General features: G+C 43.5%; 1 long non-coding RNA gene and 3 pseudogenes across 1 annotated transcript, besides 2 other annotated features; 3 read left to right on the plus strand and 1 right to left on the minus strand.

Annotated features, from left to right (window-relative positions):
- The first annotated feature begins 1137 nt into the window (after nucleotides 1-1137).
- On the plus strand, nucleotides 1138-25302 carry LINC01641 (long intergenic non-protein coding RNA 1641). Its single transcript, NR_187381.1, has 4 exons — nucleotides 1138-1288; nucleotides 3103-3198; nucleotides 17339-17468; nucleotides 24920-25302. It is a non-coding gene; the product is annotated as a long intergenic non-protein coding RNA 1641 (long non-coding RNA).
- Nucleotides 3822-5021: an enhancer, noted in NCBI's record as "P300/CBP strongly-dependent group 1 enhancer chr1:227583939-227585138 (GRCh37/hg19 assembly coordinates)". NCBI's record gives its function as "activates an origin of replication core promoter dependent on BRD2, BRD4, P300/CBP, MED14 and CDK7 cofactors, with strong dependence on P300/CBP, by STARR-seq in HCT116 cells {active_cell/tissue: HCT116}" and the evidence as "EXISTENCE:reporter gene assay evidence [ECO:0000049][PMID:35650434]".
- On the minus strand, nucleotides 17757-31366 carry NUCKS1P1 (nuclear casein kinase and cyclin dependent kinase substrate 1 pseudogene 1; annotated as a pseudogene).
- Nucleotides 25902-26094: a silencer, noted in NCBI's record as "fragment chr1:227606019-227606211 (GRCh37/hg19 assembly coordinates)". NCBI's record gives its function as "represses an EF-1alpha promoter that drives an FKBP-Casp9 reporter gene in an ReSE screen in phorbol 12-myristate 13-acetate-treated (for megakaryocytic differentiation) K562 erythroleukemia cells {active_cell/tissue: K562(+PMA)}" and the evidence as "EXISTENCE:reporter gene assay evidence [ECO:0000049][PMID:32094911]".
- Nucleotides 38066-38604, plus strand: RPS18P3 (ribosomal protein S18 pseudogene 3; annotated as a pseudogene).
- BTF3P9 (basic transcription factor 3 pseudogene 9) lies at nucleotides 41497-42190 on the plus strand (annotated as a pseudogene).

The following is a 58139-nucleotide window of genomic DNA, read 5'->3' on the forward strand; positions in this document are numbered from 1 at the left end:
GGTGCAGTGGCTCATGCCTGTAATCCCAGCACTTTGGGAGGGTGAGGCGGACGGATCACCTGAGGTCAGGGGTTTGAGACTAGCCTGGCCAACATGGTGAAACTCCATTTCTACTAAAACTGCAAAAATTAGCCAGGCGTGGCGGGTGCCTGTAATTCCAGCTACATGGGAGGCTGAGGCAGGAGAATCGCTTGAACCCGGGAGGCAGAGGTTGCAGTTAGCCGAGATCACGCCACCGCATTCCAGCTTGGGTGACAGAGTGAGACTCTGTCTCAAAAAAAAAAAAAAAAATCCAATATAGCTAAGAGAAGACACATAGCTATTATAAATAGAGATATGTGATCACCTACCCATCCAAGTTTTAAAAATAGTCTTAAGTGCTATTCCCTCGAAGATCTGTAGAATTTGCTTTAAAAATAAATATCGGTTGGGCATGATGGCTCACATCCGTAATCCCAGAACTTTGAGAGGCTGAGGTGGAAGGATGGCTTGAGGTCAGGAGTTCAAGACCAGCCTGGGCAACATAGTAAGACCCGCCCCCCCACCCCATCTCTCCAAAAACATTTTTAAAAAATTGACCAGGCATGCTAGTACATGCCTGTAGTTTCAGCTCCTTGGGAGACTGAGGCAGGCAGATTGCTTGAGCCTGGGATTTCGAGGCTTCAGTGAGTTATGATGGCACCACTGCACCCAGCCTGGGCAACAGAATGAGACTCCATCTCCAAAAATAATAAATAAATAAATAAATAAATAAATAAATAAGTATTCTTTTTTATAGTGCAATGATCTGTGATTTTATATATCTGTGGGTGCAATTGTATCTCTTTATGATTCCTAATATAGTTTATTTGTGCTCTTTTGTTTCTTTATCAGTCTTATTAAAGATTGGGTAATCAAACCGGATTTTTTTCTTAAAACTAACTTTCATTTGTATTTATTTACTCTATTTTATGACTTTGGTTTCTATTTCAGCCTTTTCTGCCCTTATTTTTACTGATGCCTCCTTCTGTTATGGGTCAAATTGTGCCCCCTGCCCAAAGATAGGTTTAAGTTTCAATCTCCAGTACTTCAGAATGTGACTTTATTTGGCAACGGGGTCATTGCAGATGCAATTAGCTAAGTTCAGATGAGGTCATAGTGGAGTAGGGTGGGCCTCTAATCCAACAAGACTGGTGTCCTTAAAAGAAGAGGGAAATATGGACACAGACATAGACACAGAGGAAGATGATGTGAAGACACACAGGGAAAACATCATGTAAAGACAGGCTTGGAGTGGTGCACCTACAAGGTGAGGAACATCTGAAGCTGCCAGAAGTTGTGAGAGAGGCATGGAGTAATTCCTTTCCTAGCACCTTCAGAGGGAGCACGGCCCTGCCTATACTGATAACGATGGTTCAACTTACAATTTTTCAACTATACAATGCTTTAAAAGCAATTCAGTAGAAACTATACTTCAAGTAACCATGCAACTATTCAATTTTTCACTTTCGGTACAGTATTCAATAAATTACACAAGATATTGAAAAATAGGCTTTGTATTAGATGGTTTTGTCCAATGGTAGGCTAATGTATGTGTTCTGAGCACATTTAATTTAGGCTAAGCTAAGCTGTGATGTTTGGTAAGTTAGGTGTATTCAATGCATTTTTTTTTTTTTTTTTTTGAGGTGGCGTTTCACTCCTGTCTCCCAGGCTGGAGTGCAATGGCACAATCTCGGCTCACTGCAACCTCCGCCTCCTGGGTTCACGCTATTCTCATGCCTCAGCCTCCTGAGTAGCTGGGACCACAGGCATGTGTCACCACACCCAGCTGATTTTTGTATTTTTAGTAGAGACGGAGTTTCAACATGTTGACCAGGCTGGTCTCTGGTCTTGAACTCCTGACCTCTGGTGATCTGCCCACTTCGTCTTCCCAAAGTGTTGGGATTACAGGTGTTAGCCACCACGCCTGGACGGATTTGGGGTTTTAAAAAATTCATTCTCACTTGGGAGGCCAAGGCGGGTGAATCACTTGAGGTCAGGAGTTTGAGACCAGCCTGACCAACATAGTGAAACCCTGTCTGTACTGAAAATACAGGTGTGGTGGCGTGTGCCTGTAATCTCAGCTACTTGGGAGGCTGAGGCAGAAGAATCGCTTGATCCTGATGGACTGGAGGTTGCAGTGAGCCTAGATCATGCCATTGCACTCCAACCTGTGTGACAGAGCGAGACTCTGTCTGGAAAAAAAAAATCATTCTGATAATCTCTTTTTGAAAGTCAATGTTTAACACGTTTATGGTTGCTGAGGCTAATGATAATGTTTCAACTTATTTTTAATTTTCTTATTTTTTCATCTTATGTTTATCATTCTTTGCTTATTTTTTCCTTTTTCCTTCCTTCTCTTGTGTTGAAAACATTTTCTATAGTCCTTTTTTCTTCTGCTGTTACTTTAGGAGCCAGACATGGTATCTTATTTATTTTAGTAGTTGTCCTCATAGTGTTAACTTGCATACTTAACAATTCCATATTCTAAGAACATCTAAATTATTAAATATTCCTCTTCTTTTTCCTTTCTAGAGTAGGAGAAGCCTGCCTTGCCTCTGGCTTCAAGTAGTGATAATTCAATTAATATTCAATCAATATTCAATTAATATTTCAATTAATATTTTTGGGGGGGACATAGTCTCACTCTGTTGCCAGGCTTGAGGGCAGTGGCGTGATCTTGAGTTTAAACAATTCTCCTGCCTCAGCCTCTTGAGTAGCTGAGATTACAGGCGTGTGCCACCACGCCCAACTAATTTTTGTATTTTCAGTAGAGACGGTGTTTTGCCATGTTGGGAAGGCTGGTCTCGAACTCCTGGCCTCAAGTGATCCGCCTGCCTTGGCCTCCCAAAGTGCTGAGATTACAGGCATGAGCCACTGTGCCCAGCCACAGTTAATTTTTTTATCTACTTTTTTTTTTTTTATAAAATAGTAAACATTTTTCAAAAATAAAAAAGATGTGGAAAATATCATTTCTTAGCCCCTGGATTCTGGAATTTTCTAATGATTATTTTTACCAAGTAAATAAGCCCAGGAGTAAATGAAATGTGGTTTACTGCTTGTGCTTCCTGGAATTTCTTGCAGCCAACACAGAATCACAGCATCTCAGAGTTGGAAGGAATTCTTCATATGACCACATTGATTTTTTTTTTCCTGTTGGTCGGCATCAGATTTGTGAAGGTTAGTGACTAAAAGGCTAAGACTTTAGAGAGTCCAGTGGCAAAGGTAGAAGTCCACTTCAAAGGAAGTTCAGACACCCAGCTGGTTCCTCTGAGGATAATTTATTTTCATGAAAACTTTCTGACGAGACCAGAGAGCAGAGAAGGCCATTTCCCTTTTCAGCTTATTACAAATGGAGTCATATTGTCAGTGGCATGCTGTTACATGTTTACAACCAGCTCTCCAAAAACAAAACAAAACAAACAAACAAAAAAAACCATAGAAGTGGTTGCTAACTTCCACAGTGGAAATACTCCCACCATGGCTACCAATGTGTCATCACTAAACACAGAATTGGGAAAAGATGCCCACATAGATTCTCTGCACTGATGGGAGTCAGTTTCAGCACACTACTACAACAATACCAAATACAGTAGATACATTCCCAACCTCAACTTAACCTCTCAGAAGCACTAGACATAGTTGCTTGCACCGTTATTGAAACACTCTCCCCTTGGTCTTTTTGTCACCATGCTGTCCTCTCCTTTCTCCTATGTCCAGGCTAATCCAAGTCTCACAGCTAACCCTATCTCCTCTCCTCTGCCTCTATGTATTAGAGACCACTTGGCACTCCTTATGGACCCTGTTTCTTTCTTCTCTCTACACTTTCCCCCAAGTAATCTTATTCAGTCCTGTAGCTTTACTTTTATTTCATTTTAGGTTATTTTATTTTTTGAGACAGAGTCTCGCTCTGTCACCCAGGCTGGAGTGCAGTGGTGTGATCTTGGCTCACTGCAACCTCCACCTCCTGGGTTCAAGCGATTCTCCTGCCTCAGCCTCCCGAGTAGCTGGGATTACAGGCATGAGCCACCATGCCCAGCTAATTTTTGTATTTTTAGTAGAGACAGAGTTTTTCCGTGTTGGCTAGGCTGGTCTTGAACTTCTGACCGCAAGTAATCCACCCATCTCCGCCTCCCAAAGTGTTGGGATTACAGGGGTGAGTCACTGTGCCCGGCCCAGTTCTGTGGGTTTAAATATCACCAAATGCTGTTAACACCCACATTTTAATCTCCAGTCCAGGCCTTTTTTCTGACCTCCAGGCTTGTGTAGCCAACTGCCTACTCACATATCTCAGAGGCAACTGAAATTTAACTTGTCCAAACCTGAACTCTTGATCTTCCTCCTCCCATCTTCCTTATCTAAATATATGTTACTACCATCTGTTCATTTGCTAAAGCCACAAACCTAGGAGTCATCTTTTCAAATGCCCTCTCCTTTGCTTATAACCGCCAGCCCATTACCAAATACTACTGATTCCACTTTCAAAATATTTCTCAAGTCTTTTCCTATTTCTCCGTCTCCAAGTCCTTATTCCCTCTCAAATGGACTACTGCAACTCAATTGCTACGCACCATCCCACCCTCTTTTCCTGCCCCTCCCTCTTATGCTCACTATGGTGGCCAGAGAGATCTTTGAAACATAGTTCAAACCTTGATAAGGATCCTTATATGGTTAGTGACTAAAAGGATCAGACTTCTGAGAGTCCTGTGGCAACGGTAAAATCCTACTTCAAAGGAAGTTCAGATACCCACCTGGTTCCTCTGAAGAGAATTTATTTTCGTGAAAAATGTTCTGAAAACTTTCTGGTGGGACCAGAGAGTGGAGAAGCCCATTTCCCTCCTCTCATATAAGGAGAAGTCCTTATATGGACTGCAAGCATCTGCATGATCAGATTTAAGTTTAAATCTCCAACCTCATCTCCTACCACGCTCCTCACTTACTACACTCTAGCCACATTAAGTTGTTTTCGGTTCTTAACCATGCAAACACCATCTTATCTTGGATCTTTCACATATGCAGTTCATTTTCCTGAAATGCTGCATGTGCCCCACCCTATAACCTTCCACCTAAACCTCGCCTTTCTGACACTAACTCATCCTGATGCTCTCGGCTCATCATTTTTTCAAAGAGGCCTTTCTTGGTCTCCCAATCAAAATCCAGTCCTCTCTTGTAGTCTCTCATGGTTTTCCATTTATTTTCCTCATAGCGCTTAATATGGCTTATAATTCTAAGTACTGATTGTGCTTGTTTAATGTCTATATTCCTCCCTTAGACTACAGGCTCCATGGCTGCAAGGATCATGTCTGTTATATTCATTGTATACCCAAGGCCTGTCTTACAATAAGTGCTCAATAAATATTTGCTGAATGAAGTAATACATAAACAAATGAATGAAACTTCAGATTTTCACATAAGTCCTTTTAGGTTATACATTTGGGACATGTATAAAGGGGAGGTTGGAGTGGCTGTTGGCATTGAAGCTTTAGAATGCTGTGATAGAAAAAAAATTATAGTTCCTTTAATGAGAGGACTGTTATAGCACTATAAAGTGGAATGATTTGTTCTGAAAAGGAATCCTAGAAAACAAACCAAAGAAAACATGAACTTTTCCGAGGACTAGAATTCAAAACAAATGATCAAGTAATAATATAATCACCAAGTAGATTCATTTTATGAAAAGAAGTGCTGAAGGAGAACTCTAGCATAGAAGTCAGACAATATGCTCTGGAGTTAGAGTTGATTCTGTCACTTAAATAGCTGTGTGAACTTGAACAAATTCCTTAGTCTCTTATTTCCTTCCTCTCTAAATCAGGGACATTAATATCACTGACTTCTTAAGGTTTTTGTGAGATAATGCATCAAAAACACATTTTACCACTGAAGTCCCTCTACCTTTAGTTAATTTCTCTGAGCTCCAGTATTTTCATTTATAAAACAATGGATTTGTGCTTGACTTCTCTTAAGAGCCTCCAGTGCAAAGACCCTTTTTATTCTATGTAGTTGGATGCTCTCAAAGCCATCCCTACTCTCAGTTAACTAGATGAAGGGCACTGCACTGTAAGGGTCCCCTGTGGTACACCTGGGCAGGAACAGGGTGTATTGGGCACTGTTTTGTAAGGAGACTGCTTGTCTGGTGTGCCCTTACCCAGTACAATGAGTTTTAGAATCAACTTTTAAAAACGTTTTAAAAATATTTATGGATTTTTTTTCTTTTCAAGAATAGTACATACTAGTAAGTATACTCCATTAGGGCAGGAGCTATACCATCTCCCTTTTCTCTTTCATTTAGTTAATTTTCTTAAATAGACTTTATTTTTTAGAGCAGTTTAGGTTCATAGCAAAAATAAGTGGAGGCCAGGCACGGTGGCTCATGCCTGTAATCCCAGCACTTTAGGAGGCCGGGGCAGGTGGATTGCTGGACCCTAGGAATTTGAGACTAGCCTAGGCAACATAGCAAGATCTTGTCTCTACTAAACATCAAAAAAATTAGCTGGGCATGGTGGCACTTTCCTGTAATCCCAGCTACTTGGGAGGCTGAGGTTGGAGGATCGCTTGAGCCCAGGAGGTCGAGGCTGCAATGAGCTGTGATTGAGCCACTGCACTTCAGCCTGAGTGACAGAGTGAGATCCTATCTCAAAAAAAAAAAAATACTGGAATAGATACAGAGTTCCCATATTTCTTCTATCCCTGCACATGCATAGCCTTTCCTACTATCAACATCTTCCACCAGATTGGTACATTTCTTACAATTGATGAATCTACATTGACACATCACTATGACACAAAATCCAGAGTTTACATTAGGGTTCACTCTTGGTATCTTACGTTCTATGGGTTTGAAAAAAATGTATGATGACATCCACCATTATAGTGTCATACAGAGCAGTTTCACTGCCCTAAAAATCCTCTGCGTTCTGTGTCTTATCCCTCCCTCCCCGACAATGATCAATGATTTTTTACTGTCCCCATAGTTTTGCCTTTTCCAAAATGTCATGTCATTGGAATTATACAGCCTATAGCCCTTCAGATTGGCTTCTTTCACTTAGTAACATGCACTTAACTTTCCTCCATGTCTTTTCCTGGTTTGTTAGCTCATTTCCTTCTAGTACTGAGTAATACCCCATTGTCCAGATGTACCAGTATATTTATCCATTCACCTACCAAATGACATTTGGTTGCCTCTGAATTTTGGCAACTATGAATAAATCAACACCTGTGTGCAGGTTTTGTGTGGACATAATTTTTTTAACTCACTTGGGTAAATACCAAGGTGTGTGAGTGCTGGACTGTACGTGAAGAATATGTTGTGTTTTGTAAGAAACTGCCAAACTGTCTTCCAAAGTGGCTGAAACATTTTGCATTCCCACCAGCAAAGAGTGAGCCTTTGTGTTGCTCCACATCCTCATCAACATTTGGTGTTGTCAGTGTTCTGGGTTTTGGCCATTCTAATAGGTGTGTAGTGGTGCCTCTTTGTTTAAATTTGCATTTCCCTGATGAGGTATAATGTTGAGCATCTTTTCATATGCTTATTTGCCATCTGTGTATCTTCTATGGTGAGGTGCCTGTTAAGATCTTTGGTTCATGGCCGGGCGTGGTGGCTGACGCCTGTAATCCCAGCACTTTGGGAGGCTGGGGCGGGCAGATCACAAAGTCAGGAGATCCAGACCATCCTGGCTAACACGGTGAAACCCTGTCTCTACTAAAAATACAAAAAAAAAAAAAAAAAAAAATTAGCCGGACGTGGTGGCGGGCTCCTGTAGTCCCAGCTATTTGGGAGGCTGAGGCCGGAGAATGGTGTGAACCTGGGAGGCGGAGCTTGCAGTGAGCCGAGATTGCGCCACTGCACTACAGCCTGGGTGACAGAGCGAGACTCTGTCTCAAAAAAAAAAAAAGATCTTTGGTTCTTTTTTTCTTTTTTTTGAGACGGAGTTTTGCTCTTGTTGCCCAGGATGGAATGCAATTGCATGATCTTGGCTCACTTCAACCTCCACCTCCCGGGTTCAAGTGATTCTCCTGCCTCAGCCTGCTGAGTAGCTGGGATTATAGGCATGTGCCACCATCCCCAGGTAATTTTTTTTTTTTTTTTTTTAGTAGAGGCAGGGTTTCACCATGCTGGTAAGGCTGGTCTCAAACTCTTGACCTCCGGTGATCCACCTGCCTTGGCCTCCCAAACTGCTGGGATTACAGGCGTGAGCCACCACACCCAGGGCTTTGGCTCATTTTTTGATGGGGTTTAGCGTTTTCTTATTTTAAAAACATCAATTGTTTAATTTAATCGTTTTTGCTATATTCAGAGTTTTGCACCCATCGACCCCCCACAGTCAATTTCATCATTTTTTTATCTCCAAAAGGAAACCCATACTCATCAGAAGAAACTCATCATTCTCCCCTCTCCCAGCCCCAGGCAACCATTAATCTACAGTTGACCCTGGAGCAACATGGGGCTTGAGGGCACTGACCCCCTGTGAAGCCACAAATCTATGTATAACTTTGGACTGCCCCTAAATTTAACTACTAATAGCCTACTGTTGACTGGAAGCCTTACTGATAACAAACAATCGATTAACATATACATATTATATACTATATTCTTACAGTAATTAGAGAAAATAAAATTTTATTAAGAAAATCATAAGGAAGATAAAATATATTTACTATTCATTAAGTGGAAGTGAATCAAAATAAAGGGATCATCATGGCAAGTGGGAGGCAGAACTAGATTGCAGCTCTGACTTGGATGGACAGAGCAGCATGCAGAGGCTAGCGTCGTGAATTTTAGCTCCAGAACAACTGCAGGAATAAACCAGGAATCCCAAGAGGACCCACAGACCCTCTGAAGGAAGTGGACTGCTCCTGCAGGACCCAGGAGACACCCCAAATATTGTGTGTCCAAAGTGTGAAAGTGGGAAAGGGAGATCTTCCGCCCCTGAGGCACATACCCCCACTGGGGAAACTGAAGGTCTTGTTTGCGGGAGAAGTTTCTGACCTCACCTGAAGCTGAGTCAATTTAGAGAGTCACGCAAAATACAGAGGTAGAGGAAGCAGCAGGAAAGGCCCTGGGAGCTTGCTGGGTCCCCAAGCAGCCCATTCCTGCCTGGCACCACAGGGATCTTTGGGAGGGTGGCCAGAGGCGGGGGGAAAACACCGCAGGGAGAAGAAAGTCTTCAGTTGAACTTTGTAACAATTTGAAGCAGGTGAGAAGCCTCCTGGCCAGAACTTTGGGTGGGGATGGGGGGCGTGAATCCAGCGTGCAGACTCCACAGGTAGGGGAAGAACTAAAGCCTTTTTCTTTCACAGCCAGGAGGCGGGTAGCCTGGGGCAAGTTCTCAGCCCTGCTTGCCCACTGCCTAGAAACAGACTTGGTGCTGTTAGCAGGGACACAGTAGGAGTGAGACCAGCCCTTCAGATTGTGTGGGAGCTGGGTGAGGCCTGTGACTGCCAGCTTTCCCTCACTTCCCTATCAACCTGCATGATTCAGAAGAGGCAGCCATAATCCTCCCAGGCACACAACTCCAGTGACCTGGGAACCTCACCCCCATCTCCCACAGCAGTCACAGCAAGACCCGCCCAAGGAGAGTCTGAACTCAGACACGCCTAGCCCCTTCCCCCACCTGATGGTCCTTCTCTACCCACCCTGGTAGCTGAAAACAAAGGGCATATACACTTGGGAGTTCTAGGGCCCTACCCACAACCAGTTCCTCTCCATACTACCACAGCTGACGCTCTCTGGAAAGCACCACCTCCTGGCAGGAGGTCAACCAGCACAATAATAGTGCATTAAACCACCAAAGCTAAGAACTCTCACAGAGTCCATTTCACTCCCTGGCACCCTCCACCTCCACCAGAACAGGCGCTGGTATCCGCAGCTGGGAGACCCATAGATGGCTCACATTACAGGACTCTGTGCAGACAAACTCCAGTACCAGCCCAAAGCCTGGTAGACTTGCTGGGTGGCTAGACCCAGAAGAGAGATAACAATCACTGCAGCTCTGCTCTCAGGAAGTCACATCCATAGGAAAAGGGGGAGAGTACTACATCAAGGGAACACCTCATGGGACAAAAGAATCTGAACGGGCCGGGCGCGGTGGCTCACGCCTGTAATCCCAGCACTTTGGGAGGCCGAGGTGGGCGGATCACAAGGTCAGGAGATCAAGACCATCTTGGCTAACATGGTGAAACCTCGTCTCTACTAAAAAATACAAAAAATTAGTTGGGCGTGGTGGCGGGCACCTGTAGTCCCAGCTACTTGGGAGGCTGAGGCAGGAGAATGGCGTGAACCCGGGAGGCAGAGCTTGCAGTGAGCAGAGATCGCACCACTGTACTCCAGCCTGGGAGACAGGGCGAGACTCCATCTCAAAAAAAAAAAAAAAGAATCTGAACGACACCCTTCAGCCCTAGCCCTTCCCTCTGACAGAGCCTACCCAAATGAGAAGGAACCAGAAAACCAACTCCGGTAATATGACAAGATATTACCTAAATGCCCCACTTAAATGATACAGAACTGCAGAATGGATAAGAACTCACCAAACATCTGCTGCCTTCAAGAGACTCGCCTAACACATAAAGACTCACATAAAGTAAAGAGATGGAAAAAGGCATTTCACGCAAATGGACACCAAAAGTGAGCAGGGGTAGCTATTCTTATATAAGACAAAACAAACTTTAAAGCAACAGCAGTTAAAAAAGACAAAGAGGGACATTATACAACGGTAAAAGGCCTTGTCCAACAGGAAAATATCACAATCCTAAAAATATATGCACCTAACACTAGAGCTCCCAAATTTATAAAACAGTTACTACTAGACATAAGAAATGAGATAGACAGCAACACAATAATAGTGGGGGACTTCAATACTCCACTGACAGCACTAGACAGGTCATCAAGACAGAAAGTCAACAAAGAAACAATGGATTTAAACTATACCTTGGAACAAATGGACTTCACAGATATATAGGAACATTTCATCCAACAACCACAGAACACACATTCTATTCAACAGCACATGGAACTTTCTCCAAGATACACCATGAGGCCACAAAATGAGCCTCAATAAATTTAAGAAAATTGAAATTATATCAAGCATTCTCTCAGACCACAGTGGAATAAAACTGGAAACCAATTTCAAAATGAACCTTCGAAACCATGCAAATACATAGAAATTAAATAAGCTGCTCCTGAATAAGCATTGGGTCAAAAACGAAATCAAGAGGGAAATTTTAAAAAGTCTTTGAACTGAACGACAAAAATGACACAACCTATCAAAACCCCTGGGATACAGCAGAGGCGGTGCTAAGAGGAAACTTCATGGCCCTAAACACTCATATCAAAAAGACTGAAAGAGCACACACTCACATTCTAAGGTCACACCTCAAGGAACTAGAGAAACAAGAACAAAGCAAACCCAAATCCAGCAGAAGAAAGGAAATAACCAAGATCAGAGCAGAACCTAATGAAATTGAAACAAACAAAATGCAAACGAACAAACAAAAAAATGAAACAAAAAGCTGGTTCTTTGAAAAGATAAATAACATTGATAGACCATAGCAAGATTAACCAAGAAAAGAAGACAGAAAATCCAAATAAGCTCAATAAGAAATGAAATGGGAGATATTACAGCTGACACCACTTAAATACAAAAGATCATTCAAGGCTACTATGAACACCTTTCTGCACATAAACTAGAAAACCTAGAAGAGGCTGGACGCGGTGGCTCACATCTGTAATCCCAGCACTTTGGGAGGCTGAGGTGGGTGGATCACGAGGTCAGGAGTTCAAGACCAGCCTGGCTAATATGGTGAAACCCCATCTCTACTAAAAATACAAAAGTTAGCCAGGCGTAGTGGTGCATGCCTGTAGTCCCAGCTATGCAGGAGGCTGAGGCAGGATAATCGCTTGAACCCAGGAGGTGGAAGTTGCAGTGAGCTGAGATTGTGCCACTGCACTCCAGTCTGGGTGACAGAATGAGACTCCATCTCGAGAAAAAAAAAAAAAAAGAAAGAAAGAAAGAAAATAAAAAGAATAAGAAATCCTAGAAGAGGTGGATGAATTTCTGGAAAAATACAACCCTCCTAGCTTAAATCAGGAAGAATTAGATACCCTGAACAGACCAATAACAAGCAGCAAGACTGAAATGGTAATTTAAAAATTACCAACAAAAAAAAGCCCAGGACCAGATGGATTTTCAATAGAATTCTACCAGACATTCAAAGAGGAATTGGTACCAATCCTTTTGACACTATTCCACAAGATAGGGAAAGAAGGAACCCTCCCTAATTCATTCTATGCAGCCAGCATCACCCTAATTCCAAAACCAAGAAAGGACACAACCAAAAAAGAAAACTACAGACCGATACCCCTGATGAACATAGATGCTAGAATCCTTAACAAAATACTAGCTAATTGAATCCAGCAACATATCAAAAAGGTAATCCACCATGACCAAGTGGGTTTTATACCAGGGATGCAGGGCAGGGGTGGTTTAACATATGCAAGTCAATAAATGTGATATACCACATAAACAGAATTAAAAACAAAAATCACATGATCATCTCAATAGGTAGAGAAGAAGCATTCGACAAAATCCAAGCATCCCTTTATGATTAAAACTCTCAGCAAAATTGACGTACAAGGGACATACCTAAATTTAATAAAAGCTATCTATGACAAACCCACAGCCAACATAATACTGAATGGGGAAAAGTTGAAAGCATTCCTTCTGGGAACTGGAACAAGACAAGGATGCCCACTCTCACCACTCCTCTTCAACGTAGTACTGGAAGTCCTAGCCAGAGCAATCAGACAAGAAAGAAATAAAGGGCATCCAAATCAGTAAAGAGAGGAAGTCAAACTGTCACTGTTTGCTGACGCTATGATCACTTACCTCGGAAACCCTAAAGACTCCTTCAGAAAGCTCCTAGAACTGATAAAAGAATTCAACAAAGTTTCTGGATTGAAGATTAATGTACACAAATCAGTAGCTCTTCTATACACCAACAGTGACCAAACAGAGAATCAAATCAAGAACTCAACACCCTTTATAATAGCTGTGAAAAAATTAAAATACTTAGGAATATACCTAATCAAGGATGCAAAAGACCTCTGCAAGGAAAACTACAAAACACTGCTGAAAGAAATCATAGATGTCACAAACAAATACAAACACATCCCATGCTCATGGATGGGTATAATCCATATTGTGAAAGTGACCATATTGCCAAAAGCAGTCTACAAATTCAACACAATCCCTATCAAAATACCACCATCATTCTTCATAGAATTAGAAAAAACAACTCTAAAATTCATATGGAACCAAAAAAGAACCTGCATAGCCAAAGCAAGACTAAACAAAAAGAACAAATCTAGAGGCATCATACTACCTGATTTCAAACTATACTGTAAGGCCATAATCACCAAAACAGCATGCTACTGGTATAAAAATAGGCACACAGATCAATGGAACAGAATAGAGAATCCAGAAATAAACCCAAATACCTACAGCCAACTGATCTTTGACAAAGCAAACAAAAACATAAAGTGAGGAGGCCAGGCGTGGTGGCTCACGCCTGTAATCCCAGAACTTTGGGAGGCCAAGGTGGGTGGATCATGAGGTCAGGAGATCGAGACCATCCTGGCTAACACGGTGAAACCCTCTCTCTACTAAATATACAAAAAATTATCCGGGAGTCGTGGCGGGCGCCTGTAGTCCCAGCTGCTCAGGAGGCTGAGGCAGGAGAATGGCGCGAACCCGGGAGGTGGAGCTTGCAGTGAGCTGAGATCGTGCCACTGCACTCCAGCCTGGGTGACAGAGCGAGACTCCATCTCAAAACAAACAACAACAACAACAACAACAACAAAAGCCACCACCACCACCACCAACAAAAAACATAAAGGACACCCTTTTCAACAAATGGTGCTGGGATAATTGGCTAGCCACATGTAGGAGAATGAAACTGGATCCTCATCTCTCAGCTTATACAAAAATCAACTCAAGATGGATTAAGGACTTAAATCTAAGACCTGAAACTATAAAAATTCTAGAAGATAACATTGGAAAAACCCTTCTAGATATTGGTTTAGGCAAGGACTTGATGACCAAGAACCCAAAAGCAAATGCAATAAAAACAAAGATAAATAGCTGAGACCTAATTAAACTAAAGAGGTTTTGTATGGCAAAAGGAACAGCCAGCAGAGTAAACAGACAACCCACAGAGTGGGAGAAAATCTTCACAATCTGTACATCTGACAAAGGACTAATATCCAGAATCTACAATGAACTCAATGAAATCAGCAAGAAAAAAATAATCCCATGAAAAAGTGGGCTAAGGACATGAATAGATAATTCTCAAAAGAAGATATATAAATGGCCAACAAACATATGAAAAAATGCTCAACATCACTAATGATCAGGGAAATGCAAATTAAAACCACAATGCAATACCACCTTACTCCTGCAAGAATGGCCATAATCAAAAAAATAAAAAAACAGTAGATATTGGTGTGGATGCGGTGATCAGACAACACTTCTACTCTGCTGGTGGGAATGAAAACTAGTACAGCCACTATGGAAAACAGTGTGGAGATTCCTTAAAGAACTAAAAGTAGAACTACCATTTGATCCAGCAGTCCCACTACTGGATATCTACCCAGAGGAAAAGGATTCATTATATGAAAAAGATACTTGTACATGCATGTTTATAGCAGCACAATTCGCAATTGCAAAATCATGGAACCAACCCAAATGCCCATCAATTGAGTGGATAAAGAAACTGTGGTATATATATATATATACAATGGAATACTACTCAGCCATAAAAAGGAATGAATTAACAGCATTCACAGTGACCTGGATGATCTTGGAGACTATTAGTCTAAGTGAAGTAACTCAGAAATGGAAAACCAAACACCGTATGTTTTCACTGATATGTGGGAACTAAGATATGAGGACGCAAAGGCATAAGAATAATACAATAGACTTTGGGGACTTGTGGGGAAGGGTGGGATGGGGAAGAGGGATAAAAGACTACAAATAGGGTGCAGTGTATACTGCTTGGGTGATGGGTGCACCAAAATCTCACAAATCACCAGCAAAGAACTTGCTCATGTAACCAAACACCACCTGTACCCCAATAACCTATGGAAAAAAAATAAACAAAATGCAAGTGAATTATCCTAAAGGTATTCATCCTTATTGTCTTCTCATTGAGAAGGCTGAGGAGGAAAAGAAGGAGGAGGGGTTGAGTTTTATTGTCCCGGGGTGGTAGAGGCAGAAGAAAATCCACATATAGGCGGACTCATGTAGTTCAAATCTATGTTGTTCAAGAGTCAACTGTTCTTTCTGTCTCTATGAATCTGTCTATTCTGCGCATTTCATATAAATAGAATAATGCCATATGTTGTGTTTTGTGACTGGCTTCTTTCACTTAGCATAATGTTTTCAAGGTTCATACATATTGTAACATGAATCAGAACTTCTTCATTGCTGAACAGTATTCCATTGTATAGAATCAGCCTGTTGTGGGGCTTCTTAGTGTCCATAATCACGTGAGCCAATCTTCCTAATAAATCCCCTCTCATCTACCTATCTATCTACCCTATTTTCATTCATTCATTCATTCACTCATTCATTCATTCATCTAACAGCTTTTTAACTAGACTTTCCTCTTATCTGCTAATCTTCACTCACCTTCAACCTCACTTTAAGAAGAACCTTGTTACCAGTTCCTAAGACTTTGGGAGTTCTTCAGTGTAAGTTGGACTCTTCGCAGCTTCCCAACCACTGCTATACAATTTGACACCCTCAGGTCTTCTAATTCAGTTGTCACTTGTCTGAGTGCTTTCCACCATCCGAAATTTTGTTTTTGCTTTCTCCTCTCCTCTTTGTCCCTGTGGTTTATGTCTTTTTTGTGTTTCAAAATCTGTTTAATTACTCTTTAGAATAACTTGAGAATAAGAGTTAATGCATGCATTTTACCTGCATCTTTAACTAAAATTTCTAGTATCAATCTCTAATAATAAGAGATGGCTTTAACCTGATTTTATAAAATCAATACAAATAGTGTAAAATTACTGTGCCAACATCATAGAAAACCATAAACAGTTAACTTAGACAGATACATGCATACATGAAGCTATAAATGATACACAATGTGCCTCTGGTTTTCATTTTAGACAAGCCTGATGGACAGAAATCTCTCTCTCTTGGTCCTTCTTGATCCTTCCATTGCCATTGGTTTATTGTCGTCTACTGATCTTTTTCTGTCACACACATTGCCTATATCCCACACCTTCCTCTATCAGTAAGTCCTCTTTCTGGTATGAAGAATTTTATATAGGCATACTTCAGAGATATTTCAGGTTCGGTTCCAGACCACTGCAATGAGGCTAATATTGCAATAAAGTGATTCATATGAACGTTTTTGTTCCCCAGTGCATATAAAAGTTATGTTTATACTATACTGTAGTCTATTAAGTGTGCAATAGCATTATGTCTAAAAAATGTACATACTTTAAAAACACTTTATTGCTAAAAAATGTTAATGATAGGCTGGGTGCGGTGGCTCACGCCTGTAATCCCAGCACTTTGGGAGGCCGAGGCAGGCAGATCACGAGGTCAGGAGATCGAGACCATCCCGTCTAACACCGTGAAAGCCTGTCTGTGCTAAAAATACAAAAAATTAGCCGGGTGTGGTGGCACTCACCTATAGTCCCAGCTACTTGGAGGCCAAGGGAGGGGAATCGCTTGAACCTGGGAGGCGGAGGTTGCAGTGAGCTGAGATTGTGCCACTGCACTCCAGCCTGGGCGACAGAGTGAGACTCTCTCTCAAAAAGAAAAATTGCTAATGATAATCAAGTCTTCAACAAGTTATAATCTTGCTGGTGAAGGGTCTTGACATTGATGGCTGCTGATTGATCAGGGTGGTTGTTGCTGGGGGTTAGCATGTATATTCGTTGGAGTTCTTCAAAGAGATAGAACCAATAGGGTAGATAGATAGGTAGATGAGAGGGGATTTATTAGGAAGATTGACTCAGTGATTATGGACGCTAAGAAGCCCCACAACAGGCTGACTGCAAGCTGGAGACTCTGAGATGCTGGTAACATGGCTCAGTCCAAGTCTAAAGACCTCAGAACCAGGGAAGCGGGTGGTGTCACTCTCAGTGTGAAGTCAGAAGCCTGAGAACAGGGGAAGCCATTGGTTTTAGTCCTGGAGTCCAAAGACTGGAGAGCCTGAAGTTGTTGTCCAAGGATAGGAGAGGAAGAGTGTATTCCAGCTCCAACAGACAGTGCAACATAACTGCCTTTTTCTGTTTTGTTTTCTCCAGGCCCCTGGAAGATTGGATGGTGCCTGCCTATACGGAGGGCGGATCTTCCCCTCCTCGTCCACTCAGACTCACATGCAAGTCTCCTCTAGAAACACCCTTGCAGACACACCCCAAAATGACACTTTTAGAGGTTTGTATGTTTCCTTAAACTAGTCAAGTTGACACTTGAAATTAACCATCATCACAGGGTGGCTGTGACCATTTCTTTTTTTTTAACCAGTTCAGAATTCATCTTTATCTTCTACTTGCCTCATCAGTGTAAGTTTAAAGTCATGTTTTTTTAGACATTTATACTTGTGTACATAGACAAATAAACTCATATTGGATGACAACTGATTTTTTAAAAGTCCAGGTAGAGAAAGAAGCAATCATTTTGAACTAAAATCTGTCTACGTTTTTTTAGTTACTATTCAACTTGCTATTGTTCAGCAAGAAGCAAAGTTTCCATAGTGTTCATCTCAAATCTTACTGCTTTACAACTGCGGTACACCTTCCATTAAAAATAAAAAGATGAAGCCATCAATCCAGTGATTAATTTGACATAGCTTTCATTGGGAAAGGGCAGCTGGGGGTGGGTGGGGGCATTGGCAAAGAGACCAATAGACAAAAAGGTAATTTAAACAATTAAACATACAATGGTTTTATTTTTAAAAGAGAGAGAAGTGTTACTTTCAACAATTGGAAAAAAGCACTGAAAGCCCATGGGTCAAGCCGTAGACAAAACCATGTTCTATCTTAAGTAGGTTCTTTTTTTCCTCCCTCTCTTTTCTTCTTTTCTTTTTCTTTTTTTTCCTTCTCTTCTCTCCTCCTCTCCTCCTTTCCTCCTCTTCTCTCCTTTTCTTAAAAGCTCTCCCCAAACCATCAACGCTTTTAAGCCTCCCCAGATGCCTTCATCACCAGATTTCTTGGGTGGGGGCTTGTAGATGTTTTCTTTTCTGGCGGGCTTTCTGGTACCTCATCTTCCTTGGGAGAAGTAATCTTTTCCTTCGATGGCTTTGAAGCTGTGGGGCGACCCACATTCCCTTTGCCTTTCACTGGACTTGGCGTCACTGTAGCCTTTAGCCTGGGTTTGGACATTTTCTTTTCTTTTCTCTCAGGTTTGGACTTCTTAACCATCTTTTTGTTTTTCTTTTTTGAATTGCCATAGTCACTATTGTCATCATCTTCCATCAGGAAATCTTCATTGCTGCTGGAATTCTCCTGGAAGGGTGTCTCATCCTCTTCTTGTTCTTCCTCATGCCCACATCTTCCATGAGCTCTGTTTGGAAGCTGCTTTAGATGCTGCCTGCTGTGCTGGCGTACATTTTTATCATCTTCATTTTCATCTTCATTATCCTCTGCTCAGTGAAAATCATCCTTCTTTGTCTTCAGATCTTTTTCTTCTGAGTCCTCACTATCTTCCTGTGAATTCTTTCCAGATTGCCTTATTTTTAGCTTCTAGGGGAGATGATGAAATTTTCTTAGTGATAGGGCCCGAATCTCTTCCATAATCTTCATTTGCATCACCAGATTCCTGAAACTGTGAGTAATCAACAAACCTTCCTAGTTCTGAAGAATCGCGACATGTTCTCTGTTGAAACAAGACAGAGTTGAGAAGCCAAAGACCAGGACACCCTCAACCCCGTGCACTTGGCGGCCACCCACCACTCCTAACTTCAGCCGAACCCTGAGCTGCCGGCTTCTCAAACTCTGCTGCTTTTTGGTTTAGAGGAGCCCCCCGCTCCCCCTGCTCTTCAAAATGCAACCATTTCTTAAAGTAAGACAATGAAGTTTGCTGCATCGATTGACTCTTCTTTTCATGAAAGATTTCTCTGTAGCATGCAAAGCTATTTGATGGCATTTTACTCACAGTAGAACTTCTTTCAAAATTGAAGTCAATCTCTCAAACCCTGCTGCTGCTTTAACAACTAAGTTTATGTAATATTTTAAATCTTTTGTTGTCATTTCAATAATATTCACAGTGTCTTCATCAGGAGTAGTTTCCACCTCAAGAAACTACTTTCTTTGCTCATCCATAAGAGGCAACTCCTCATCCATTAAACTTTTATCATGAGATTGCAGCAATTCAGTCACATCTTCAGGCTCCTCTGCTAATTCTAGTTCTCTTACACTTTCTACCACATCTGCAGTGACTTCCTCCACTGAAGTCTTAAAGTCCTCAAAGTCATCTATGAGGGTTGGAATCAACTTCTTCCAAACTCCTGTTAACATGGATATGTTCTCCCATGAATCATGAATGTTCTCAATGGCATCTGGAATGGTGAATCCTTTCCAGAAGGTTTTCAACTGACTATGCCCAGATCTATGAGAGAAATCACTATCTATGGCCACTATAGCCTTACAAAATGTATTTATCGGCTGGGCGCAATGGTTCATTTCTGTAATCCCAGCACTGTGGGAGGCCGAGGTGGGTGGATCACCTGAGGTCAGGAGTTTGAGACCAGCCTGGCCAACAAGGTGAAACCCTGTTTCTACTAAAAATGCAAAAATTAGTCAGGCGTGGTGGTGGGTGCCTGTAATCCCAGCTACTCGGGAGACTGAGGCAGGAGGATTGCTTGAACCCGGGAGGCGGAGGTTGCAGTGAGCCAAGATCGTGCCATTGTACTCCAGCCTGGGCAACAAGAGCGAAACTCCATCTCAAAAAAAAAAAAAAGTATTTTTTAAACAATAAGACTTGAAAGCCAAAATTACACCTTGATGCATGAGCTGCAGGACGGATGTTGTGTTTGCATGAAAACATTAATCTCCTGTATAGCTCCATCAGAGTTCTTGGATAACCAGGTGCATTATCAATGAGCAGGTAAATTTTGAAAGGAATCTTTTTTTTCTGAGCAGTAGTTCTCAATGGTGGGCTTAAACTGTTCAGTAAACCATGCTGTGAAGAGATGTTCTATCATCCTGGCTCTGCTGTTCCATTTGTAGAGCACAGGCAGAGTAGATTTCACATAATTCTTCAGGGCCCTGGAACTTGCAGAATGGCAAATGAGCATTGGCTTCAACTTAAAGTCACTGGCTGCATTAGCCCCTAGCAAAAAATTCAGACTGTCCTTTGAGGCTTTGAAGCCAGGCATTGACTTCTCTCTAGCTACGAAAGTTCTAGATGGCATTATCTTCCAATAGAAAAGGTTTCATCTATGTAGAAAATCTGTTGTTCATTAATTATCTCAGCTAGATCTTCTGTGTCACTTGCTGCAGCTTCTCCATCAGTACTTGCTGCTTCACCTGGCACTTTCATGTTATTAAGACAGTTTTTTCCTTGAACCTGATGAACCAACATCTGCTAGCTTCAGACATTTTTCTGTAGCTTCCTCACCTCTCTCAGCCTTCAGAGAACTGAGGTGCATTAGAGCCTTGCTCTGGATTGGGTTTTGGCCTAAGGAAATGTTATGGCTGGTTTGATCTACCCAGACCACTAAAACTTTCTCTATTTCAGCAACAAGACTGTTTCATTTTCTTATTCATGTGTCCCATGGAGAGGTGCTTTTAATTTCCTTCAAGAACTTTTCCTTTGCATTCACAGCTTTCCTAGCTGTTGGGAACAAGAGGACTAGCTTTCGGCCTATCTCAGCTTTCAACGTGCCTTCCTTACTAAGCATAATCATTGCTAGTTTTTTATTTAAAGTGGGAGATGTGCCTGTAATCCCAGCACTTTGGGAAGCTGAGGCAGGCAGATTGCTTGAGCCCAGGAGTTCGAGACCAGCCTGGGCAACATGGCAAAACCCTGTCTCTACCAAAAAATATAAATATTAGCCAGGCATGGTGGTGCTTGCCCGTAATTCCAGCTACTTAGGAGGCTGAGGTGGGAGGATTTCTTAAGCCCTGGAGGCAGAGGTTGCAGTGAGCTGAGATGGCACCACTGTACTCTAGCCTAGGTGATAGAGCAAGACCCTGGCTCAAAAAATAAATTAAATAAAGTGAGCAGGGCGTGGTGACTCACGCTTGTAATCCCAGTACTTTGGGAGGCTGAGGCAGGTGGATCACCTGAGGTCAGGAGTTCAAGACCAGCCTGGCCAACATGGTGAAACCCTGTCTCTACTAAAAATACAAAAATTAGGCAGGTGTGGTGGCTCATGCCTGTAATCCCAGCTATTCAGGAGGCTGAGGCAGGAGAATCACTTGAACCAGGAGGCAGAAGTTGCAGGGAGCCAAGATGGTGCTACTGCACTCCACCCTGGGCAACAGAGTGAGGCTCCGTCTCAAAAGAAATTAAATAAATAAATAAAGTGAGAGATGTGCAACTCTTTTACTTGAACACTTAAGAGGCCACTGTAGGGTTATTAATTGACCTAATTTTAATACTGTTGTATCTCATGGAATAGGGAGGACCCTGAGGAGAGGGAGAGAAATGGGGGAACAGCCAGTCAGTGGGAAGAGCCGGTTGGTGGAGCAATCAGAGCACACACATTTATTGATCAAGTTCATCTTCTTATGTGGGTGCTGCCCATGACTCCCCAAAACAATTACAACAGTAACATTGGAGATCACTGATCACAGATCAGTATAACAGAAATAATAATGATGAAAAAGTTTGAAATATTGTGAGAATTACAGAAACGTGACACAGAGACCATGAAATGAGCACATGCTGTTAGAAAAATGTCAAAGATAGGCTGGGGCATGGTGGCTCATACCTGTCACCCCAGCACTTTGGGAGGCCAAGGTGAGAGAATCACTTGAGCCCAGGAGTTCAAGACAGTCTGGGCAACATAGTGACAGCCTCATCTCTTAAAAAAAAAAAAAAAAGTTAAACCAGGTATGCCTTTAATTGCAGAGCATTCCCAATCACTCAGCCCACCACTGCTCCTTTAAGAAGGCTCTTTGTGATGTTCTGTGGTTCTAGCCCTGCACATTCCCAGTTTCCTCTTGCATGATTCTACCTTCCACTGAAACAGAGCAAGATCTGCTTAAGATCCTATAAAAATGACTTTGGCATGTGCCCTTTGCCTGGGAACAGCTTTTTCAGTTGCTGCTGCTGCTGTGTAATATGTTAGGTTACATGGACTACCATTTTTTGTTAAAGAGAATGACTTCCAAGTTCAGTAGGTGCTTCTTGAAAATATAGTTCCCCGTGATGCAATAATAATTGATTCTGTTATTTCCTATTCTTGTTCTTATGTATGTGACATATGACATGTAACTGAGACACAGTTCCTATATTTAATATTTGCTGTTTGTTCCACAATCTTTTCATAGATGGGATTAGGTTGAACATTACCCTGTTCTATCTGAATTATATGTAATATGCTATAAATTTGAATAATCCACGGTAAGGTGATTTTAAGCTTAACTCTGCCCCAGCAGGTGATAATTATTTTATTAGAGCATTCTGTATCTAGTCACTCCGCATAGTGTTGACTCTTGGTTTGAAGTCACACCTCATGCCTGTGGTTCAGCATGCATCTTTGGGCCTCAATGTCTTAGAAAAACTTAGCTTAGTGGACTGGATTTACAGACCTGGGGAGGACATGGAAATTTCAAGTTTCTCATCCAGAATCTTCTTCCAACTTGCTGTGTGGCCTTCCACGCGTCATTTCATACTCGCTCGATCATTTCTTCATTTCAGCATGGAAACAGAGCCCATTAGCTTCTCAAGGGCATTGTAAGAAAGGGGAGAGCAGTGGTCAAAAAGGAAACAAACTGAAAAATATCAAGATCCCTTCAATAGTTCTGACCTCTAGTGAAAAAAGGAACAACGTGGTACCGGAAAACCCAGCATGTATATAGCCAAAACCAAAGACTTGTTGTTGTAAAGAAAAGGGAACAATGTCTGATTTTAACATTCACATATTCCAAACCACAGTCTTCCAGGTCTCTCTCCCGCAGCCAAGGCTGATGGTAGCAGCCAGGTCTAGAGGAAAGTTTCCAGAAAGCAGATTTTGGCAAAGGTTGCCTTTAAACCTGCAGAGAATACAATTCCAGTTTTTGGGTTTTTTTTTCTTAAGCACATTTTCATTCCTTTTTGCCACAGAATTTCATGGACTATGTTTATCTTTCCTTTTCAGGTCATGGTATATAGACTTTTCACAGTCAGACGTGAGGAGTAGACATATTTCTTGAGTGTTTTTTTCTTTCTTTCCTTACAAAATTCTTTCAACTTGGAGGTGGAGCCAAATTCTAAGATTATATTTTCAGAGAATCATTTTTCTTATGTGATCATTAAATTACTTCAGAGAAAGAATGAGATATTAAAGTCCACTCTCTGACTGCTTTGAGAAGAGGCTCACATGTGCCAGGTGAAAGGAATAATTATTGATTTTAATTCTATTCCCTGGACAAATGGCCCCTGTGGCCCAGAGTCCTGGCACCCGGAGATGGCAGTGAGCCCTGGGTCTGTTTAGGATAGTTTTGTAAACAACAACAACAACAAAAAAGCCACTGCAAGTGCACTGGTTTTAGAGGAATGTCCAAGAAAATTGCCCTCCTTCTCCTCACAACATGTCATTACAGAAAAATAGAAGTCCCTGCATTCCAATCTGATTTTTATTTAACTCTGCAAGCCTGTAAATTTTGCCATGAGGTAAGGGGCTGATTCAGAGCTCCAGAATCCTTTTGGTGCCACAGACACTATTTCAAAATGGATATGCTTTTGGGTTTCTTAGTGTTATTCTGCTAGGGTCATGGAATAAATGGGGCTCTGTCTGAGGAGAACTCCCAGTCCTGGTAAACAAGAACCAGGATGCCTGGTGGTCAAAGTAGCTGCCTTGCGTTTTAAAGGTTAGGAGTTCAAATCTTGTGGGTTTGAGCTTGGGTTAAAGTATCCACGTATCTAGGTTGAAGAAGCAATAACGTCGCACAATGGAATCTGGCTTACCCATATCTAATTTCTGGCTACAATTAATTAAATACATACTTCCTATGGAATTCTTTACCTTGTAGATCGTGGACAAAGGGTCCACATTCCAGAGGGCACAGGAAAGCTTTACTTTCCAAGCTTCCTGGGCTGTACAGTGTATATAGACTTGAATTCTACCACATAGGCATGCGGTTCATATTTGTCAACATTCCTTAAATTCTGATAGACCTATAGCCCTAGGCCTCCTTTCTCCTCTTAATTTTCTTTTCTCCTGATTTCCCAGGGAGATAATAATTTACAGGTTTTCTTTTTAATTTTTTTATTTTTATTTTTAAAAACAGAGCCTTGCTCTGTCATCCAGGCTGGAGTGCAGGGGCGCCATCTTGGTTCACTGCAACCTCCACCTCCCTGGTTCAAGCTATTCTCCTGCCGCAGCCTCCCAAGTAGCTGGGATTACAGGCATGTCCACCTAATTTTTGTATTTTTAGTAGAGACAGGGTTTCACCATGTTGGCCAGGCTGGTCTTCAACTCCTGGCCTCAAGTGATATGCCCACCTTGGCCTCCCAAAATACTGGGATTATAGACATGAGCCACCGGGCTCAGCCTAATTTACAGTTTTAAAGACATATTTTTTGCACAGATGACCCATTGGAAATAGGCCCCATTGATAGAAAATATAACCTGTATTAGGGCCTGCAATTGTAGTGGTCTAATCTTTGTAATGCTTTGTTTTTCTATAGCATTTCAATGTTTATGAAACATATATATGATCTCTTTTTACCCTTAGTGTCTTCGAAGAAGGTAAATATTGTTCCCATTTTGTGGATAAGAAAAATGAGAACCAGAGCGATCAAGGGCTTGCTCAAAAGTACTCAACCAGTTAATGTCAGAGCTGGCACCTGAACTCAGGCCTCTACAACTCTAAATGTTTTCAATGATAGCAGAATTGCCTCTAATGGCAAAACATTGTAGAATCATATTGATGTTTCAGATTATATTGCCAGTCGTACTTCGTTGAGCTATGCTTGGTAATGCCACTGCCATCTTGGAAAGAAAATAGATGCTGAAGTTCCCCATAGATGCTGAACACTCAGAAAGTGCCAATAGTTGCATCGATTTGATTGTATCTGCTACCTCATTCCCTCTGAAACACCTGCAAATAAAGGAAAATAACTAACCCATTGTGCCCCCATCTAAGAATGCCTGAAATCAGAAATATCCCAGCATTGTGACCTGAAGTTGCCTCAGCAGGAAGTTCTGTTTTTTAAATTAGGACTCTAGCCATTTTTTTTCCCAGTAGCTCTTATTGCCAGTGGGGCTTTGAGCAAACAGTTCCCAGGAAAGCTGTCTATACCTACATGATATGAAGACAATAATGATACCTGCTTCCTGTCTACCTGGCAAGTGTGTTGGGAAAAGCAATAAGATAATGTCTGTCATGTGCTTTGAATGCCTAGAAAGAAAGATAGGGTTTATGAGCAAGGGTGTGATTATATTGAGTCAGCCATGATATCATTGTCTATATTATACATATGTGGTTGTTGCCTAAGACACTGCTGAGTATAATTTGGCTCTCATATTTGATGTTTTAAGGACATGATGATGTTACAATAAGTTAGCAGAAGAGCCTAAGTTGGGAAAGGAAGGTATCCTTTTCTTTCAAAAATTCCTGTATGACTGAAATTTATTTTAGGCTATCTTCTCCAGCTGGTCCTGCAATTAGGACGGCCTCCAATGTTCACAATGCACTCCTTCCATTTCTTCATCAGTCAAGTGATTCCTCCTCTAGCTGGTCCAGGATTTATGGCAGGAGGGTGACCTGGAGAAGAGAGAAAATGTGTCCAACTCTACCGAGGGACCACTACAATTTAAAAGCCCAAATAGAGGATTTCTATGACCATGCTTCTAGCAAACCCATGCCTGCCTGTCAGGCCAGTTCCCATAGAGCAATGTCCTGTCCCACACCTAACAGGGCCAGAGCAGATGACTTGCCCCCAACCACCATTTGAATTTGTTTAAAAGAATAATTCTAGGCCGGGAGCGGTGGCTCATGCCTGTAACTCCAGCACTTTGGGAGGCCGAGGCAGGTGGATCACCTGACGTCAGGAGTTCGAGACCAGCCTGGCCAACATGGTGAAACCCCGTCTCTACTAAAAATTCAAAAATTAGCTGGGCATGGTGGTGGGCACCTGTAATCCCAGCTACTCGGGAGGCTGAGGCAGGAGAATCGCTTGAACCTGGGAGGGGGAGGTTGCAGTGAGCCAAGATCACGCCACTGCACTCCAGCTTGGATGACAGAGCGAGACTCCATCTCAAAACAAAAACAAAAATAAAAACCAAACCAAAACAAACAAACAAAAAATAATTCTAAAACCACAACTCATAACCATTCAAGCACCTTTTGGAATGCCAGGCACTGCCTAGGGCACTAGAGATACAGATGTTAAAACATTATTCCTGGGCCAGGAGCTGTGGCTCTTTCCTGTAATCCCAGCACTTTGGGAGGCCAAGGCAAGAGGATCTCTTGAGTCCAGGAGTTCAAGACCAGCCTGGGCAACACAGGGAGACCCTGTCTCTATAAAAAATTAGCCAGGCATGGTGGTGTGCGCCTGTCGTCCCAGCTACTTGGGTAGTAGGGCTGAGGTGGGAGGATTGCTTGAGCCCGGGAGGTCAAGGCTGGAGTAAGCCATGTTCATGTCACTGCACTCCAGCCTGGGTGACAGAACAAGACCCCATCTCAGAAAACAAACAAACAAACAACCCAACAACAATAAAAACTTATTCCTTAGGGAAATGGCTGTCCAAGGAGGAGACACTTGGAAAGGACTAGCACCCAGTAAAGTGCCTGAGACACAGTAGGACCAGAAGCACACTCACTGAATGAATTGCCAATAATGTATTACAAGGTGATGAGGACCATAATAACAAAAGCACAAGGTGCCATGGGAGCATGTTAGTGGCCACCTGACTAAGAGTGGTAAGAGGAGGAAGGAGAGTGCATGGAAGACCATGTGTAACGGCTTCACATAGGAAAGAGTGGGCAAGCCCTTGGTTTGTGATGACAACAGCACAGAGTGTCAGGCTTTTTATTCTATTCTAGTTCACTTAAAAAACAAACAAACAAACAAACAACATGCAAGTCTCAGCCCACTAAAGGTTTCAAGCCACAGTGTGAAAGTTCTATATTATTAGAAAGGATTTTCTCTTCTTCACACCTGTCGGCCTAGGAGCCAAGGACTAGACAACAGAATTAAAATGTTTGCTCAGGAGTTCCTAAATTTCTGCCACTGAGCACAATCATTTCCACCCCATCTTAACATTATTTATTTCAGTCATGAGCAAACATCGGTATTAGTTTCCTATGGCTGCTGTAAAACATTGCCATAAATGTGGAAACCTAAAACAAATATATTCTTTCATGGTTCTGGGGGCCAGAAGCCTGAAGTCAGTTTCACGGAGCTGAAATCAAGGTGCCGGCAGGGCTGAGCCCCTCCCAAGGCTCTAGGGGAGAATTCGCTCTTTTCCTTTTCTCCCAGCTTCTGGTGGCTGCTCCTTTCTTCGGCTTGTGGCCACATCACTCCAGTCTCTGAGTCCCTGGCCATGTTGCCTTCTACTCTTCTGTCTGTGTTGAATCTTCCTCTTCCTCCCTCTTATTTAGGGCTCACTGGCAATCCCTCTGTCGAAAGATCTATAATTTAATCACACCTGCAACATTCTTTTTTTGCCATATAACTTTCACAGGTTCCAGTGATTAGGAGGTAAACATCTTTAGGAGTTGAGGGGGCGTTATTCAGTCTACCACAACATCTCTGTCTGAATCACCGAGTCTCCAGTACAAACCTGTTGAATATCTCAGTTGAGTTTCTCTTTGCTTTCATTCAAGAAGGCAGAATAACTCCTCTCCTCTTTCTTTACGGGAGAAGAACATAGGCGAGAGGATGGGAGGTAACTTTTGCTGAGCCCCTACATTTGCATGCACTCTTCATAGCAAGATTGTGCGTAGCTATTATCACCATTTTCCAGATGACAAAGTCGAGGCTCAGTGGGGCTGAGTGACTCGCCCAGGTTCTCCCAGGGAGAAGAGTCTGAATTTGACTATGGATCTGTCTGATTTCAAAGCCCATGTCCTTTCTGTTATATCAACATTCCTCAAATTTCAGGAATGCACCAGCACCTCATAAAGGAAAAAAAAAACATCTACAAGCTCCAGTTTGAGAAAAAAAACTAATTTAAGGAACTAAGTTTTATCCTATAAAAACATAAATTTTACTTATTTATTTCTTTATCTTTTATGAGACAGGGTTTTGCTCTGTTACCCAGACTGGAGTGGAGGGGCACCATCATAGCTCACTGCAGCCTTGAACTCCTGGGCTCAAGCAATCCTCCAGCCTCAGCCTCCTGAGTAGCTGGGACTGCAGGGAGCACACCACCATGCCCAGCTAATTTTTTAAAACAAATTCTTGCAGAGACAGGGTCTCACTGTGTTGCCCAGGCTGGTGTCAAACTCCTGGGATCAAGGAATCCTCCCACCTCAGCCTCCCAAAGTGCTGGGACTTGTAGGCATGAGCCACCACACCTGGCCTGAAACATACATTTTAAAATGCTCAAATTGTCCCCAAATCCCAGTGACTGACACACCTGTGTGAGAAACGCTGCAAGACGCTAAAGTCCCCCTCATTTCTGAGGACTCTGTTTTCAAGGATCTTTTTTTTTTTTTTTGGAGACAGGATCTCACTTTGTCACCCAGGCTGGAGCACAGTGGCATGGTCATGGCTCCGTGTAGCCTCAAACTTCTTGTCTTAAGCAATCCTCTCTCCTCAGCCTCCCAAAGCACTGGGATTACCGGCATCAGCCACCGTGCCCGGCCTCAAGGCTCTTAAAACTAAGACCCAGGATGGCCACATTTCAACCATGTTGTGCCACTGCTTAGGAAATGCTTCGGTGAAACAAAGCATTTGCCACTAATAAGACTTTAACACCAGCAATCTGTTAATATTACAGATGTAAGTTAAATATTTCCACCACAGAGATGCTTCATCAACTTCAGTCAGATTAAAGTAATGGCCGTGGCATTTTCTGACCTTAATCTGAATGAAAGTTTACCTGGATGTCCCACGCAAGCCTTGTAGGTGAAAAATGTTACCCTTGTTCTGGCATATTCTAACCACCTGGAATAAAATTGAAGCCTAATGCTTATTGAGCAGTCACTTGGTTACACTTATTATGTGCTAAGCACTTTACATGAATTAATGTATTTAATATTCATGAAAACTTTATGGGGCAGGTCATATCCTTATTGCCCTTTACAAGTGATAAACAGAGGCACAGAAAGGTTAGGTAATTTCTCCAAAGTCCTACTGCTAGCAAGAGGTGTAGAGCTAGGATTAAAGACAGTCATCTGGTTACAGACACCATCTTTTTTTTTTTTTTTTTAAAGACAGGGTCTCACTTTTTTGCCTAGGCTAGATTCGAACTCCCAGGCTCAAACAATCCTCCCACCTCAGCCTCCCAAGTAGCTTGGACTGTAGGCGTGCAGCACTGTGCCCAGCCAGACACCATGTTTTAATATAACTGACAACAAAGATGTTTATTCTGTGTCCAGACTCATCTCTTGGGCCCAGGCCTGAGACCTCAAGTGTCATGCAGAGCTCCAGCCCTGTCTGCCTCCTACCTCCCTGGCCTATAGCAGTTTTGCTATATCAGGCTCTTTCGTGAGGGCTTATGCTTCCCTTTCACTGTCTATTCACCCTGGGACACAGCAAAAGGTGAAATGCACTATCCCTATATTGGATACTAGAAATTCCAATCTACTTCCTACCTCCTGTTCCAATCTACCACCGTAGAGGCAGTGAAGAGAAAAATGGAATATCCCCCCCCACCATGCCTCTCTGTCTTCACTCTATTCCCTTAGTCTACCTTTTTGTGACCTTTTTCCTTCAAAGATTTCCCTGGAAAAATGCTGGGGTTACAGGAGAGACACCATGTGGTTTGTCTCAAATTTCCTAGGAATGGATAGGCTTCCAATTTCAAGAGATCCTTTGAGTCCTTAATCATTTCTTCCTTCATCATGACTCAGATATTCTTGCACACTGATCACTAACTTTGTCTGTGTCAGTGAAATTTGGTTCTAGTTGAGATTCAGTTCCAGGTGACTGAGTACTTGCACATAGCTGCACTCTCTAAGGTGTAGTACATTCTCATGTTCCTAAAGATTTGCTCTTCTCTTTCTAGCATGTGTTCCCAGGAAGAATACGATCCACTGTGTAAGAATGCATTCTACAATGCATTCTACCAAAGACTTGTGCTTGTTTTGTTGTCTTGGTTGCATTTCTGGGAGGCATAATCCTGATCCTCGTCCAACTGAAGAATCTAAGTACCCAAGCTTGGAAGCCCTTTCTCTAAGAATATACAGTAGTCCCCCACTTATCTGAAAGGGATACATTCCAAGACTGCCAGTGGATGCCTGAAGCCACAGATAGAACCAAGCCTCACATATACTATGTTTTTCTGATCTGATAATCAAGATGGCTAAATGATTTTGTGCAGATAAAAAGGTAGGATTCGCATCCTGGGCAGGAATGGAGTAGGACAGCCTGAGATTTCATCATGCTACTCAGAATAGCACAAAATTTAAAACTTATGAATTGTTCATTTCTAGAGTTTTCCATTTAATCTTTTTGGGTTTTTCATTTGTTTGTTTGTTGAGACAGGGTCTTGCTCTGTTGCCCAGGCTGGAGTGCAGTGGTGTGATCATGGATCACTACAGCCTTGAACTCCCAGGCTCAAGTGTTTCTCTCGCCTCAGCCTCCTGAGTAGCTGAGACTACAGGCATGCACCACCACAACTGGCTATTTTTAATTTTTATTTGTAGAGACAGGGTCTCACTATATTGCCTAGGCTGGTCTTGAACTCCTGAGCTCAAGCAATGCTCCTGCCTCTACCTCTCAAAGTGCTGGGATTATAGGTGTGAGGCACCATGCCCTGCCATTTAATATTTTTGGACTGCAGTTGACCAGAGGTAACTGTAACTGTGGAAAGTGTAACCGTCAATAAGGGGGGACTATGGTATAGACAGTCCTCAAAAGGCCCCAGTCAATGATGAAAGCTGTGCAGATGTCCTGACAACCAAGAAGCAACTCACTGTAGAATATTATAATAATATAAAGATTACATAAGGTCAACTTTGCGGGGTTCTCAAATTATACCTCACTTACTCTGAGGTGAGCAGATCCATATTAGTTCTACTGTTCTTTTTTGTTTAAGAAGCAGTCTTACTCTGTTGCCCAGGCTGGAATGCAGGGGCGTGATCTCAGTTCACTGCAACCTCCACTGTGAAACCTCTGGGTTCAAGTAATTCTTCTGTCTCAGCCTCCCAAGTAGCTGGGATTACAGGCATCCACCACCATGCCTGGCTATTTTTTTTTGTATTTTTTAGTAGAGATGGGGTTTCACCATATTGGCCAGGCTGGTCTTGAACTCCTGACCTCAAGTTATCCACCCGCCTTGGCCTCCCAAAGTGCTAGGATTACAGGCATGAGCCACTGCGCCTGGCCTCTCATTTCTTAATCATTGATTTCCAGTTCTACCTGAAAGACTCCAAACTCTGAAGTAGTTAACCCCACAGGTTTTCTCCTACGTAGTCCAGATTAGGGTCTGTGTCTGGCGTCTAAGAATCCCACAGCACCAACAGCCACCCTGACTCTCTCCTTGGATTTCATCTTTTAGTCTCTGGACTCAGCCCCAACATTTGGACATTTGCAAGCAGAAAGATATGTTCCCGAATAAGGAAGTCAATAAAAAAATCCATGTTTACATTTTTCACTCCTTTCTCATTCCCTGCACTTATAGGGCCCTTCTCTAAGATAATATCAATCTATTTAATCTGCTTCCCTAAACTGTAAAGTTCTTCAGAGAAAAAACAATCCATCAAGTGCTCTGTTTCCCCTTCACTTCCCCTGGTCAGGGTCCATCAGACAATCCGTGTGGCTGACAGAGTGAGTGAGAAACCCCAGCCCTTCCGGCCAGGTAGGCATACTTCCTCTGCCCCCAGGTTCCTTAAAAAATGGTCATTCTTATTTTGTTATTTAGTGCGGTTTTTATCCAGAGGGGTCAGTTCTTCCGAGGGGCAGACTTTCAACCAACTGATTAAGAAATCTGGCAGAACCTTTCCCATCTCAGGATTCCCGGTAGAAAGAAAACCATGCTGCATGTGGCTCTGGGAGAGGAGACCACTTCTGAGCATGGTTGGCTGCTTTATCCCCTGCCCCTCCGAGATCCTGGCAGCCGCTTTACAGAATCCCTAAATGTTATGTTTATTGGTCATTCTGGCTACCCAGACTTTAAACATCCTTTCCCTTTGGAAAGAAGCATCCAAAAGAAGGGAGGCAAGACTCCATTTCCTACTTCAGAAGCCAAAGAGGGCAGAGAGTTTCTTTCTTTGGCGCAGCAGCTAGGGAACCAGCATATTACCCTGGGTTCAGCTGATCAGTGGCCCCAGTAGGACAGGAAGACTGTGGGGAGGCAGAACGTTTTGGCGGTGGCTGTGCTGGAGTTGAGTGTCCAGCAGCGCAGCAATGAGTGTTCAGGGGTGCCAGAGCCCAGCAGCATGATGACAAGTGCCCAGCATTGACAACACCAATGGCAGCATGCCAAGTAGAATATCTTTGTGCCTTGCCACCTTGTTTTTTTTTAAACAGTCTCGCTTTGTCACCCAAGCTGGAGTGCAGTGGTGTGATCATGGCTCACTACAGCCTCGACCTGGGGCTTAAACGATCCTCCTGCCTCAGCCACCTAAGTAGCTGGGACTACAGGCACGCACCATCATGCCTGGCCAATTTTTAATTTTTTTTTTTTAATTGATGAGGACTCTCTATGCTGCCAGGCTGGTCTTCAATTCCTGAGCTCCTGCCTTGGCCTCCCACAGTGCTAGGTCATGAGGCCTCCCTAGATTTTTATCCAATTTCATCACCTGGTTCTCCAGCCTTGCACTGATTCTTTGAACCATATGATACATTTCCAATAAATCCACTTTCCAACTGAGATTTCCATTGGTGGCAACCAAGAATTCTGTCTGATAGACCATCTGTTTCTTCTTGAACACACAATCCAGGAACAACTGAGTTTGGTGGACTTGATGAGGCCATTTCCTGCACTCTTACCGATCCTCCCACTATGTGCTAATTGCTTTACTTTCTCTTAAAACTGAAGAAGCTGTGTGTGCTCCCGAAACTGCCATGCAGGACCTCAGTAGATGTGTGCCATAGAACCACAAGCAAGCTCAGATAAATGACTAGGAAGCAGGAAGATGCATCTGATGGCTTCTCTGCATGAAGACCAAATAAAAGGAACCTTGTACGTGGACTCTTTTTAAAAATTAAAATTTATTTTGTTTCTTGCATCTAATATAGAAATAATTCATATTCATTGTGGAAGATCTGTGGGAAAAAAAATAGAAAGAAAAAAAGACTCACCTGTCATCTACCAAACACCAATAGACACAATTGAAATGATGATGTGTTTCTAATGTTTTTTTTATAAAGATCTTTTCATAGCTATGTTCATCCTGAAAATTCTGAAAAGAGCAGCAACATTTCCAGTACATTATTGATATGCACACACATACAGTATATACACATTGTATTAGACTGTTCTGGCATTGCTATAAAGAAATACCTGAGATTGAGTAATTTATAAAGAAAAGAAGGTTTAATTAGCCACAATTCTGCAGGCTGTAAAGGAAGCATGATGTTGGCATCTGCTCGACTTCTGGAGAGGCTTCAGGAAACTAACAATCATGGCAGAAGGTGAAGAGGAAGCAGGCACTTCACATGGCCAGAGCAGGAGCAAGAGAGAGAGGGCGGAGGTGCTACACACCTTTAAATGACGAGATCTCATAAAGAAGTCACTCACTATTGCAAGGACAGTACCAAGGGGATGGTACTAAATCATTCATGAGAAATCTGCCCCCATGATTTAAACACTTCCCACCAGGTCCACCTCCCATATGGGGAATTACAACTGAACATGAGATTTGGGTGAGGACACAGATCCAAACCATATCAGATATAAAGTATGTATATATGAAAAGGTAATGGGAATGTTTATCATATGTTATATATATTCCTCCACTTTATATATAATATAAATATTGAGATATAAACATTATGAATATAAATTATATATGTAAATATAAATTATAATTATAGGCTGGGCATGGTTGCTCACGCCTGTAATCCCAGCATTTTGGGAGGCCGAGGCAGGCAGATCACTTGAGGTCAGGAGTTTGAGACCAGCCTGGGCAGCATGGTGAAACCCCATCTCTACCAAAAACACAAAAAATTAGCTGGGTGTGGTGGCAAGAAACTGTAGTCCCAGCTACTCAGGAGGCTGAGGCAGAAGGATTGCCTGAACCCCAGAGGTGGAGGTTACAGTGAACAGAGGTCCTGCCAGTGCACTCCAGCCCGGGTGATGGAGCGAGACTCCATCTCAAAAAAAAAAAAAAATAAATAAATAAACAAATAAAATTATCATTATACATATTATATTTATATTATATAATACAATACATAATATAATTATATGTAATGTAATATAGAATATATTATATATTAGAATTATGTTAATGTTATAATATAAATATAAATTATAAACATTTATATATCATATATAATATTTATATTATTATCACTATAAATATATTTATATTTATGTTATATAATATTATATACTATAATATAATGATTCATATAATATATAACATATATTATAAATATTCATATTATATACTATAACATAAATACATATATTTATCCCCAGTACTAAATATAAGACAGTGAACTCTATTTTTCAGTAGGAAGCATTTCTCAAAGTGTCACATAGAACACTTATTCCTCCATTTGTTAATATCTGCTATACACATAATATAAAAAGATATTTTCTTGATCAGATAAGTTTGGGAAATGCTGAGCTAAAGTCAAACATATTTCTTTATTGCATGAATTTTCAGAGCTTTTAACACAGCAGAGTGCAAACATGCATTTCCCAACCCCTGTGTGACCACAGGACTCCCTTTTAAAGCACATTTCTCAGGATTAGTGTTCTAAGGAGCACGGACCCAGAAAGCTTAGAACTTCCTATCATGTTCCTTCTTCTTCCACCTACTTCATTATTGAAGAAACAGCTCAGAGTTGGTGGGAGGAAAAGAAGAATGTATTTCAGACACACAAAAGCAAAATTTGGAAAAGAAATAACAGAATGGGACCTTGGAAGTGATTTTCCTTTGTGGATGTGTTTATCTGTAAGGACATGTTTGAGGGTATGAGGTTCACAGACAAATGCCACGATTCGCACCCGAGAGAACTGAGGATAGAGCCATGCTGAATTCTAAGGGGGCAATCTTGTCTTGAGAAATATTGCTTCATAAGTGGGTCTACCCCTGCTTAAGTAAAATATCCAATTAATTTACTAGAACGCTGCATTGTCTGACTACAAGCAATTAATTTAATGTTACTCAATATCATTTCATTATTTGCCTCCCAAAAAAGACAGTTCTATATAACACATTTTCTAAATGATGCAAATAAGGATAAATGAGAAAATAAGGTAACACAAGAGGCATCGTTGAAGATGATGAGCATGTTCTTACTGGAACAAAGCTTGGGTTGACACAGGAAATCTCCATAAGAAATCCTGTTTTTGCCCCATGACTTTCCCAACTGACCTAAAGTCTGGTCAATCTCCAAGTGCAGTCTGCGCAGAATCTGAATTCATCCACAGATTAAGAATGAAAACATGCCTCTTCCATTAAACCAACAAGTGTGAATGCCAAACTGCAATTTGACATATACAGAAATTGAGGGAAACTGGAAGTAAAAAAAGAAACCTGAAATGGGTGATGTCTCCTAATAAACACCTTATTCACTGCCAGCTCTGCAAACTTGCTTTGTGCCAAAACCCATCCACGAGACTCCACAATACTCCTGACCCTGGTAGCTGTCATTTTTGGGATACGCTAAGCGTCTAGGAAAGTCTGGGAAATACCAGAGTTCAGAAGCACCTTCTTTCTGTGAAGGAGCCTAAAGGATATTCCAAGGCAACTTTCTAATTTTTTGGTTGAAATTTTCTTCATGCTTCTGTTTGGTGAGCTGCTCAGCTGACTCCCATGCCTGAGCTTCACAGTGCCAGCTCCCGCTGACCCTTGAGAGGGAAATGGAACCTGAGATTGTCAAAGCTGGAGGGGACCTGAATGATCATCCCCTCTAGCCCAACCTCCTCTGTTTACAGATCTGAAGGCAGGGAGCCTGAAACCCACCCAGCATCCTGGGAGTAAATGTGCTTTCCTCCCTTCTTCTATTTCTGTGCGATTTTCCCATGGCATCCAGCCAGAGCATCTACACCAGTAATGTCTAGAGGATTTATGAGGCCAAGCGATCCTTTGGGTTTCTACGCAGACCTAAACAGGAAACCCACACAAGGAAATGCCCTTTCTGTTTGCAGGCCAAATTCCCAGGATGCCTTCGCCAGAGTGCCCTGGCTGGAACAAAACAAAGGCCTGGCACAATAAATGCCCTTAGCTCCAAAGGCAGAGGTGCCCTCCCCACCTCTCCCCACCTCTCCCCATCCCCTCCCTAGTCCAGGAGGCCCTCTATTAGTTTAATGAGAATGAAACTTCCTTCTCTCAGAACTCAGCTTCACTTAATCCAACTGGTTGAGATGCTGGAGGGGGTCCCCCTGGATCTCCAGGTGGATTTCAGGGTATTACTTCTCCTTACCTGTGCAAAGTCAACCTGGGCAAGTCCTCCAGGTTAATTAACCAGACACCCTACTCACACCCCTCTTATTCTTTCTCCATGTTTAGCCCCTAGAAGATGCCTTAGAGATGAAAAAAAAAACACACGCATTTCCTAATGAAGAGGCAGCCAGATGCAGCCTCTGAGCCCTGACTGCACAGTGTGACAGTCACTCAACCCAACACAGCTCTCTTGCCTTTGCTGCAACCTCAACACCCTGCGTCCTGCCAAATCTCTTCCCATTTCATCAGTCCATCTATGCTGGTGTCCAGCCATTCCAGCCCACCATGGCATTTAAAAATCTTTCCAGCTCTCTGTGGAAGATCTGAGACTTGAGAAAGAGACTGTTGCTCAGGGCTGGACAGGAAGGAAGTATGCATTCCTGGCTCCCAGAACAGAACAGCAATGTGGGTGACCCTTCGTCCCCTCCCCAAGGCGTCCCCTTGGGCCGACACAAAAATAGATTCTATCCTCCTTGGTTCGTCTCCACCTCCCTCGGGAAAGAAGACACAGGCTTCGAGTGAGTCAACAGTATTATCGGGGCTTGACTGTCTTTCAGGAATGACCAGATGTTGGGAAGAGGATAATGTGCCATTTCCTTTAACAAATAGTCCGGGCATCTGTGCATTTCCTTTTGAGCCAGCTCTTCAGGAGACTGTGCTGCTGTGACAGGGAAGGACGAATCACCCTGGTTTCTACTCTCACGGATACTAGGGGGCTCCTTGAACCCTTTGGATTCCAGCCCTCCATTAAGAAAATATTTCTGTCCTTTGTATGCATGAGTGACACCACGAGAAGACAGCATAGGGAGTGGTTACAAGCAAAGAATTTAGAGACAAAATAAATGCTCTAAGGGAAAAAGACAAGTAGCCAAGGAACGCTGGGAGAGGGCTTGGAGGAAGCAAATTGTTCATCCATTCCCCCAAATCAGTGGTTCTCAGTAGAAAACCAACATGAGTAACATTTGCCTGGGAACTTGTCTACCACCCCAGCCCTACTGAAACTCCAGGGGTGAAGCCCAGCAATCTCCTTTGACAAGCCTTCCAGGAGATTCTGATGTGAGCTCAAGATTGAGAACTACTGATCCAGATAGATCTTAGCTGGTCCTAGGGCTTCCCAGAAAGCATTTTTAAAAAAGCAGAGATTCTCCTCCACAGGAGGCCTACATGCTGCCACCTCTGTGGCCACCATGTCTCTAGTGATCCCTGAAGAGTTCCAGCATATTCTGCGAGTACTCAACACCAGCATCGGTGGGCGGTGGAAAAAAAGCCTTTGCCATCACTGCCATTTAGGCTGTGGGTCGAAGATATGCTCATGCGGTGTTGAGGAAAGCAGACTTTGACCACACCAAGAGGGCAGGAGAACTCACTGAGGATGAGGTGGAACGTGTGATCACCATTATACAGGATCCATGCCAGTACAAGATCCCGGACTGGTTCTTGAACAGACAGAAGGATGTAAAGTCTGGAAAATACAGCCAGATCCCAGCCAATGGACAACAAGTTCTGTGACCACCTGGAGTGATTGAAGAAGTTTCAGGCCCATAGAGGGCTGCGCCACCTCTGGGGCCTTCGTGTCTTGAGGCCAGCACAGCAAGACCACTGGCTGCCATGGCTGTACTACGGGTGTGTCCAAGAAGGAATAAGTCTGTAGGCCTTGTCTGTTAATAAATAGTTTATATACCAAAAAAAAAAAAAAATGCAGAGATAGTGTGGGATGATTACCTGAGAAAATGCTTTAGCTCCCTTGCAGGGGTGGAAGGAAGGGACAGGACTTGTAAATGAGGCTATTCTGGCAAGAGAAAGATCCTACAAATAGAAATGAACTGACAGCAAATAAAACAATCCAAGATGCATCTTATCTCTCTGCTCATACTGCATTAATTTGCAGCACTTCTAGAATATGGCTCAATGACGTAAGAGTATATTCACAGCATATTTTTCAGTTTAAATAAAATGCTCAATGTGGGCCCAATTATGTAAAACGTACGTGCATATCAATCCATATTTAGAAAAAATATTAGAAGATTATATATCAAAATGTGATCATCTCTGGGTGGTGGAATACGAATAACCTTTACTTCATCCTTTATGATGTTTTGTTTTTTCCCCAATGTTTCCATAATAAATAGGTATTTTTTAATAACAAAACAACTGTAATAAAGTGACAAGCTCGTTGGGTCAAAATAGTCATTTAAAAAAATCTGTATAGCCCTCTCCAGAGGCTACCTCTCCAAGAATTTATGTCACACTGATAATTAGCACCACCTGTTACACTTGTGCTAAAATGGGCACGAAGAACGTTGGATTCAGAACTTATAAAGAGATTGTTAAACTCATCAGCTCTAGTTGAAACCAGCACAGCAGGGAGAGCTGCAGAAAAATGTCAGTCAGAGCCCACCCTGGGGCTCCGGGGCCTCGCTGGGGCTGGCCCAGGGCCCTCGTGTGCTTCCAGCACGTGAATCTGGGTTGCTGGGTGTCCTCAGCAGCCTGCAGGGATCCACTGTCCTTCTGCACAGCTTTGTTCGGGAGCCCCAGCACCCTCTCAGTTTTTACACCCTGATTTCCTACCAGGGAGAGGCCCTGGGCAAAAACAAAACAAAATGAAAACACTGAAAGGGCTCTCAAAGCCTAGAAAGGAAGAAAGGACAATGGAACGTGATGTAAGGGTCGCTAAACAGCCAGTGACTCAGCGCTTCTGCACCATCAACACCAGCTGCAGCCTGCAGCGGTGGCCGTGGCAGCTCACAGAACACACACACACACACACACACACACACACACACACACACACACAGTACAAACATTACACTGCCTGGAGAATGGCAAAAATTCTGACTCTTAGACTGTGCTACAGCCAAGAAGACACAGAATCAAAGACTTATGGAGCTTCAGGGAGCCTGGAAGAATATATAAGTATGTTAGATCTTAATCCAGTTTTCCATTAATATCTTTTATCAAGATCCCTAAGGAGGGCTGGGCATGGTGGCTCATGCCTGTAATCCCAGCACTTTGGGAGCCCAAGGTGGGAGGATCATTTGATGCCAGGAGTTTGAGATCAGCCTGGACAACATAGTGAGACCCCATCTCTACAAAAAACTAAAAATTAAAAATTAAAAAAAAAATCCCCGAGGAGCTGGACTTGTCACTGGGGTCAGATTCTCCAAACTGGACCCACTCTCTGCCTGCAAGCATGGATATAACTCATTCTAATTTCTTGTGAAACATCACATGATGAAATTTGGTTAGTGTGGTAGATTCTAGTGTGGGCTTCTGGAGGAGACTTTAGGGGAAAATTCTCACCCTTCATGAGTCATGTGAGGGGCTGGCAGAAATTCTGCACAAATCACAAATGGGAGTGGGGGTCGGGCATGGTGGCTCACACCTATAATCCCAGCACTTTGGGAGGCTGAGATGAGCAGATCACTTGAGTCCAGGAGTTCAAGACCAGCCTGGACAACATGGCAAAACCCTGTCTGTACAAAAAATACAAAAACTAGCTGAGTGTGGTGGTGCAGGCCTATAGTTCCAGCTACTCAAGAGGCTGAGGCAGGAGGATCACCTAAACCTGGGGTGGTCAAGGCTGCAGTGAGCAGTAACTGTACCACTGCATTCCAGCCTGGGCAACAGAGTGAGACCCTGTCTCAAAACGAAACCAAACAACAACAATGACAACAAAAACCAAGTAGGAGGAGGAATCTGTCCCACAAAGTTTCGACATGGGCAATAACTCTGTCTGCAAATGTATCACCTTATTAAAAGATATATTTTTAAATTCAGCCTTTACCTCAATCCAAGTCTGTTGAAGCAACTCCTCCCACAGAATGAGCTGGGCTCACCCACTCTTCCCAGATTGCTCTGCTCCCACTGGGCCCACAGCAAGGAACCCTGCAGATTAGGTTGGTCTTAGGAGGCCTGACGCTCACCATTAACCACCAAATCCATTTGTTGGACCAGCACTGCTCATGGGATGTGATCAAAAAGCAACTTTATTTTTGTTACCCACTGCTCCTTCAAAATTTATTCCATGAGGAAAGCTCTTTCCTGCCATTAGATAAAAATTATGAGGACTCCAGAATTTTTCTGCTCACTCTAAGGTATAAGATCATTCTATGGGCATTTTAAATCACAAAATACAGTCTCATTCGAGCAATTGTCTGAGTCTGGCATGGTGGAGCACACCTATGATCTCAGCGATTTGGGAGGCTGAGGAGAGAGGATCACTAGAGACCAGGAGTTCAAGACTAGCCTGGGTAACAAAGTGAGACCCCTTTTCTAAAAAAAAAGTTTAAAAACAGCAGGGCATGGTGGTGCATGCCTGTAGTCCCAGCTGAGGTGGGAGGATTGCTTGAGCCCAGGAGTTCAAGGTTGCAGTGAGCTATGATCATGCCAGTGCACTCCAGCCTGGGTAACAGAGCGAGAAAAAGGAAAGGGAAGTGAAGGGGAGGGGAGAGGATGGGAGGGGAGTGGGGAAAGAGAGAGAGGAGAGAGGGAGAAAGAGAGAGAGGAGAGAGAGAGAGAGAGACAGAGAGAGAGAGAGAGAGAGAGAGAGACAGAGAGAGAGAGAAAAAGAAAGGCTTTAGCTGCCATCTTGCATCACCACGTGTGTGCGCCTAGTCTCAGCTGGTCCACCCAAGAGCCCCTGAGCACCAAGCCTAGTCCCCCGCGTGGCCCCTTATCCACTCTGAGAAGATGAAAGAAACAATCATGAACCAGGAAAAACTCCAAAGAACAATGATCCACTTTAACAACCCTGAAGTTCAGGCATTTCTGGCAGTGAACACTTTCACCATTACAGGCCATGGTGAGACAAAGCAGCTGACAGAAATGCTACGCAGCGTCTTAAACCAGCTTGCTGCAGTCAGTCTGACTAGTTTAAGGAGACTGGCTGAAGCTCTGCCCAAACAATCTGTGGATGGAAAAGCACCACTTGCTACTGGAGAGGATGATGACGATGATGAAGTTCCAGGTATCATGGAGAATTTTGATGAGGCTTCCAAGAATGAGGCAAACTGAATTGAGTCAACTTCTGAAGATAAAACTTGAAGAAGTTACTGGGAGCTGCCATTTTATATTATGACTGCTTTTCAAGAATTTTTTGTTTATGAATCTGATAAAATCTAGATCTCTAATATTTTTAAGCCCAAGCCCCTTGGACACTGCAGCTCTTTTCAGTTTGTGCTTACACACAGTTCATTCTTTACAGTTAATTAGGCCGAAGAAGCCTGGGAATAAAGTTTGAAACAAAGGTTAATAAAGTTCTTTGCCTAGAGGAAAAAAAAAAGAAAGGAAGGAAGGCTAGATTAGGGGCTAGGTGTGGTAGCTTATGCCTGCAATCTCAGCACTTTGGGAGGCTGAGGTGGGAGGATCACTTGAGCCCAGGAGCTTGAGACCAGCCTGGGCAACATGGCAAAACCCCATCTCTACTAAAAATACAAAATATTAACTGGGCATGGTGGTGAGCACCTGTAGTCCCAGCTACTTGGGAGGCTGAGGTGGGAGAATCACTTAAGCCCAGGAGGTCGAGGCTGCAAATGACCCATGATTGCACCACTGCATGCCAATGGAGGTGACAGAGCAAGAACCTGTCAAAAAAAAAAAAAAAGGAAAAGAAAAGAAATTCAATGTCTGGGCCAAGAATCCAGAATATTAACACTTTAATATTCATTTAAAGAAGAGGCTTTCCAGCACTTCACATGCCCATCCTGTAGGAAAGAGCAGAGCTCAGGAGACACAGTTCTTACCAGGCTCTCCCTGTTACAATTGTCCCGTCCATCTCAGCTCCCCAGGCTTGGATTGAATTTAGAATGTCTCCCAGCCTGCTCTCTCTGCCATGAGGCTTCCATCTGTTGGTCCCAGCTCTCTGTGGAAGTGTAATTCTTTCCTAAATGCAGCTCTGTTTTCTCCATCACCTACCTCCTCTGCCAAGGCTGCTTTCACAGGAGTTCCCCAAATACAGATCCCAGAGTATTTACACATCGAAATAAGCAAATGCTACAAGTTAGAGTTTTCTCCTCTCCCTTCCCCAGCCAACTCTGGTTACTAACATTTACCAGCATAGCACTGCATGCAGTTATAAATGTAGTAAATCATACTGCTATATATTTCTATATCCAGATCCTTCATATGGCATGGCTGGAAGATAAGGTTCCCAGTCAGAGCCACGATAGAAAGAGGGTGGATGGGTGGAGGCTTCGTTTCACCTAGGAATTTCCCCACGGGTAGTCAGCAAAAGTATGCTGAAGGAAAAGACAACAGACTTCCTAGGGCCTGGAGGAAGCACCTGTTTTCTAGGAAAAGTAATTTTCTTTTTTAAAATATATTTTTAGTAGAGATGGGGTTTCACCATTTTGGCCAGGCTGGTCTCAAACTTCTGACCTCAGGTGATCCGCCTGCTTCAGCCTCCTGAACTGCTGGGATTATAGGTATGAGCCACTGCACCTGGCCTCAGGAAAAGTAATTTTCTTTCTTTATTTTTTTTTTGAGACGGAGTTTGCTCTTGTTGCCCAGGCTGGAGTGCAGTGGCACAGTCTTGGCTCACTGCAACCTCTGCATCCCAGGTTCAAACAATTCTCCTGCCTCAGCCTCCCAAGTAGCTGGGATTACAGGTGCCCGCCACCACGCCCAGCTAATTTTTCTATTTTTAGTAGAGACGGGGTTTCACTATATTGGCCAGGCTGGTCGCGAACTCCTGACCTCAGGAGATCCACCCACCTTGGCCTCCCAAAGTGCTGGGATTATAGGCGTGAGCCACCGTGACCGGCCAGTAAAAGTAATTTTCTAACAGGTGAAGGAGATGAGTGGGTCTGTGTTCCTCAGAATGGGGACACTGGCTGGGTGGCTAGAGAGTGGCCCACTGAGGCAGGGCTGCCCCCAATAGGCAGTCTAGGTCCTTGCTCATCTGGCTGGCAACTCTCCCTGCAGTAGTGGGGATGTACCCAGACTAGGAGGATTGGTGAGAGCCCCAGACTCGGGATGTGGAGGGCTGGTTTCTGACTGTGACAGTTATGATGGTCCCCGGAGAGGGTAGGGGAAGAGGGAGAAGGCTGTGAGTTAACAGTGAAACACCCTGTAGCAATGGCCCAATGAATGAGGGATTGGCAGTGCCAAGTTCCTAAAGGAGCATTAACTGTGCTGGGGGCACGGATGCAGGCTCCCACAGAGGTGGAATGAACTGCCCTGGCAAGTCTAGGACCCGTGGAGCCCCACTGAGACTCCATCACCTTAACTCCAAAAACAGGAAAATGTTTGTAAATCAAATCCGCTCTGTTTTCTTTATTTCTCCAGATTTGTTTTCTTCTTGGACTCATTATCTTTATGGAAACTAGGTCGAATTGGATTCTTTTCTATTTCTATCAGCCATGTATAGCCCCATTAGCTTTCTAATACTGTTAGAGAGTCTTTCAATTATGTTAAAAATGGAGCCAAATTTGCCATTCTTAAAAACGTTTAAGCTTCCATGCAAGTTCCCTTGACCTGGTTTTCTTTTGTCCCCTTGGGACACGGAATTCCTGTTAATGATACCTTATGACACTGCAGAAGACAGGAAGACATTGATGTCAAAGGGCAGCTGACCCTTGAAACCAACAGACTGGAGAAGAGCCATTTTTCCCTTTCCCAGGTCACAAATGATGTGGGAGAGAAGTTGCCAAACACTGCCCTTGTGTGTTTTTTAAACATCAATTTAGGAAAGTATAGACACAAGGAAGAGAAAATTCAATACTAATTCAAAGAAATGTATTTAATTTGAATGTTGGATAAACAATAGCTCTGTCATGAGGTAATAATAAATTATATATTTCGACATCCAAATTTCGAAAACTTAGCCAGGTGTGAGGATGTGTGCCCATTGTCCCAGCTACTCCAAGGCTGAGGTGGGAGGATCGCTTGAGCCCAGGAGTTTGAGGCTGCAGTAAGCTGTGATCACACCACTGCACTCCAGCCTGAGTGACAGAGCAAGACTCTGTTGAAAGAAGGAAACAGAGAGCGAGAGAAGGAGGAGAAAGAAAAGAAAGAAAAGAAAGGAAGAAAGAAAGAGAAGAAAGAAAAGAAAGAAAAGAAAGAAAAGAAAGGAAGAAAGAAAGAGAAGAAAGAAAAGAAAGAAAAGAAAGGAAAGAAAGAAAGAAAGAGAGAGAGAAAGAAAGAAAGAAAGAAAGAAAGAAAGAAAGAAAGAAAAAGAGAAAGAAAGAAAGAGAAAGAGGAGGGGAGGGGAGGGGGGAGGGGAGAAAAAGAGAGGCCAAAAGCTGTGCTAAGGAGTCTCAGAACAACACCCCCAACCCATCCAAGCATTCTTAGGCTTAAATGATAATTATCCCAGATCTGGAGGTAACAGGGCAACCTGAAACCAATGCTCCTGTTTATAACATTCACCCCCAATCTGACTTGCCACAGTCTTAGGACTAAGGTCCTAGACCCAAATCTACGGTGTTGGGGTTGACGAAGACCATCTGATGGTTCTATTAAACCAACTTAGACCTTTCTGATCTTATTTAAAATGGGGGACGAGACCGTGCCTCTACCCCTAAATCGTTATGTCTATTACTGTGCTACCATCTAATGGCGAAGTGTATTAAAACACAAATGAAACCTACTCCAAGGAACACTGACTACCGTTAAATTTTTTTTCCTATGGCCAATAGTTATATCTCTCTATCTCTCCAGATAAGGCACCAAATTTTCTCCATCATTCATAAAAAATGCCCCCAGATTAAGATTTCTGGCAGGGAAAAAGTAATAAAGTCTAATTTACGCAGAAAAAAATTATGTAACATTAGGGAGGACAGAGGGATTTTTCTAAAACACTCTCAAAGTGTACAACATAAGACAAAACATTATTTTAAGATAGATATTGTTTAACTTTCTCATATATGAGAAGTTACTAATGGCAGAAATATTAACGCAGTATAGTTTGTGCAGAATGCATTACCGTCTTACAGAGAGGATAAAAATGAAGCCATCACCCTCTACAGAGACTATTCACCACCCTAAAAATAAAGTCTCATAGCAAAAATAAAGTTTGACTGTTACGTGATAAAAAAGATAGCGGATTACCAACATTTTTCCCTCTGCTCCTGCTGGCTAAGATTTCAGATTCCTATTACAACTTATTTGGGAATTTTCCTCCCAGGGCTAAATGTTAGAAGTGGGGATCATTTAGGGAAATGTAGTAGGCAATGAAAACAAAGAATTCTCCTCCCCACCCCTAAGCTCTTCCTTTTCTCTAAAAGGGCACAGGACATATATATTGGGGATTTTCTACTTCCTGAGCAGTTGCATTAATGTCACCAATAACTCAAACTTTAAATCACATCAGGAGACAGCCAGGTCCCCAAGAACTCCTGGGACACAGCCAGCTGGTCCACAGTGCATCGAGGCTTGCTGCAGAGCCCCCACAGAGTGGTCCCGTATGGGCTGGGAGGGTGACATGGACAGGTGACAACCAGACACTCAATCAGTTGGTAGGGCACAGCTGCCATGGGAACAGAGAGTGAGATGGGTAGGCAGAATTAGGACACCCCAAAACATGGCTTCGAACACCAGTTGTGCTGTGAAATTTTGAGACACGTATTAGTACACTTAAAAAAAATCTAGAGATGCAAATTTCAAGTTGATTTCCAACCAGGGCGTGGACAGGGTCACTATAAGAGCAGAGAATATAGCTTCTGGGTTGGGATACACACTGATGTGCCCCTTCCCAAACAGTGCCTCTCTTTCCCACAACTACTGGAGCACGGAGTAATGGAAATCGTGTACTGCTAAGTTATAAGCATATGTAAAAACACAAAACTGGGCCAGGCACAGTGGCTGGTGCCTGTACTTTCAGCACTTTGGGAGGCTGAGGTGGGAGGATTGCTTGAGCCCAAGGGTTTGAGACCAGTCGCTACTGAGGCAGCTGAGGCAGGAGGATCCCTTGAGCCCAGGAATTCTAGGCTGCAGTGAGTTATGATCAAGCCACTGCACTCCAGCCTGGGTGACAGACAGCAAACTTCTCTTCGAAAAACAAACTAACAAAAAAAAAAACAACTCACAGAACTGTACAAAACACCACATCTGTTCCCCTCTTGACCTTTATTTTCACCCCAGCCCACAGGTAAGATACAACCACCAGTCCTGTCTCCTAAATCAGTGGTTCTTAAACTGTTGTTCCCAATCAGCAGCATCAGCGTCCCCTGGGAGCTTGTTAGACATGCAAAGCCTGAGCCAGGTGCGGTGGCTCACACCTGTAATCCCAGCACTTTGGGAGGCCAAGGTGCATGCATCACCTAAGGTCAGGAGTTCGAGACCAGCCTGACCAACATGGTGAAACCCTGTCTCTACTAAAAATACAAAAATTAGCTGGGCGTGCTGGCACAGCTTGTAATCCCAGCTACTTGGGAGCTGAGGGAGGAGAATTGCTTGAACCTGGAAGGCAGGGGTTGCAGTGAGCCGAAATCGTGCCACTACACTCCAGCCTGGGCAACAAGAGTGAAACTCCATCTCAAAAAAAAAAAAAAAAGAAAAGAAAAAAGAAATGCAAAGCCTCAGGCCTCATCCCATTATTACTGAATCAGAAACTCTGGGGGTGGGTTCCACAAATTTGCATTTTAACAAGTTCTCTGGGTGATTCTGATACACACACGAGCTTGACAACTGTTCCAAATGCAGATGCTGAAAGCGCATACAAGGATGCAGTTTGTTGGCTAAAAGATGTCAAACAAGGGTGTAACCAAGTCTAGCTAAAACGTGAAGCTCTGGAATCAACACCTTCCTCCTGTAACTTCAACTCCCTCAAATGTCATATGATGTGGCGTTTTGGTCCAGACCACCCCAGCAGCTTTAGTGGGGTCAGCCCACCTCAAGAGCCTGGTTATTTTCTCCGGGAACTGAAGCAAAGTTGTTGGAACAAAGCTAGTAATCCGAGGTAGAGTTAAATAGAGAAGTCCTTGGGGACCCTATATCTCCCTATTTTGTTTTCTAATCTTTAGGATCAGTAGTTCATTTCCTAATCCAGCAAGAATGGTTGGCAAGTCTGGGCTGTTAGGTGGGAGAAACACCGCCCTGGAACACTGAGATCTCGTTGTACACAAAGGAAACAGCGTGGTCCTGCTAACAGCTTGGGAACTGAGATAGCAACAGAACCACCAACAGAACCCCGTGAAAAGAGGACAAAAAGCCATTTATCGTATGGTTGTTCTTTTCTGATAAATATGAAAGTTACAGAAAAGTCTAAATAATACTGTAACTGAAACCTATATTCCCACCACCTTGATTAATAACTGTTAACACTGTGTCAAATTAAACAGCAGTTTTGCAAAGCTGTGAAAAACTGCATCTGGCAGTGAGCTGGGAAACAAAGAGGAAAACAGCTAGAATAGGGAGAAATGAGCTAAGTATTTCTGAAATAATTTTTTAACAAAGAATGTCCCCATTCTTTTATCAGAAAACATTTCAAATATGAAGTTTCCACAGAGCCACTAATAATAGTTTGTAAATTTGCGTAGCTGGAGGCTGGAGAGTTGAAATTTACAAGTAATGAAGAGCAGAAAAATAGCTGTAGAGGAAGCCAGCTCGTTTCCTTGGGGAAAACAGAATATGCTTTAGGACAACCCCCTACCCTCTGAAGAGAGCAGGAAAGAAATCAGGCTGGTTCAACAGAAATCCGGCTGCAGATCAAGAAAGTGTGAGGCTTTCCCATCGCTGTTTATGGAGTTGAGGCCAAACGCTGGAAGACCCACAAGAAAGAACTGTTACCCAGGGCATTCCCTCGCTGGCTGACCTTGGACTATCTGCTTGGTGTTACCCATCAAAGCAGAGGGGCAGTAAGAACATGCACTGAAGTAAGAATCATGAGCTATTAGTGCTTCTACCCAGGGTGGGGAAAACATGGAAGTGTGGAGGCTGGAGGGCTGCTTTCCAGAGGACAAGGTCACAGGGAGCTGAGCTGGCCAAGGAGCAGGCAGGAAGGGCTGTCATCTTTGCTCTGATTCAACCAGTTTTACAGTCACCATGGCAGCCCCTGTGGCAACATCCAGAACTTCTGAAATGATAACTCCTGCAGCTCTGAGGGTGTGTCTTCTGTTCTTTGACAAGTGCATTCCATTGCTGAAGGGGAACAAAATTTAAAATATTTATCCTGGCTGGGCGCGGTGGCTCACGCCTGTAATCCCAGCACTTTGGGAGGCCGAGGCAGGCGGATCACGAGGTCAGGAGATCGAGACCATCCTGGCTAACACAGTGAAACCCCATCTCTACTAAAAATACAAAAAATTAGCCGGGCGTGGTGGTGGGCGCCTGTTGTCCCAGCTACTCGGGAGGCTGAGGCAGGAGAATGGCGTGAACCCGGGAGGCGGAGCTTGCAGTGAGCCAAGATTGTGCCACTGCACTCCGGCCTGGGCAAAAGAGCGAGACTCCGCCTCAAAAAAGAAAAGGAAAAAAAAAATATATAGATATATATATATTTATCCTTCCCTCTTAACCCTGCTGGAAAACCTCTTCCTTGCTTAGACAAACCCATTTCCCCTGCAGGCAGGACAAACATGGAAAGGGACAGAGAAGTTTTTTTTGTTTGCTGTTTTTTGCTGTATAAGAGGGCTAGAGGAGGGGAAGTCTAGACTAGACATCCCCTGGGTATCTCTTGTTTGTGTACATATTGGTAAATTTAATATATTCATTGGAGAATTTAATAAAGTGAAGCATAGAGTTCAGCTGGGCAGCCTCAGCTAAACTTCCCACATTCCCACACTCCAGGTGCAAAGCTGTGTTGTCTATCAACCAGCACCTGCCCTTTCAAAGAAATGTTATGTGTCATCACAGTCACAGGCTTTATGAGGACCAAGGGCACCAAGCCCCCAACTGATGTGCTTCCTCCCAGATCCTTTGGAACCCAATTGATGCAATGAGAGTCTGTTTGCCATAGCCAGAGGAAACTGTGGAGGATGGCTGCAGAAACATTCAGGCCCATTAAAAACCAATAACAAGAAATGGATTTTTCACCTGGTTTCCTATGTAAAAAAAAAAACAAAAAAAAATTGCAGGAAAAAGAGAATGTAAAATACTTGTATGTGTGGCTGTGTATGCATTGCTCTTACCTCTATTAGAAATTCATTCTTTCAGCATAAACATTTTTGACACTTACTATGTACAAAACTCTGTGCTAGATTCTGTTAACAAACATGAGTAAGGTGTAGTTCCTGGCTTCCAAGAGCTCATGATGTGGAGGAGAAAATCACACATAAAAACTAAAAAATCGTATTATAAGTTCTATAATTAAGGCTCATTCATCTGGTCAACAAAGATTTATTGTACACAATGTGCCAGCCTCAAGTATGAACAAATAATTTTGAGAGCACAGAGGCCAAATATAACTACCATTCTCCTTTCAACCATGAAAGGTGTGATAAAAGAACTCCCATGAAAATGCTCTTTAAGGAGGGGGTCCCTATCTTTTTGTACACCGGTCGTACCTGGTGTGTGCCTGGCAAACGTTCAATAAATACTGCTCGTTAAATAATGGATTTTTTGTCCTGTTATTCATTAAGCATTTTCAACCCCATCTTTCTTTGCCATCTACTCCCTAATTTCATAAGCACTTACGGAACATCTACACATATGCTGGGAGCAAGGGCTATAGAAACAAGAAGCTGTTCAGTGAGGGAAACAGGAGCGAAACTAAACTGAGCCTCAAAGAATGTGTAAGAATAAAACAAATTATGGCCAGGTGCAGTGGCTCATGCCTGTAATCTCAGTACTCTGGGAGGCCAAGGCGGGAGGATTGCTTAAGCCCAAGAGTTCAAGGCCAGCCCGGACAACATAGGAAGACCCCGTCTCTACAAAAAAATTTTAAAAATAAAATAAAACAAGTTGTGTGTTTCTGAGGGATGACATTTCATGGAGGGAGGACGGTTTAAGAAAGACATAGAAGAGAGGTGCAGTGTGGGCATGTGGGGATCTCCAAACAGTTCAATGTCTTGAGCTTTGCATTTTCAAAAACTTGATCTTGTCAGATCTAACCTTGAGCTAACCAAACTTTTGAGGGAAAGTGTATCAACTAGAATGCCAATTCCTCAAGTCATTACTCTGTCAGTGGGCTAGGTGTTCATATGGGCATTGGAATCTGTGTATGTCCAAAAGGATGCTTGAGTGAGCATGACCTTGGGGCAAGTTGCAAAGCTAGTGATCTTGTCATCAACGTAGGATAGCCGGCTGCATCTGTCTTTATCACCATCTTCCCTCTCCCTCTCCCTCAGTCATAAACAAGCTTCCAGGATGCTGCACTCTTTTCCTACTTCCTCAGCTCACACACTCCTCACCCCATTGCAATCTGGATTCTACCCCACCTCTCCCCTGAAGCTGCCCCCACCTAGGTCATAAACGCTCTCTCTGTCGCTAAATACAGGATTCCCCTTAGTCCTTCTTTCTTGATGTGTCTGTAGCTTCTGACCCTAAGATGAGCTCTCTTTCATCCATTTTGACGCTACCACTCCTTCCTGTTTTCCCTCTGATGTCACAGGCCCTCTTGCATCTTCCTTTTACTCTGCCAACCCTACAACTAGTAGTTTCCTCCACTGTTCTCTCTCTCGGTGAGATCATGACTTTAGTTGTCACCTATATAGTCTAAAGATTCCCAAATTACGACCGGTGGCTCTAATGGCTTTTTCAAGAAATTGAGGTAAAATACACACATTATGAAGTTTACCACCTGCTCTGGTTTGAATATTTGTCCCCTCCAAAATTCATGTCAGAATTTATTCCCCAGTATGGCAGTATTGAGAAGCGGGGCCTTTAAGAGGTGATTAGTCTCAGTTATCACTCCAGCTAGGTGGCAATGCCTTGTGATGCCAGGGCAAGGCTATTCAGGAGGCTATACGTGCTCTGAATCAGCATCCAATATATGGTGCTGTTTCTCCGAGGGCCAAAATTCAAGGGTCCAGGAATCAAGGGGTGGAAATAGAAATAGCACCACTTGCCATTACCCCTAGTGACCCACTAGCAAAATTTTTGTTTCCTGTTCCTGCAATTTTATGCTCTGCTGGCCTAGAGGTCTTAGTTCTGGAGGGAGGAATGCTTCCATTAAGAAACACAACAATGATTCAATTGAACTGGAAGCTAAGACTACCACCCAGCCTCTTTGGGCTCTTTATGCCTCTGAGTCAATAGGCCAAGAAGGGAGTTACTGTGTTGGTTGGGGTGACTGATCCAGACTTCCAAAGGGGAAATTGGACCTCCACTCCACAATGGAGGTAAGGAAGAGTATGTCTGGAATATAGGAGGCCTCTTAGGGCATCTCTTAGTATTACCACACCCTGTGATTAAGGTCAACGGAAAACTACAACAGTGCAATCCAGGCAGGACTATGAATGACCCAGATCCTTCAGGTATGAAGTTTTGTGTCACTCCACCAGGTAACAAACCTCGACCAGCTGAAGTGCTTGCTGAAGGCAAATGGAATACAGAATGGGTAGTAGAAGAAGGTAGTGATCAATACCAGCTGTGACCACATGACCAGTTATGGAAATGAGGACTGTAACTGACATGAGTATATCCTCCTCATTTTGTTATATGTTTGTGTATATGTACACATGTTTTAAGCAAATATCTTTGTTTTCTTTCTTCTCTTACTCCCTTATTATGTAACATAAGATGTATTCACTTTATATCGGTATTTAAGTTAATTTTACGTCATAGTGTTTACCTGGAGAACAGTAAACATCACTCAAGAGCTTCATCTCCTCTTCTGGGGAAGGCATTAGTATGAGATAAATATGTCATGTTAGAATTAGGATCTTGTTATTGTTTTTATTTGGGGATTAAGTATGGTTTAAGGAGATGCAATGCATATGGGTGCCACATTGACGAGGAGTGAATTTGTGATGGTAGTTTTATGTGTCAATTAGATGTGCAGATAGGTGATAAAACATTATTTCTGGATGTGTCTGCGAGGGTGTTTCTGGAAGAGATTAGCTCATCAGTAGACTGAGTAAAGAAGGTCTGCGCTCATCCATGTAGGTGGGCATCATCCCTTGAGGTCCTAAATAGAACAGAAGGGTGGAAGGAGGGCAAATTTGCTCTCTCTATTTGAGCTGTGACATCCATATTCTCCTACCCTCGGACATTGGCACTCCTGGTTTTCAGGCCTTTGGACTCAGATTGAACTACACCACCAGTTTCCTGGTTCTCCAGCTTGCAAACAGCAGACTGTGAGACTGATTAGCCTCCTCACATGAGGCAATTTCTATAATTACAAAAAAATATAGGGCTGGGCACAGTGGCTCACACCTGTAATACTGCATTTTGGGAGGCCAAGGTAGGTGGACTGCATGACCCCAGGAGTTCAAGACCAACCTGGACAACATGATGAAACTCCAACTCCACCAAAAAAAAAAAAAAAAAAAAAAGTAGCTGGGCATGGTGGCACATGCCTGTAGTCCCAGCTACTCAGGAGGCTTAGGTTGGGGGATTGCTTGAGCCCAAGAGGTGGAGGTTGCAGTGAGTCGAGATCACACCACTGCACCACTGCACTTCAGCCTGGGTGACAGAGCAAGACCTTGTCTCAATAAATACACACACACGCACACACACAGACTATAAGTTCTGCTTCTTTGGGGAATCCTGACTAATACAACAGGTGAAGAAATACCTCAGGCAATAGAGGCAACAAGCAAAGATGCAGGTGTGTGATACAGAATGATGCATCAGAGAACTGCAGGTTATGCAAGGTGGCTGGAGCACTTGAACTACAAGGCAAGGAGTGGTCAAGGACAAGGCCAGGTAATGTCTGCCAATAGACTCAGAGGATGGACACTATCAGGCAGTCCTGACCAGGAGACCAAAGTATGGATCTATTACACAAGACCAGATAGAGGTGACACATGGAAACCAGGAATCAAAATTAAGGAGGAAATGACTGATAACAGGTAAACGTATTATCCTTCCAGAGTATGTGCGATGGAATGTTTGTTGAAAACATGTTTGTTGAAAAAAAAATTAATCAAATATGTAATATACACTAAAATATGAGCATAAACCTAGATTAATACAGCTATGAAATTAAATTATGGCACTTCAGGTATGAGTCAGGTTGAGGGAGATATACGTGTCGTCAGTGTACTGAAGTTCCTGAAACTGGGAACCACTAGTTCTTCCTACTCTTTAATGAGCAAGAGGCCAGAAAGTAGAAGGAGTAGAAGCAGGAGGGGTGAGGAAGAAAAGAGATTGGGCAATTTACAAACGAAAGAAGATTAATGGACTCACAGTTCCACATGGCTGGGGAGGCCTCACAATCATGAGGGAAGGTGAAAGGCAGGTCTCACATGGTGGCAGACAAGAGAAGAGAGCTTCTGTAGGGAAACTTCCCTTTATAAAACCATCAGATCTCGTGAGACTTATTCACTATGACGAGAATAGCACCGGAAAGATCCACCACCATGATTCACTTATCTTCCACTGGGTCTCTCCCACAACACGTGGGAATTATGGGAGCTACAATTCAAGATGAGATTTGGGTGGGGACACAGCCAAACCATATCACCAACATTAGGTGAGATGACTCTGGATTCTGATTTCCGCTCCTCATGGCAATGTGTCCCCTTACGCGCCCTTCAGCTTTCTGTGTTCCTCACTCGGTCCTTGTTCTCTATTCTTTCATCTGCCCCCAGCCTTCTGTTTGCTCTTTCCTCACTCAGAGAGCTGTATTTCCTTGGTAAATTCCAGTCTTTTTTTTTTTTTTTTTTAGACGGAGTCTCACTTAAGCCCAGGCTGGAGTGCAGTGGTGCGATCTCGGCTCACTGCAACCCGTGACTCCCGGGTTTAAGCTATTCTCTTGCCCCAGCCTCCCGAGTAGCTGGGATTACAGGCGCCCGGCTAATTTTTGTATTTTTAATAAAAAGGAGGTTTCACCATGTTGCCAGGCTGGTCTCAAACTCCTGACCTCAAGTGATCTGCCCACCTCGGCCTCCCAAAGTGTTAGGATTACAGGCGTGAGCCACAGCGCCCAGCCGGTAAATCCCAGTCCTTTACCTACATCCTCCAGAGGTATTTTGAGCCTGTTGCCCCTGGCCTTTCAGAACCGGTCTCCCCCTCCCGGGCCATGCCCGTCTCTTTCTCATATTCTAACCCAGCTTTCCCACGTCTAAACCTATTTTTTGATTACTGGTGAGGCATTCTCTGGGCTCCCCGCAACCTCCCCGGGACTTGACTGGGAAGGGCTCCCTTAGGCTCTCTGTCTCTTTGGTGCCTGGGCTGCAGCCACAGAGCAGGGAGAAAGGCCCCGGTGGCCCTGTCGGCTCCGCGCGGCGCCCTGCGAAAGGCCGGCCATGCGACACGGAAGCTCCTGCAGAACTGTCGCCGTCGAAAAGAAAGAGGCCCTCGCCGCAAAATGACTCAGTCAGTTCAGGCCTCGGCCCCAAGAGAAGTTCCCTGGTCATGTCACACCCTCCACTGAAGCAGTTCCAAAAGGCTGGGGAAAGAGCTGTTTTCTGGGAATTTGGAATGTGGGAAAAATTTCCCCAGGGAGTCAAAGTCGCCCGCGGCAGGAAGCGGGGTTCCGGCCACTGGACGGCTGGTTTTCCTGCTCTGCCACCTCCCGGGGGATGTGAGACCTGCAGGCCTTCTCCCGGGTGGAGGAGAGCAGCTGTTCATGCACCGAGGATGGATTCATTTACTGTGCACCTAGAACAGAGAGGACTAGACAACGTCCCCGACCATAATGAGGCTACACTCGGGACGGGAGGTGTCTGTAACGGGTCGTTGTTGTAAATGCGAAAGAGAGAAGTGTGCAAGTCAGAATCCCGGGAATCCTCGGCCTCCAATCCATTATCAAGTCCTCTCAATTCCAAATCCAGCACGTCCCTTAGATCCATCCACTTCCCTTTCTCCAGGTCCAAACCACTCCTCTGTCTCCTCTCTGAATGCTTTCTCCTCCCTCAATCCATTCTCCACTTAGCAGCCTGCTTAAATCCATTTAGCTTAAATCCCCACCACAGTCCCAGCCCCGCCAGGTCCAGCAGGTCCTTCATCCAGAGCCCTTCTCCCCGACCCTCTCTCACATCAGCACCCAGGTCTTTCCGTACTCCAAACACCACAAGCTCTTCTCGCCTTCGGGACTTTGCTTCTTCACAGCTCCTTCTACCAAGCATACTCTTCCTTATCTCCCCCCTATTCATTTCATTCTATTGACCCTTGGATAGCGGCTCAGCATCAGTTCTTCAGGGAAAGCTTCCCTGACCTGCAGGTAACAGATCCTCCAGTCATCTATTCTAAAACTTCTCATGCTCTTCCCTCATAGCAAACATCACAGTTTAATTACATCTGTGTGCATTAGTTTAATTAATGTCTCCTTCCCCCGAAGCTGTAGATGCAATATCACTAGTACCTAGCATGGTACCTGACATATGGTAGATGCTGAAGAAGTATTTGTGGAATAAATTTGAAAGGACCTGTGGACTTCTTACAAGCAAGAGGAGAACAATCTGGTTTGCTGAGTGGGTGTAGAAGTAAAGTTTCCACCACAGAAGTAGAACAGGACCAGGATTTCCCAGCCACTTTTATGGGATGCTTTAACCACAGTGGCATCTCCTCTTGAGCCTTCCTGGACTGTATCACTAGAAGTCCAACATCTGTTCCATCCTTGGACCCTGGGGGCAAGGGGCTATCACTGCTAGAGGGAGGGGAAGCTAATGGCCCAGTGAGCTGAATGAAGCAGAGAATGGGGAAAGATAGTGGAGGGAGATCATTCAAATCAGAAGGCCATTGGATTGATGACCTCTGAAATCTTGACGCCCCCAGGTACTTTCTCCAGGTTCCTGAGCGGATGATGCTGTCTGTACAATGGGGAAGATCAGACACCTACTTGAGTGTCATACCCTGAGACTCAGCCTGGTTGGATTCGTTCATTCAGTAACCTTTACATTAAAGTTCCTGACCTCTAAGAGGTTATACATGCTCTTGACCCCCAGAGGGCACCCTGGAGACTCTTCTAGCAGCCTGTTGAGCACCATTACTGGTCAGCTTCCAGGGTCAGTGGAACTTGATGTAAAAGCAGCTGGGGTTGTTACCGGTGTTGGGTATCCGAGTTACTGGCGACAAATTCATACAGGTCTGCAGCAACTTCAATTCTTGCCTCCTCAGAAGAAAGAATTTGACTGACGGGCAGAAGGCAGAAGGAGAGACTGAGGCAAGTTTTAGAGCAGGAGTGAAAGTTTATTAAAAAGCTCTAGAGCAAAGGCCAGGAGCAGTGGCTCACGCCTGTAATCCCAGCACTTTGGGAGGCCAAGGTGGGTAGATCGCCTGAGGTCAGGGGTTCGAGACCAGCCTGGCCAACATGGTGAAACCCTGTCTCTACTAAAAATACAAAAATTAGCTGGGCATGGTTGTGGGTGCCTGTAATTCCAGCTACTCAGGAGGCTGAAGCAGGAGAATCGCTTGAACCCGGGAGGCAGAGGTTGCAGTGAGCTGAGATCGTGCCACTGCACTCCAGCCTGGGTGACAGAGGGAGACTCTGGCTCAAAAAAAAAAAAGCTCTAAAGCAGAAACAAAAAGAAGGAAAGTACACTTGGAAGAGGGCCAAGTGGGCAATCTGAAAGACAAGTGTGTGGTTTGACCTTTTGACTTGGGGTTTTATACATTCGCATGCTTCTGGCGTCTTGTGTCCCTTCTCCACTGATTCCTCCCTTGGGGTGGGCTGTCCACAGGCACAGTGGCCTGCTAGCACTTGGGAGGGGAGCATGTACAGTGTGTTTACTGGAGTTGTCTGCATGCTCACTTGAAGCATTCTTCCCTTACCAGTGGAATGTCTCTAGGAGAACATATACCAGTTAAACTCTGCCATTTTGCCTCAGTTCACATGCATGAGCCCACTCGTACAACTCCCGAGATCTTATCGGGAAGCTGCTGATTACCAGCTTCAGGCGTTTCTACATATTGGGAAACTGCCTTTCTCTGGAACCAGCTGCAACCAGTTATTATTTTAGCGAGACAGTGTGACAACTGCCTGATCATCATCTGATGGTCACCTGATATTCCTGGTGGGGTCGATGGGGGAGCTCTCATCTGCCGGGCTCATGCCTGACTAGCTACCTACTGTAACGGGGTCAAAGCCATATGATTATGGAGCAGGCCAGGCAGGATATGTGGGAGAGCTTTCCTGTGTGGTCTCTGCAGCGGTGAGGTGAGCTGATGGAACGTACAGCAACATAGGTACTTGTAGTGGCTATTTTTTTAATTGCTCAGCCTCCATTTCCCTTTT

The sequence above is a fragment of the Homo sapiens genome, chromosome 1 (genome assembly GCF_000001405.40).
Source record: "Homo sapiens chromosome 1, GRCh38.p14 Primary Assembly".
NCBI classification, from domain to species: Eukaryota; Metazoa; Chordata; class Mammalia; order Primates; family Hominidae; genus Homo; species Homo sapiens.